Consider the following 70625-nt stretch of genomic DNA (forward strand, 5'->3'; position numbering starts at 1 on the left):
TACAGTAACATGTGTTAATGATGAATTAATTAGACATAATAAATTGATCTCACGAATTACCGACGTATTTTATAATTTATTTTTTTTTATTAGTATCAAACCCCTTATACGAAACCCCTACGTGACACATCAGCTCTCTACGTCACCACGTAACTTTCACTCCATTGAATTCCCCCTTGCACTTTTCGGTTTCAATGAATCCTCTGGTGGTGGCCCTGCCCGGCCGGTCAAATTAAAGAAGACACGGCCCCCATAACTTATTGCGTCCTCCGGCCCCAAGTGTCGATTCTTTTTTTTTTCTCTTATCTTAAGTACAGCGTAGAATTTGTTTGGATACAGACACACACCATTATACGCACGCACATCTCACATACACATGGTATACGAACAAACATACAACTATACCTAGACAACGAACGCAGCTGAGAGGTACTCGAAGATCATCAGACTCCGAACGTAGCGGGCACGTCACTTGACTATTGTGGCACATCTACGTGAGAGGTAACTGAAATTATTTAGGGAACTACTGTTCCCGGGTGAGACACCGGCGTCGAAGCCAGGCTTCAAACACGGGCGGGCAGCGTGCTCACCTGCACGGCTTGCCAACCGAGCCAGAGCTCGTTCTCCCAAGTGTCGATTCCTGGCCGTGCGTGCAACGCCGCCCCACGAATCGTGTTCGCTCGATCGTAAACAATCGTAAATTTTCAATTAGAACAGTATTTTTCTCTCGTGCCAAATAAGTCAGCGGTAATAATCCACGATCGCCAGACAGCCTGACGGTCACGGACTCACGGGCCACCCAGCCAGAGCCTTTTCACCGTGTGAGGGTGCGCAGCACACCCCTGCCCCCCCCCCCCCCCCCCCCCCCCCCCCCCCAAAAAAAAAAAAAAAAAAAACCGGCCAATGCAACCGGTAGCAGCTGCCACGCGATGCTGGTCCCCTGCTTGCTGTATATATAGACGCGGTGGACGCGCGTTTTGATATGAGCAATTGCTAGCAAGTGTTGTGCACCAAGCTACTACGTGCGTGTGCGCCATACGTGTAGCTAGCTAGAGTGTAGCACTACTGATCACACGTATCTTCCATGCGCTACGTAGCTGCCACTCCGACCATGCCGGCCTTGACGACCGCGGAAAGCGCCGCCGCCGAACCACCTCTGGCGGACAGCTACCTCGACCTGCTCCGCCGCGGCGGCGGCGGCATTGCGCCGCCGCCGACCGAGGGCTGCTGCGTGCAGGAGCGCGAGCTGCCCTTGATCGACCTCTCGTGCCTGACGAGCGGCGGCAGCAGCGCGAGGGAGAGGGAGGCGCGTCGGGCGTGCGCGGACGCCATGGCTCGGGCGGCCTCGGAGTGGGGCATCTTCCAGGTGACCGGGCACGGCGTGAGCCAGGCGCTCCTGGAGCGGCTGCGGGCGGAGCAGGCGCGGCTGTTCCGGCTGCCGTTCGAAACCAAGGCCAAGGCCGGGCTGCTCAACGGCTCCTACCGCTGGGGCGCCCCCACGGCCACGTCGCTCCGCCACCTCTCGTGGTCCGAGGCCTTCCACGTCCCGCTCGCCAGCATCTCCGGTACTGCCTCCTGCGACTTCGGAGACCTCAGCTCCCTCAGGTATGCTGCACGCTTGCTTTGCCCTGTATATCTGCTAGTAGCTGTATCTATGGTCTATTGGTCTTCCACCCCACAACTTGTACTGTAGCGTTGCTAGTACTCAATATCAGCCCGTTCGTTGATTGGTTTCTAGGCTGATAAGTCTGACTAATACTGATTTATTGTGAGAGGTGACTGATAAGCCCTGACTGAAACCAACGAACAAACATGCTGTATATGCGGTATGCATAGCTTATATTATTATCAGCCGCCTTCTTAATCATGACCATGTAGTGCCTGTCAACAACAGAGAAATGCATGCCTGTCAGTAACAGAGACGCGCGGGAGGTATCTTAGTGATGAGCCAAAAGAAAGCCCTGTCGATAATAGAGACGCGAGGTAGTTAAAGAGTGAGAAAGTGGAGACATGCTATCACATATATGTGCATCTCGTAGGTCGTACGTAGCCGCAAGCACATCGGCACATGTGTGCTTCGGATGGCCATGGGTATCTCTAATAATATCTTTTAGGCCTAGGCCGGGGCCGGGCCACCCACAAGCCACAAGGCGTAGCCGTGTAGGTGCTCACACGCATGTATGCAAGGCGTACGTCGTTGCTGGGTGCGTTTTCCGTGCTAGTACTCCTGACGTGACCAAATAGCGGCACGCTCGGTTCTGCAAAACTCGGTCACCAGTCCCGCCCCGCCCGGGATATTTCTCTCGTCCAAGTACGCTGCTCCTAGATCGCGATGTACATGCTCGCTATTCTTTTACATCCTCCCCATCGCAACAAATAATAAAAATTCTGAAAGTTCACGGCCGGCCTGCTGCTCCAGACTTGGCTTTCGACCTTTATATTCTGGGCGGTACGAGTCAATGCGGGATGATATCATGTGTGCGGTGGTGTACATGACCACGAAACATGGGAGCTTTTGGTACACGAACCCGATTTAACGCCGTCGTGTCCATCCAACCAGCCTACCAACGCCCTCCTTCATCATTGATACTCCTACATATATTATTAAATAAAAATCCTTTCCGGCACATGCTGTGTCCCTCAGGCCGGGGCCGGGGAAGTAACGAAATATCCTAATGACACGTAGGTACCATAAAATCATTACTTAGTATGCACTGCTGTACTGGGTACTACTGGTATTTTTACCGTGGTAAATTAAGAAGAAAAAAAAAAGGCAGCGCCGTCGCCGTCGCCTAAACAGAGCGGTGCTGTGCATGCAGGAGCGCGATGCAGGAGGTAGCGGATGCGATGTCGCGGGTGGCCAAGACCGTGGCGGTGGCGCTGGCGGGGAGCCTGCTGCTGCAGGGCCACGGCGACCACGACCACGACCACGAGGCGGCGGCCACGGCAGCGTCGTTCCCGCCGGGCTGCGACGAGACCACCTGCTACCTGCGGCTGAATCGGTACCCAGCGTGCCCGTTCGCGGCGGACACCTTCGGGCTGGTGCCCCACACCGACAGCGACTTCCTCACGGTGCTGTGCCAGGACCACGTCGGGGGCCTCCAGCTCCTCAAGGACGCCCGCTGGGTGGCCGTCAAGCCCCGCCCGGACGAGCTCATCGTCAATATCGGCGATCTGTTTCAGGTAACAGTGCTCCTTCATTGTCCACCACTGCCGCTGAGCATCTTTTACGTGCTCAAGTTTTGACCACGCACGTACGTGCAGGCGTGGAGCAACAACCGGTACAAGAGCGTGGAGCACAAGGTGGTGGCCAACGCCACGGCGGAGCGCTTCTCGGCGGCCTACTTCCTGTGCCCGTCGTACGACTCGCCCGTCGGCACGTGCGGCGAGCCGTCGCCGTACAGAGACTTCACCTTCGGGGAGTACAGGAGGAAGGTGCAGGAGGACGTCAAGAGGACCGGCAGAAAGATTGGGCTCCCCAACTTCCTCAAACAACAGCCACCTCAATGACGACGGCCCGCTTAAACGACAGGTCAAAAGCACCTGCCATTTTGCCGTAAAGAAACGACGGCCCGCAAATACCTTTTCTTCTGTAACTTCACGGTGGATTCTGAGCCCGACCTCACCGTACAAGAATACTATACTGTATGAGCCATTGAGGCGGTTGCTTTCTTTTCTTTTCCTTTTTTGTTTTGCTTAGGTAATATATGTATATATATACTATTGATTCTAAAAAAAAGGGTAATATACAGTACAGGTCACTTGTCACTATGCGACGAGGACGACGTGTGCGCTTATCAAGCTATCATCTTCATACACCTTTAGCGACTTCCGCTGGAAGAAAACGTTTATATTGTACTATCCCTCTTGTAGAAAAAAACTACTTTACCGTCTACGTACGTAATTTACTTTCTCCGTTTAGTTTGACCATTTTTACTACTACTAGCAAAAAATGTAAGTGTGTTATACTAGTACATTAAGAGCCTCTTTGGCAGGGCTCCTGTAGGGGCTTCAGCTCCGGCTCCTCCAGGAGCTGTGCCAAACGCCTGTTTTAGAAAGGGCTCCGCATGGGGAGCCGGTCAAGAGCCGGAGCTATTTTTTGCCTGCGCAGGAGAAGCCTAAAAAACGAGCTTCGTGCGGCTCCTTGCTGTGGGTTCACGTCGTCTAGTGTGAAGGAGCCGTTTTGCCAAACGTTTTCCAGAACGGCTTCAGCTCCTCCAGAACGGCTGCTCATTCAGAGGAGCCAGAACCGGAGCCATTTTCGGAGGAGCCAGAGCCCTGTCAAACAGGCCCTAAATTACACAAATTTTATGGCCCATAATAAAACCAAACTCAAAGTAAGAAGGAAGGGAGTGAGAGACAGCGGATCCAGTGATGGAAAAGGAGTGAGACACGCGATGTAGGAGAGAGTGGAAACAGAAGAAAGAAAATATACCGCTTTTTAGTATTTGCTAAAAAACATTTATTTTAGACTACCAAGGTGGCATGTTATTGTACATTTAGGTTTTTTATTTGTTTGATTATAATTGTCCTCTCTTCTTACATCCTCACTACATTCAACTGCACGTACTTAATGTAGCTATCATTGACAAATTCCTTGGCATCAAAGTTTTGGGTCTCCCTTTCATCTTCCTTTTTCTCATGCTCCTATCCAATCACTACTGCAATTCCTGCCAAGGCCAGGTCAAGGCACCATTTACTTTCCTTTGGTGAACTCCATACCTTAATAAAATCATTGATGAAGTCTCTCATAAATCATTTAGTTTCTCGGCCCTTATACCAGCCCTGTTTGGAGCCGTTTTTCCCTGCTCCACAAAGAAAAAAAGCACACGGAGCCCCCAAACGGCACAATTCTGAGCCAACTTCTTTTGCCCGTGATTCTTCTCCCGCCTTTCAACTTGGAAGTGGGAGCTACTCAGAGACACAGTTGTGGGAGAAATCTACCGAGATTCTTCCCTACCCTCACGGTTGTGAACTCCGACTCCCTCGGCCCCCACGCTCGCTCTTCCTCCGGCACATGTGCCTCATCTTCCTCCTCGCAGTAGATTCAGCCGAGTGCCCCTTCCCCCTCCTCTCCTCCTCCTCACGACAGTCGAGATCGGGCAAGGGCACCTCAGGGTCGTGCCTTCCTCCTCGCTGACGTCTGCGTCCCCTCCTCCTCTGCCCGCGCCCCATCCTCGTCGCGGTGGCCTTTCTTCTCATCGGCGCCCTCGCGCCTTCCTTATCGCTAAAGTTTGTGCCCCTTCCTCCTCGATAGCCTGCGCCCCTTCATCATTGCAGCGACCTTTCTCCTCGCTACAGCACCTGAGATCGGTGAGAGTCACCTCAGCAAGGGATCACCAACACCCCCACCCCGCGCTCTTTGTCCTCACCGACTCTAGGAGGAGGCCACGACTACTGTTGTTTGTTGAGGTCGCCGGGTTCTTCTCGGTATAATCAGTGTCCCGAACGTTCTGCTTTTTCTTCTTTTGCTTCTTACAAAATCCAGCTTACCTAGAAATAGACCTTTGAATCTAAGTGTGGGCAAACTAAGCTGTCCCAAACAAGGCGACCATCTCTTGTGAATATGTAGTTGCCTTTTACCCTAAAACATTGCTAGATTCATCATAATGTCATCATGTCTACCGGAGCTATCCTCATGCCAAAATCTATTGATGCCTCAAGCCTTTCTAAACAAGCTTTTTAACCATCACTAATGACAACAAGTTGTTGATTTCGAGCCTGTTACCCATGCCACTCTAATACACTGTTGTTATCCATTCTATAACCATGCTTGTTTAGTATCGTCACCAGCTTCTCGTGAAGAAAGAAAAGGAATTCTAATCATATTTGTTATGCTACTATTGGGATTGTTACACATACGCATCAAGGAATTGATGGATCAATTGTACGTAAGATATAAAAAAGCGATATGATTTTCATGGTTTATTCATAAACTTGATTGTCGGAATATGTTCCTCCCCTAAGTCACTACAAGCCAGTTTTGATCCTTGATCTTTAGAATCAAGTTATTTCTCCTTTCTCAGTGCCAATATTGATGCCAAAACTTTATTACCAGAAACATGGGGAAGAGCGACTCTGTGAACTTAGGGCCACGACAAGAAGATAGATAGAGATGGCGAGGCATAGAGATGAGAAGATAGACAAAGATGACGTGGCATAGAGAAGGGGGTGGGGGTAGCGTGGGGATCAAAAGTTTTTTGATGAGTTTTGTTTATGGGCATGCCAAGACGATGATGTCCGACATAACTCTAAGCATGCATGTACTCCCTCCCATGGACGTTCCATATGGTTTTCTTGATTTTGGCGTAATCTTGTTCGAACATTGATTGAATTCCCAATCTATCAACATCTCCTAATCACCGTCAGCATGTAGACCTGTCCAAAAGCGCATAATAGCACTAGCATGGCACACTATTTATGCAGGATTGTGAATTGATTTGCAAGGCTTCGTCACCGCTTCAGCGTCACCCATTTTGCCGGAATGCGGAATCAACTATTTCTTTTCGAAAGGCGATACACACACGAAGCTCTTGGAACAGGACGGATCATGCAATGCAAGGACGAGTCGACGCATACATCCGACTATGATACTATTCTTGTGTGCAAGTGGGTATGAGCTTTCACGGTTTCTGGTGCCGACAATGTACGGCATGCAGGCAATCAGGCGTAATTAAGATGGTTAGGAAGTAGGATATTTTTCTTGCCTCATAGTATCAGCTTCTGGTAGGATATTTTTCTTGCCTCATAGTATCAGCTCGTAGAATTTTGATTATAATATCAGAATTCTATTGGATTTTATAAAATATAATTTTTACATTAAATTTACTAGCAAACGTGGTCGTGCATTCTGCAACAGAACCAATTGGCGGGCGACGTTGTCATCGACAGTGAGACGTCTATAGTAACTTCGTTAATCTCGAGGATTTGTCGGTCCAGTCTCCGAAGACGCTCATATGGGTATGATTTGCGTGCGTGTACTTCGGAATCGCAAACAAAAAAGAAAGAAAGAAAAGTCTACTACACTTAAATTTCAGCCATTCCTTCTGGTAGGATATTTTTCTTGCCTCATAGTATCAGCTCGTAGAATTTTGTTTATAACATCGGAATTCTATTGGATTTTATAAAATATAATTTTTACATTAAATTTACTAGCAAACGTGGTCGTGCATTCTGCAACCGAACCAATTGGCGGTCGACAGCTCGAATACTGGTTGTCGTAGTCGACTTTGATCGTGTGGAAGAAGGGGGGCCAGATCCGGGCTTTTCCTCGTCGTCGCAAAGACGAACGTCACTACCTCCAGCCTCCAGGCACCAGCGTGACAGATTCCAGTGCCCAGCGGCCGTCGAGCTCGACGCACACATCCTGACATCCACATCGGACAATGATGCGCTTGCGTGCAAGTGGGAGCGAGCTTTCCCGGTACCTACAACTCTATTTCGTGAGGATTGGTCGGTATGCTTAGATGCCCGTTTGTATTTTTTACAGCAATGATTTAAGAGCCTGACTGGAATCAGAAAAAAAGCGGCTCCACAAATGTTAACGACGAGATAATCCGGCGAGTTTTCCTTTTTGAAAACAATATTTTGCCAACTTTCTTCTTTTAGAAAACTACTACAAAACTATAACCACAACTTTTGTACATACCTCCTCTGTCCCTGAATAAATAGATTACCAGAGTTGTCTTAAGTCAAACTTTTAAACTTTGACTGAATTTCTAGAAAAGGATGTTAAGATTTATAGTATCAAATTAGTTTCATTAGATTTATCATATAATATATTTTTATAAGGTGCTCATTTTATGTCATATATGTTGTTCCTCTTTGATATAAAGTTAGTCAAACTTAAAAAAAGTTTGACTGGCATGAATTCTAGGAATTGATTTATTTGGGGATAGAGGGAGTAATATTTTGCATCATATAACTTATCACCCACAATCCACAACCGATAATCATCATGTTTTTAATATAATTTTATTTTATAGACAACTTATCATGACAACTTTTCTACATGAGTTTTAAAACCCAACTTGTGTTCATAATTATCGATAGACAAAATTATGTGACAATTTACTAACATAACTTTTTTAACATAACTTTTATATAATAAATTTTACAAATAAGGTAACTTAGAAACATAAGTTTTTTTGTTAATGCTTTTCTATATATATATATATATATATATATATATATATATATATATATAAACAACTTATCTAGCACAACTTTTAACATAATTTGTTCTCGACAAATTTGACCTAAAAAATTAGTATATTTAGGAGAAATGTGTACATTAATATGATAAAAAGGAAAAGAAAAGGAAGAAAATAAAATAAAATGAGAGACAAAAGAAGAAACTGTATAGACGCTCGGGGACCACGACCATGGTCCACGGAATGGTTCACTCGAAGCTAAAGGGATGCTATATTAGATTTGTGAGAAAGGAGGCGCATCCAGACTCGCTGTTCAGACTTTCAGGGGCGATGCATGCGGTGGTATAGATTCTACAGTTCTATTGGTGCAAAATGTATTCAAGAATTGCAATGGAACATATAGCTTGTTGCATGGTCACTTAAAATCTATAATTTGGAGATTTATTTAACGACCATGAACGTTCCAATATGCTTTGTCAAACTCTGTCGCCACAGAAATCTAAGTCGTATGTATTTGGTTGGTGACTCAACGGAGCCGGCCACGAGAATATGTAGTTTAAAACGACAAGATTCTCGCCACAGACTATTGTGGCCATTTTCAGAGCCACAACAGTGGCGTTGCCGCAGGTGCAGCGTGGGTCACAGTGGCCTACAACCAAACCGCTCATACGATCAACCAAACAATATTCTTTTTTGACCGATGCATTCATTCAACTTGCTTCTACTTATGCACGATACAATGCGGCATGATAAAAGCAAAGCAACCAAACTTTATTATTCCAGGTAACTAAAACACAATGTGCACGACGACAAACTTTATTATTCCAGGTAACTAAAACACATTAGAAACTGTAAAAACCACAGCACGTGAAGCCGGTTCACGAGACACACACACACACTCACTCATAGCCACGTTACGTCTAAAGAGTAAACTGAAGACACACGGACACGCACGTACGTAAGGCGGTGACCGCGCGCCACAGCAGGGACGGTGACGCGCAACGCCAACAAATAACAGCAAACGCAGATAGACCGGCCGGCAGCCGGCAGGTCGATCATGCTGCTGCAATGCTGCATGCAGTGCAGCTAACCGGATTGGAGCCGGCCAGCCGGCGGGGGGCTGCCGGCTAGCAGATCCGCTTGCAGTGGCACTTGCTCACTATGCCGTGCCACTTGCACTCGCCCGACGGAAAGCCCTCCGTCTTGCAGACGTTCTCGCAGTTGCTCTCGCTCAGGCAGGCGCCGACGAACTTGTGGCTCTGCGAGAAGCAGTGCCTGTGCCTCGCTTCAGCCACCCTCGTCGTCCCCATCTCTGCGCGAATAAAATTAAGCAACGGCGGTGCACGCCGTGCTACATGTCAGAACGAAACAAGATTCATGCTACTACAAACAGTACGGCACGAGCTAGCTAGCGCGTGCTATGCAGGACATGCACCTGAGGCGGCGAGCAGCAGCAGGAAGACGACGACGGATGCGACCATGCGGCTGGAGGTCGACGCCATCCTTTGACACGGAACGACTGAACTACACACTACTTTGACGGCTTTTATCAACAGAGAGCGGGAGACTGGCCCATTTTAGGTTTAGGTGCTCATTTAAGTACGTTGTTGGAGACAGTCTTACTGGGATGACCGGCACGACGACAGGTAGGGGTTTATATAGGGCTTTAGGCCTAGCTAGAGGCTAGAGTTTGTTGGAAATCCAAGTCCCGTATTTGTTTAATTTTCGCCGATACTCCCTACGATGGATCGAATCGAAAGCTGAGTCAGCACATTTTTCTAATGCACCATTGCAACCTGGTCGGTGCAAAGTTTGGAGCTTTGCTCGTCGTGTCCCGACAATATTGTCTCGGGCCTCTCGGCACAAGTGAAATTACACTGCTCACAGTACGGGTGCAGAAAAAAAAATGATATTGTGCGCCGATGTAGAGGTGGCGCATCAGTGCATGCGTGGATGTCTGTGGAATGTGCAGGCCCTGTTCGGCTTACCCCATATTTGGTTTGTTCGGCTTGTTATTTTAGTCGAAACAATATTTTTCTCTCACCATAATTCAACCAGAACAGTGTTTTCAGCCAATTTTAGCCAAGTTTCAGACCAATGCGTTAGATTGAGGCAAGGGACCAAGGGTCGCGTGTGCGTGTGGAGTGTGATAGTGCTTAGCAGGCTACGGATCTAGGGGTAGCATCGCCGACCTGACAAAGCTACTGTTTGATAATACTAGAATGGATGGACAGTCCATGTGATCAGCGATTTGAGTCGTTGATCGGCTGTATTTGTATCTACCTTAATCCCTATGAATTATAATGATTTAGATAGAAAAAATAATTAATTTTTATTTAATTTACTTTATTATATATAGATTTAGGTGAATGCTGGAGCCAAATCGACTACAGAACTTGTTTGGATGTATATGTATTCACCTCCGTCCATGTAAGTTGGAGTAGATTGAGGTGGATTGAGTAAATTCCACCCCATTAAAACACACATGGACTGAGATGATATACGGCAACCCAAACAAGGTCCCATTACGTATAAATTGAGGTAGATATAAGTGGAGCCAAAAATCCTAAGTATAGATGCCAGCGGAATGGTAAAGTATTTTGGACATTGAGGACGCTATAATATTTGGATGTTTGAAAATACACTGACTCGGGGGACAATTAATCTCCATATGATGTCTCTTATTTCTAGCTAAGATGATTGAAAAGATACACTAACACTGGGATAACCTGCCTGCCCTTGAAAAGATCTCTTATATTGTGTATATCTTATATTTTAGGTAATAAATGTTGTATTATATCCTAAATTAATTTTAATGTACTCTTCTAAAACAATTTATAGGAGATGAAACAAATTATGGTATAGGAGATATAACATAAGAGATCTTGTAGAGTTGCTCAGAAACCCTTCAATATAGGATTGGGAACCTTGTAGTGTTTCTGTTTAAAGAGGGGAAAACAATAGTTGGAGGTTGATGCAGGCCGCGGGGAGCTAATCACCACGGTGGATCAGATGTTCAGATCTGATTGGCCACCGGAGATCATGGTCGCCTGAAATGCAGCCTCCGTCAGGGAAGTAGTCAAGTAGAGCTCTGCTTCAAAATGACGTTGCATTGTTTTGTGAGTCACAATTTTGCAAAAGAAAAGAAAAAAAACCTTTTACAATGCATTTGTACATGTCAATTATATTTATTCAACCCAAAGATCAACCGCACGAGCGAGAAGCTACGAGTCTTTGTTGAGAGAGGAGCCCTCAGTAAAGTAAAGTTCTGCAATCGCAGCATGCAAAGCAGCCCCAACAGGAATGACGTCCTCATCAACGAAGAAATAGGGGTTGTGAACTGAGTAAACAGAACCAGCTTTCTCGTTCCTAATGCCGATGCCAAACATAATACCGGGAACCAGCTGCTGGTAGAAAGCGAAGTCTTCGCCGGCCATGATCTTTTCCCCTGGTCTCACCTTGCCAGGGCCAAGCAAGCCTCTGCCGACATCCTCTACGTATCGATGCAGCCTCTCGTCATTCACAACAGCTGGGTACATTGGGTAGTCCTCAACCTTCATGTCGACAGCTCCCTTGCACCTATATACAGCCGCCTGCCCTTCTACTACCTGGAAAAATGGAGATTGCCAATTACATTCTGATATAAGAATCACAAAGCTGCACAATCCTTTGGCAGAATCACGGTTGACTGAGAAAATGCATGTGTACTTTAAACCAATTATCAGAGCAAGTTACTCAAGAGGGAAAAAAAACCCAATTATCAGAGAAAATGCACCAGGTATGGTCAATGCTATGCGTAGGTTTACATTTCAACCATCTTTTCAGCTCAAGACTGTGAATGCGACTGCAAGTCCCCTCCTTCGTACACAGCAGATGCCTCAGAGAGATAAAGTTCTGCAATTGCATTATGCAAAGCAGCACCAAGTGGAATGACGTCCTCATCAACGAAGAAATAAGGGTTGTGAGCTGAGTGAACGGAGCCAACTTTCTCGTTTCTAATTCCGATGCCAAACATAACACCGGAAATCAGCTGCTGGTAGAAAGCAAAGTCTTCGCCTGCCATGATCTTCTCTCCAGGCTCCACCTTGTCCGGGCCAAGCAAGCGTCTGCTGACATCCTCTACATGGCGATGCAGCTTCTCATCGTTCACAACAGCAGGGTACATTGGGTAGTCCTCGCTCTTCATATCAACGGCTCCCTTGCATCTATGTACTGCAGCCTGGCCTTCTACTACCTGAAAAATGGTGAATTCCCATTTCCTTCTGAATATGTGAATCCTATTAATTGTAGAGTTACTATTTATTAGAAGCATCCATTATTCTGAGAATTAGGTAAATACTGTTGATTACTTTTGAAAGGGGAACACTAATTCAACTTTGACAAGACTAAGAACATTGCCATGGACTACTCACATAAAGAAAAACATGAGTTGCTAACTTTGTGTTCAGGCATACCAGAATAACACTGAAGTGGAACCATGTGTTTCTATGGGCCTATGGGGCAGTTACAGGTCTATAATACTAATACCATTCATTGCATAAGTAGTTTGAAAGCTATTGCGAAGGAAATGCATCTGTGCCACAATGCTTTGAATGTGCTGTCATGTGGGGCCGCACGTATACCAGGCGCCGGCGGGCCCGCGACGTGCGGCGCGCCACAGAGCGCGCGGCCAGAGCAGCAGCCGCGCAGGAGGAAGCCACCACGAGTGGCTGAGAGGAAGATTTGATTAGTTTCCTTTGTTTACTTCCTTAAGTTTAGGAGGGGTTATTTCCCTATTTTTAGAATTGGTTGTTGCCAAGTTTGTTGGCCGGTTGACCTATTAAGTGTAATCCCGTGAACAATTGAAGGGGGAAGATTATTATCGCCTAAATCCATCTCTCTCTCAACTACCCTAAGCCTACGGCGGAGGAGTAAACCTCGCCGGAGAAGACGGACCGTGGCTACGAACTCCGTAGCCAGGGGCCAGCTACCCTAGGACCTGAGGTCCTTGACAACCTGGTATCACGGTCACGTCGATCCTCTTCATCGTCGACCGCCGCGCCTTCAGCCACACCACCCGCCGCCGCAACCCGCACCCCACCACCACCCGCCGCCGCCATCGCTGCATCTTCACCCTCGTCGTCCGTCGCATCCTGCCCAGGCACCATGGGGGATGACCTCAAAGCCTCCCTCGAGGCGCTCATCAAGTCCGTCGCCCTGATGCAAAAATCGATCGAGGCTAACGCCAAGGCGATCGCCGACCTCTCCATCGCTGGTTCGTCCGCGTCCGGTGCGCGACCGGGATCCGGGGGCGAGCACCATCAAGACCGACCGCCCAAGCACTGGCGGCCCGAGTTTCCCCACTACGACGGCAAGAGTGACCCACTGATCTTCCTCAACCGGTGCGAGTCTTTCTTCAGGCAGCAGCGGATCATGCAGGAAGAACGGGTGTGGATGGCATCCTACAACCTCCAGGACGCGGCGCAGCTGTGGTACATGCAACTCCAGGAGGACGAGGGGACGCTGTCGTGGCCGCGTTTCAAGGAGCTTCTCAACCTCCGCTTCGGGCCGCCGCTACGCTCGGCCCCCCTCTTCGAGCTCGCGTCCTGCCGGCGTACGGGCACGGTGGAGGAATATCAAGATCGCTTCCAAGCCCTCCTGCCCCGCGCGGGACACCTCGATGAAGCGCAGCGCGTGCAGTTGTTCACGGGCGGTCTCCTCCCCCCGCTCAGCCTCCACGTGCAGAACCAAAATCCGCAGTCTTTGGCGGCGGCCATGAGCCTCGCGCGCCAGATGGAGCTCTTGGAGCAGTACTACGCCTCCGCACCAAAGGCAGCTGGCCGGGGAATGCTGCCGACGCCTGGACCACGCCCGTCCCCACACCTCGTGGCTAAGCCGGCGGCACCCACAGCGTCTGCCGAGGGCCGCCCGATCAAGCGCCTGAACCAAGCGGAACAAGATGAACGGCGCCACCTAGGGCTGTGCTTTAACTGTGATGAGAAGTACAGTCGCGGGCATAACAAGGTTTGCAAACGGTTGTTCTTTGTGGACAGCGTGGACGACGACAATGATGGCGGGGACGGCGAGGACACGCCGGACACGGAGTCGCCCGTGTTCTCCCTCCACGCCGTCGCGGGTGTGCCGACCAACACCGCGCTGCTGCTTCGCGTGGCTGTGGGCGCCGCCTCCCTCGTCGCCCTGATCGACACGGGGTCGACCCACAACTTCATCGGGGAGGCCGCCGCCCAGCGCACGGGGCTGCCCATCCAGCCACGACCGCGGCTCATCGCGACGGTCGCCAATGGCGAGAAGGTCGCCTGTCCGGGCGTTCTCCGCCGCGCGCCCATCTCCATCGACGGGTTGGACTTCAGCGTCGACCTCTACGTCATGCCGCTCGCCGGGTATGACATGGTCCTCAGCACGCAGTGGATGACCACGCTGGAGCGCATCACTTGGGACGTTCCCGCGCGGACCATATCTTTCAACCTCCACGGGCGCGACGTCTGCTGGCGTGGGGTGGACTCGCCGTTCGGCGCGCACGCCCACTCGGTCGACGCGAGCGGCTCCCTCCTCGACAATCTGCTGGCCACGTTCGCGGACGTCTTCGCCGAACCGACCGGGCTGCCTCCACTGCGCGGCCGCGACCACGCCATCGTCCTCAAGCCCGACGCGGCCCCCGTCGCGGTGCGGCCCTATCGTTACCCGGCGGCCCACAAGGACGAGTTGGAGCGGCAGTGCGCCGCCATGATCGCGCAGGGCATCGTCCGCCGCAGCGACTTGGCATTCTCATCGCCGGTCCTCCTCATCAAGGAGGATGGGTCGTGGCGGTTTTGCGTCGACTACAGAGCGCTCAATGCTCTCACCGTCAAGGACGCCTTCCCCATCCCCGTCGTCGACGAACTCCTGGACGAGCTTCACGGGGCGCGCTTCTTCACCAAGCTGGACTTGCGGTCCGGGTACCACCAGGTGCGGATGCGCCGGGAGGACATCCACAAGACCGCCTTTCGCACCCATGATGGCCTCTACGAGTTTCTGGTGATGCCGTTCGGCTTGTGCAACGCCCCGGCGACATTCCAGGCCTTGATGAACGACGTGCTGCGGCCGTTTCTTCGTCGGTTCGTTCTTGTCTTCTTTGATGACATTCTAATCTACAGCTCGACTTGGGCGGATCACCTGCGCCACCTCCGCGTCGTCCTCTCCGAGCTCCGCCGCCACCAACTCTTCGTCAAGCGCGCTAAGTGCGCCTTCGGCGCCACCTCCGTCGCCTACCTTGGCCACGTCATCTCGGAGGCGGGCGTCGCCATGGACTCGGCCAAGGTACAGGCCATCCACGACTGGCCGACACCGCGGTCGGCTAGGGCGGTGCGGGGTTTCCTCGGCTTGGCGGGGTACTACCGCAAATTCGTCCACAACTACGGCACCGTCGCTGCACCGCTAACGGCTCTACTCAAGAAGGATGGATTCTCCTGGTCCCTTGAGGCGGCCGCGGCTTTCGACGCCCTCAAGTCCGCAGTCACCTCGGCGCCGGTCCTCGCCATGCCCGACTTCACCAAGTCGTTCATCGTCGAGTGCGACGCATCCACGTACGGCTTCGGTGCGGTCTTGATCCAGGAGGGGCACCCGATCGCGTTCTTCAGTAGGCCCGTTGCGCCTCGCCATCGCTCGCTCGCGGTCTACGAGCGTGAGCTCATCGGCCTCGTCCACGTCGTCCGGCACTGGAGGCCGTATTTGTGGGGCCGTCATTTCATCGTCAAGACAGACCACTACAGCCTCAAATACCTACTCGACCAGAGGCTGGCGACGATCCCTCAGCACCATTGGGTTGGCAAGCTCTTGGGCTTCGACTTCTCGGTCGAATATAAGCCCGGGAATGCGAACGCGGTGGCCGATGCCCTCTCCCGCCGCGACACCGAGGAGACCGGGACCATCTTGGCGCTCTCGGGCCCCCGCTTCGACTTCATTACGCGCCTCCGCCAGGCCCAGCTCACCGACCCGGCCCTCGTCACGCTCCAGGACGATGTACGCGCTGGGACACGCCAGGACCCATGGACCGTGGTCGACGGCATGGTTCAGTTCAGCGGGCGCCTCTACATCCCCCCGACGTCCTCCCTCGTTCCCGAGATCGTGGCCACGGTACACGAGGAGGGCCACGAGGGCGTCCATCGCACGCTCCACCGCCTGCGGCGTGATTTTCACTTCCCTAACATGAAGCAGGTTGTGCAGGATTTTGTGAGGGCTTGCGCCACTTGTCAGCGATACAAGTCGGAGCATTTGCACCCCGTAGGGCTGCTGCTGCCCGTGCCCGTGCCGCAAGGCGTGTGGACGGACATTGCCCTCGATTTCGTCGAAGCTCTCCGCGCGTCAAGGGCAAGTCTGTCATCTTAACCGTGGTGGACAGGTTTAGCAAGTACTGCCATTTCATCCCTCTGGCGCACCCGTACTCCGCCGAGTCCGTCGCCCAGGCGTTCTTCACCGACATCGTCCGCCTGTACGGAGTTCCACAGTCGCTGGTGTCCGACCGCGACCCGATCTTCACGTCCACCTTCTGGCGTGAGCTGATGCGCTTGATGGGCACGAAGCTGCACATGTCCACTACCTTTCACCCTCAGTCGGATGGGCAGTCCGAGGCGGCAAACAGGGTCATCATCATGTATCTCTGGTGCCTCACGGGAGATCGGCCGCGACAGTGGCTCCGTTGGCTCCCATGGGCGGAGTTCGTCTTCAACACCGCCTACCAAAGTTCCCTCAAGGACACGCCGTTCAGGGTCGTCTACGGCCGGGACCCTCCCTCCATCTGGTCATATGAGCCGGGCGACACTCGCGTGGCGGCCGTCGCCAAGAGCATGGAGGAGCGGGCTGCTTTTCTCGAGGATGTCCGCTACCGTCTCGAGCAGGCGCAGGCGCTTCACAAGCGGCACTACGACAAGAACCACCGGGAGGTGTCCTACCAGGTGGGCGACTGGGCCCTTCTCCGCCTTCGCCATCGCACCCCGGCGTCCCTGCAGCAGCCGGTCACGGGCAAGCTGAAGCCCAAGTTCTATGGCCCATACCGCGTCACGGAGTTGATCAACGACGTCGCGGTGCGCCTCGACCTACCGTCCCGCGCCCGCCTGCATGATGTCTTTCACGTCGGCGTACTCAAGAAGTTCAACGGCCCTCCCCCGCAAGCTATACCAGCGCTGCCACCGATCCACTACGGTGCCGTCGCTCCGGAACCCGAACGCGCAGTTCGGTACCGCCTCGCTCGCGGCGTTCGTCAAGTCCTGGTCCAGTGGAGGGGCCAGTCCGCCGCGTCAGCCACCTGGAAAGATGTCGAGCCGTTCACCGCCCGGTTTCCGGCATTTCAGCTCGAGGACGAGCTGAAACTCGAGGGAGGGAGAGATGTCATGTGGGGCCGCACGTATACCAGGCGCCGGCGGGCCCGCGACGTGCGGCGCGCCACAGAGCGCGCGGCCAGAGCAGCAGCCGCGCAGGAGGAAGCCACCACGAGTGGCTGAGAGGAAGATTTGATTAGTTTCCTTTGTTTACTTCCTTAAGTTTAGGAGAGGTTATTTCCCTATTTTTAGAATTGGTTGTTGCCAAGTTTGTTGGTTGGCCTATTAAGTGTAATCCCGTGAACAATTGAAGGGGGAAGATTATTATCGCCTAAATCCATCTCTCTCTCTCAACTACCCTAAGCCTACGGCGGAGGAGTAAACCTCGCCGGAGAAGACGGACCGTGGCTACGAACTCCGTAGCCAGGGGCCAGCTACCCTAGGACCTGAGGTCCTTGACATGTGCTAGCTCATCTAGAAGACATCTGTATCACAATAAAATAAATAACAACAAACAAAATCATGCATAATACATGATTTTACTAACCTCTTTAACCCTACTCTGCAGACGATAAAGGCCTTCAGTGGTGAGGCTCCTCAAAGTACCTCCAAATTCAACGACGTCAGGGGTAGCATCAAGGGCTTTTCCAGCTTTCACATAGGTAACCGAGACCACCTGAACGAAATAAACATAAATCGTCAAAAGGATTTTATGGAATTTATGTCCAAGATTTTCACCAATAGCATCAATATAAGAAAAAACATTGATATTCCCTTCAGGTTAGTCACTCCAGAATAGACCGACTATGGAGTTCACTGTTAATGAAGGAAACAGACGACCTCTCAACTAGAAGTCTAGAAGTGAGTAAGGGTTCCTGCCCCTTGTTCTTCTTAATATAATGATATGCAACTCTCATGCATGTTCAAGAAAGAAAAAAAACTAGAATGAGTACAATGTGTAAACATGACTGTTATGCCCTCAATTGAGGTTTCTTTAACATAATTTAGTAGTAAATAAAAATAGATTCCAAATCGCCCTAAGTTTGTCTGCATGAAATCAGCAACATGGTGGGTGCCCAAAATACACATTGGAACAAATGCAGAATCAAGGGCTCAAGACAAGGTTTTATCTGCTGGAAACAATCCTTTTATCTGAGAAAAAGGATGAACTAGCAGCTGGCCGAGTCAAAACGTTATTACAAGTTTAACACTATTATGCAGTCTGCGCGGGCTGATGCTTAATCTTTATCAACAGGGTATACTAGTAGTCAACCGTAAAGGGACTACCAAACCAAGCCTCAGTTAACTGTCTACAAGCAAAATATTTATTTCATTGTAGTTTCTAATCTAGATTTATGTGCAATGCCTTTCTACAGCATGCTAAAGAAATCCACAAAGTAAAATACTATTATCAAAAGCAGTATCATACTTGGCTGTGAAGAGGATCATCTTCTCTGGAAATAAGCTGCTGCAGGGACAGGATGGCCAATGATGCAGCGACAATAGGATCCACATTTAAGTGTGGGGTTTCAGCCATCCCAGTTTTACCTTCTATTTTTCCTTCAAAGAAACATACAGCTGCTTGTGTTGGTCCTGGGTGAGCTGCTATTACACCAGTTGGTATCCGATAGTCAACATGCATTGCAAATATGGCTTCAACACCATCCAGAACCCCTTCACTTATCATATGAGATGCACCTGCACCACCTTCCTCGGCAGGTTGAAAAAGGAGTCTCACTGTTCCCTTTACAGTAATAAGTATCAATTAATTAATTACTCCGTATAAAATCAAGGTTTTTTTTTTGAGAAAAATCTGAAGCAAGGTTGTAAAAAGTGGGCTAAACCATTTAGCGGTAGCCTCCTCTAGACGCGAGTACTAATTATCTATATTAGACTAACTCAGTTCAGAATACAAGATAAACCATCATACGATTCTGGAGCTGCTCCTAAACAAAATTACCACAACTGAAATCAGGATGTTTTTTTATGGAAGAAATCAGGATGTTCACTGCCTGTGAGTTGTTCATATTCAGTATTGCCACACTAGTTAAAATGGCATGCTGTATATGAGGATTCAAACAAAGGTCAGGCACTTTGCTTAACTACCTTAGCTCAGAAATTGAAACAGAACCCCAATTCTTGAACAACTCGTTCTGTCGTACATGAAAGAGATTTGTATGGAAATGCACACCTTGAGCTGATCCTTACGCTGACTGAGTAACTTTGCTGCCCCCAGAAGCATCGCTGTGTGGACATCGTGCCCGCAGGCGTGCATCACTCCGTCCACCTTGCTCTTGTGCTCCCACTCCACTAATTCCTACAGTCGGGGCCAACAGAATGACATCAATTCAGCGAAGCAGCTGCCATCCTAATTTTCCCCCGGAACGGTTCCGATTAGAGAAGTGGAGACACAACACAAGATACTATCTGACCAAAGCGGAACATGAGAAGCTTCAGGAAGGGGGACAGCGCGAGGGACCTGGAGCGGGAGCGCGTCCATGTCGGCGCGGAGCGCCACGAAGGGGGGCGCCCCGGAGCCTACATCAGCGACGACGCCCGTTCCGGCGACGGCGCGGATGGGGAGGCCGAGGCGCTCGAGCTCCTCGCGGACGAGGGCTGCGGTGCGGTGCTCCCGGAACGCGAGCTCCGGGTGCGCGTGGATGCGCCGCCGCACGCTCACCATCCACTCCCGCTCCCCCCACGCGCGCCGCAGCAGCTCGTCCCCGTACTCATCCGCTGAAGCAGAGGAGAGAACGAGGAGGAGCAAGAGGAGAGGGATCGCCATGGTGGTTTAGCACCGCGCTCCTCCTCGCGGCCGGGGTCTCGAGGTAGGTGGGAGCTTTGATTTTGTCAAGCTCGACTGCTCGAGCCTCGAGGAAACGGACGCTGACGTACATAGTATCATCACTTATCGGACTGCCAGTGAAGATATACGGTGCACCAGTGGAGCATTTGCCGAACCTCAATTAGATGTCCACTCGAATTCAGAATTCAGAAATCAGAAGATGATGAATCGAAACTTATCAACATGCTACCCGTGAACGAGTTTTTGCTGGACATTATTGTGCAACACCAATTGCAATTACAACGATATAAAATGTTGAGAAAGCAACCGTCAGTCTACTCGTACAGGTATATTTACTACTACCAAAAAGAAAGCAGTACAGCTGAACTGAGAGCAAGGATTTACTACTACCAACCCTTATCTGTCTCACTCTGGGCTAACATTCCCTATCTTCTGTTTCTTTTGATTGTCTGCATCTATGTGGAGGACATCCAAAACGTGCTCCCGCACTGTTGTGATTTGTTCTATGGGGCTTGTAAACCCATTCCTGAAATTCACTGGAGCAAATTAGCATTAGTAGGAAACAACAGGAAAGTGTTACTAGCTGCCCTAGGAAATGAATATCATTAGCATATCTTCAGCTAAGTACTGACGGATGTGGTTATCCAACTTGGAAAGCTGATAAGCCATGACTGAAAGTACTGTTGGCTGATTTGTTGTGAGAGAAAAATATTGTTCGTTGGCTGAAAAAGTACGGCTTATAAGCCAAGCGAACAGGGCGATTTGCAAATACCCACTTCCGAGACCCCAGTAATCGTGCTAGAGGAACATGTAGACACAATGTTATCTATCGCTTAACAGATGAGCTCATAAACAGGAAAGATTTATTTAGCACCAACATCTAAGAACTCTGTATTCTGTAATGTAGCATGCTATAGCCTATGAATATTGCATAGGTTGCTGACACAAGCATGGGAAAAATTTAGATAAAGAATGTCCGTAGCAACACGAATCCACAAATATTAGCCAGAACATATGCCCCTGCATATGTGATTCAATGTTTACTATGATCTTTCCTCAAAAAATGTTTACTATGATCTCCAAAGATTTCCCTGTCAGCACACTACTTTACTAGCTCTATTTGGATCATGTTGAAATTAGCATCCTAACTCTTAGCACTTACTAGCAACATTGACCTTGCTATTTTTTTAGTAGTTAGCATACCTCTTAGTAGATAGCCTGTTTGGATTCATACTACTAATTTTTAGTTGCTATTAGCAACATGGAGGACTCACCACGTAGGCCCTGTTTGGATCCATGTTGCTAATAGCTAGCAACTAAAAATTAGTAGACCTGTATCTAAATAGGCCACATACTAATAGGTGTGCTAGCTACTAGCAAGAATTAACAGATGGATGTTGCTAGCAAGTGCTAAAAGAGTTACGAGTAGCACACTAATTTTGGTAGGATCCAAACATACCCTAGTACAACCTACTACCTGCTAACTCCTTTAACTTTGTCACTCGTTTAATACAGACAAAGCTCATCTACTTTCACAACAGCCAAATATGCATTTCTTGCTTCTAGGTTTTACTAAACTTTGGACAAAGTCGTCGAGGTGTGTTAGCAACTACTTGCCATATAATGCTAGCAGCCGTGCAGTTCTTAGATTTCAGAGATCAAGCTCCAATTTGGCTAATGTAAATTTAGCGCCAACCAAAATTTTAGTAGCACCATAAAGATGTGTGTTTCAATCCAGTGTAACTTGCACAACCTACTTTGCACATGAGGGAGCATTGGAAGTTGGTGAATTTTGAGTACACTCATCGTTTTCTCGCCATAGCTCTTATCATATCGACACCACTAACTGTCCAGCTCCAACTAACCATGAACGATATCTATCTAGTAAAAAAAATACCCAGAAATTCCAAACCATTTTCACGATTTCTACATTTAATGCTGACGCAGACAACTAAGTTCCCGTTACCGAATCAAAACACGATATCACTCACCTTCCTTCCCGCATCACGCATGGAACTGCAGCAAGAGATCCATGGCCGCGCGCCGCCGCCCCTCGACGTCCAGCACCGGCGCCGCGGCGGCTGCCGCCGCTTCGGAACTGCTGCTCGAGCGGCGCCCTAGGGGCCATGAAGGCGGCACAGGACGCTTCCGCCGCTTGCTCCCCTGCAGGCCGCAGTCCCGGAGCCCCTCCTCCACCACCCCGACCATCTGCGCCCCCTCTCCATTCTCCTCCAGCTCCTCGCCGCTGTCCGCCATGGGCTGATCATCGCCGGACGATGCGTCGAGGCGGGAGAGGAAGGAACCGATGGCGGCGTGGGCGTCGCGGAGGGCGGACACCGCGGCGGCGGCATGGGAGGAGGGCGCGGGGGCTGAGAGCGCGGCCGCGGCCGCCGCGGCTCGGTGGATGGCGGCGGTGAGGTCTGTGAGTGGCGGGGCCGGTTGCGGCGGCAGATTGAGCTCCATAGCTACTCTTGGAAACGGAGCTACTAAGGAACTACGATGGCGGTGGAGAGGAGAAACGGCAGGTGAAAAGAATCCGCGCCGTGTTTCTGCGGTGCCGTGGGAGCCGGTGGGTAACCGCTGGAAACTTCCAGAAGTGTCCGAAATGGAGAATGGCACGTCTACGTGTCTTTAGTTCATGTTAAAAAAAAAGTGTTTTTAGTTTGAAATTTGCAGAGTAAAGTATCATTACATTTTTGGTACCTTCTGTTCAACCTTTAGGCACATTTCTCTCAGATTTGGAAAAGGAAAATATTAATAACTTATTTGGAACTTAGAAATTTTATAGAAATACAGAAATTTCACGATAATCAATTCATTTTGACACAAAAACATACCAGACAGAAAAAAAATCCTTTGTTCCAAAGGAAGCCTAAAAGTCCCGAAATAAATGCACTTCTAGGACGCGGGGAAAGACCAATGCTACTATAAAATTTCATATATGCTTATCAAAAGTAATACCAACAAGTAATGATTGCACTTTAAAAATAGAGAAAGTAGTAAAAGTTACTAGCATCAAGGTGGTTCACAAGCTGAAAAGATACTCACTCTTACTATGGGACAAATTTTGAATCCTAAAAGTGTAATTATTTTGATAAGGAGGGAGTAGGTCCTAACTGCATAGTATCCTATATCATGTAGTCCCTCCGTCCTAAAAAAAAAAGTTTTAACTGTCTTTAATATATTTTTTTGGGACCAAATTCATAGAGAAAAACACCAACGTTTAGGATACCAAATAGTTATACTAGGAAAATATATTTAAGAGGTAAATACACTAACGACCCTTAAACTTGTAGCTCTGTGCCACTTAGATCTACGAACTCTCGAAATCGAAATCTGCCTCCCTAAACTTGTCAAAGTGTGCCACTTAGGTCCATACCACCTTCAGAGGACGATGACTAGGTTAAAATTTTACAAAAACCACCCTATCTATATCTATCTAGTCATCTTCTATCCCTAGCGCTCCTTTCCTCGGCCCGCGGTGCCGGCGTCGCCCGAGTCGGCCTCCACCTCCGTCCGAGCATGCCTCCCCATTGCCGATTCGCCGCCCACACCCCCGCGTCCCCGCCCGCAAGTGCACACCCAGGCAGTGGTGGCAAGGCAGACTCGCACGCCCAGGACCTCCTGGCGCCGTCCGTGGCCGCCATCGAGTGCGCGGACAGCCAGCGTCTTGGCGTCAGTAGGGAGGAGTAGGATGTCCAGGGACGTGGGTGTGCGGGGGCCGGAGGCGACGGTGATGGGTTGGCCGCATCTACATCGGGGGGCGCGACGCGTGTGTGGCGAGGCACGGCCGGCGGCTGCGCGTAGAGCGTCCGAGCAGCGGTGGCTCGAGTGCGCAAGGCGAGCGTCAGGGAGCTTGCTTGTGGTGCAACCGCGAGTGAGCTGGCCTTCTCCAGGATGGAGCAGCGGAGCTTGTAGCCAACTATGGCTTGCTCGTCTGCGAGGGACCGTTGTTCGCCGCTGCAACTAGTAGCCCGCCGAAGGGGAGCGCCACCTGCGACGCCAGGGCAATGTCGCCGGGGTGCTTGTCGTACAGTAGCAGGATCCCCTGTCAACATCACCCGGAGGCGGCCCACACCATGCGTCCCATGGGCAGCGGTAGGACGCTGAGGAGCGCGTGCGTGGCTGCGTGCACGCCCTAGCCTCCTCAGCTCCATGGCCGCCTTCATCGGCCATCTTCATGAGCCTCGTAGGCGTGGTGGATGGTGGTGGATGATGACCCGCGGGGCCCGAACCCGTCCTGCTCGGTGGCCATTGTGCCGAAGGCCCCGAGCTGGTTGACGAGGTGGCCACTGCCGATGACAAGTCCTAATTCGCGCCTCTCGTGCCGCATTACGGTGTTGGATCCGGTCGTGCCGCCGAACAGGAACGAGGCAGCGAGCACGCACTCCACCGTCATGGCCGCTCGACGCCAGCCCCGCCACCACGACCGCTCGACGTCAGCCCACCACCATTATCCCTGGGTGCCACCGCGACGCCGCTGCCGTTAAGGCTGTTGCGGTCCCTGGGCGCCGCTGCTGCCGCTGCCGTGACTTGTCGTCGATGTTGCGCAGCAGCAGCGTGAGCAGCTCGCAGATGTAGTGCTCGGACGGTGTCGAGGCGGCGGTGTGTCGTCGAGGTCGACGTCGCCGAGGACCGCATCCATGATGCCGCGGCAGTCGGCGAGGAGGCCGCAGTAGTTGAGGACGTGGGTCATGGGGTGGATCTCGCCGCCGTGGATGGGCTTCCGCGACGCTTCGCCATGGACGGGCTGAACTCCTCAATCGTGTGGGCCACGGTGGAGCCCAGCTGTTGGACGGTGCTCGAGACCTCTCGGTGGCGCACGACGTCGTCGGAGAAGAGCGCCTCCAGCCCCGATTGCACGTCAGAGAGCACCTGCACCTTGTACATGCCGAGCGTGCGGTACAGTTTCTCGGTGCCCGTGTCCGCAAAGGCTAGCAGCTACAGGATATAGCCCCAGACGACGTCGACGAAGCACTCGTGGCTGAGGTCCTCGTCCGAGCAAGGAGTCCGCACCACCGATAGGCCATCCTCGCCGTGTCGTTCTGCCAGGCCCCGCTGTCTGGACCACCACGGCATCTCCGTCTTTCACCGACGACCACGGCACCGCGATCCACACGGCCATGACCTCGCCGAGCACCACCCTTGTCGCGCCAAGCCATACGATGGGCTGGTATGTGGGTGCGGCGGCGGCACAGCGGGCCAGCCTTGGAGCAACGCGTGGACGCCGGCGTGGGTGGAGTGCTGGAGGTAGTAAGATACCACACAGGGTGGTTTTTGTAAAAATTTATCCCAGTCAACGTCCACTGAAGGGGTATGGACCTCCGGTGCATGACTAAACAAGTTCAATGAGGCAGATTTCGATTTTGTAAGTTCGTGGACCTAAGTGGCACAGGCGCATAAGTTAAAGGGCCGACAGTGTATTTAACTCTATATTTAATGTCAACCTAATACAACTTATTTGGTATTATAAATATTGATAATTTGTTTTATAAATTTAATTAAATCTAAAATGATTTAATTGGATACTGTGCTAAAAAAATTCAGGGCAGAAGGAGTGTTACCGAACCTAATGACTCAGCCTCACAGCAAGCTCCTTCCCAAGCAGGTTCATCATCTCCCTGATCTGGAAAGGCAAACGTATGGCTAATTCTGCATCACTCCACGCCAACAAATTAAGAAAGAAATGAATTGAAAATGCCGAGAGGTTTTGTAGAAATGTATGCTTGTTAAAGCTCAGTTATCAAGATGACACGTGGGGAACATAAAATGTTGGTTCTGTAGCTGCATTAGCTTTTAACAAATTTTGTTCCAAGATGACATAACACATTAACACTGCACATGTTAAACTTACCAAAGCCTTTTAACTCGGTGAAATTAGAAAATTACCCCCACATAGTGTTGAAGAACTGGTGAGTAATGCTCCAGAGCTCGGTATGTCTTACTGAGAAGTCCAAGAAGCAGCTCCACTTCATCGCCAAGAAGATCCACCTATGGTTCATGGCAATAAAAAGGTTAACTCCTTTTGTCTTTATATTAATTTCAGTGCTTTTGGCCATGCATGAGGCAGTAGCAAAGCCCTTTTTTCTGAAGACACAGTATGACTTTATGGACAGCATACAGAGAAATAATCATGGTTTCTAACCTCTGCTTCTGCTGTTTGGAGGTCGCAACATCTCCTAGTGAAAGCCCTCCGGTAAATAAGCTCACTTGTTTTAACAGAGTTCACTTGTTCAATCAGGTTTGACAATTGTTTGTCCAAGTCTCTCAATCTGTGCAATGATCCATTGATCATAGGTTAGTTAAATAGTGCCACCTCTCTCACACCTTTCTGAACTGCATGTCTGTATCCGAATCTGAACTACTAAATCAATTTCTGTTTCAACTTCCTATTGCGTTCATAAGGAAGTATAGGATGAAGACTTACAAACCTCAGCACAGCTCTTCCTATTTTTCCACACGCAATAGTCTCAAAGTCCATGAATATTTCATATACGTTTGTCAATGGAATGCACATTTCTTGATTCACTCCTTCAGAAGGCATGCACAAACCTATAGCTATCTCTTCTGTTTGCCGCTTCCTGCGATCATCCAATCCTTCCTCAAAATTGCAATTACCTGAATCACAAGCATCATCTCTGCCTGTTGATGCTTCAGCTTTCTTATCACTTCCTCTTGGATTTTGCCTGTCACAATTATCAATTATACCTAAAACTTCTTGATCCACAAGTACTCGATGTTGATAAGAGCCTACACCTTCATCTTCAGTAGTTACATTGACTTGTATATTAACCTTCTCTAACTGCTTGGTGTAGTCAATCATACCAAATCTTCCCAGATTATCACTTGGTCTATTTTGGTGTTGAGATTTGACCACACTTAAATTTTGACCATTTACCAAATCATTTATGAAACCTCCAAAAATAATGCAGTCCATCTCTTCCTTGATAAGTCTCTCACTCTGAACCATTTCAGTAGTGATCTTCCAAGCATTCATAGTCTTGGCAAGAAGAGCTGTATGCACCTCATCTTCGATGGAAGTCTTGATAAGATGATCAACGGATTCAACACCTAGGTTCTTCACCAAGTCTTGGAACATGATACTATGTATCTCATACTGTAGATTACTTCTGATTTCCATTTCATCTCTTTGTTCTGTAAGCTCTTGTGCATCATATGCCTGAACCGAAAGCTTCCTTAATAGGTCTCTGAATACTGCTGAGTATAACACATGCTGCAGTTCACATCTGATTTCTGAATCAATCGTTCTTTCTGTTAGCCTTTCAGCTTCCTCTTGGGAGATACGATGCTCTTCTGAATTATAATATAGTCTGCTGCTCTCTGACTTCTCTGCCGGGATAAGCCTTGCTGAGTGCAGCTGGCTAGTTTCATCCTTCAGAGATTGGAATTCGTCAGAGCTATTCTCATTAGCACCTCTGCTATGATGCAGTGTAGGTGTCGGACATCCTTCTCCCTCAGAACGATCGCATTTAGTTGATTCCACGTTGATCTCCCGGAGAAAACCCTCAACGACGGCACGGTACATCTCCTTCTCTGCATCCATGAGCCACCGCTGCTCCTCCATGGCTTCCCGCTGCGCAGAGACCGACCTCTCCATGGCATCGAACGCAGATGCGACGCTGTCTCTGACGACGCCGGCGTCCAGGACCATCTCCTGGAACTCCATAAGCAGCTGCGCCATGCTGTAGAATCCCGAGACGCCCTTGACACCGTCGCCCTCGTGGCCGGGGTCCTGCAGCCTCGCCATCGGCGACGCCTCGCCGCTGACCTTCTGCATGAGCGCCGCCAGCTCGGAGCTTGCGTCCTCCAGCCTGGCCCTCATCCTCGTCATCTTCCGGCCCACCGACCCCCGGAGCTCCGCGAACGCACCGACCTCCACCTCGGCACCGAGGCGATCGACTGCGGACGGCGTCTCCCGGCAGCGGCGCGACGGGTCGAGATCATCGCGCTTCCGGCGCATGTAGTCGCAGTCTGCCTGGGCGACGGCGAGTTCGGCCTCGTCGAGGCGGGCCTGGATCTGGTCCCGCGTCTCGAGGAGGTCGTCTAGCATCTGCTCGTGGCCGTCGTCGGCACCGCCGTCGGCCTCCATCTCCCCCCGCACGAAGCGGAGGCACCACTCGAGCTGCATGATGGCGAGCTCGGCGAAGCGGAGCTTCTGGAAGAGGCGCTCCAGGTCGCCGTCCTTCCAGAGGCTCTTCTTGTAGGCGTCCTCCATGGCGGCGTTCACCAGCCCCACCATGATGGAGTCCGCCACCTTCACCGCCACCCGCAGCCGGGAGTCGAGGCCGCTGAAGAAGGCGTCCATCGCGCACGACGGACGTAGGCCGGCGCAGATCGACACTGCGTGCTCAGTGATGGCGATTGGCGAGACTGTCCCGCGCACGCATGGAATTCTGCGGGCACGACGTCGTCGTGTACACGGAGGGCGGGAGGAGCCGGCTGCGGACAGCGGACGTGCGGTTTGGGGGCGGCCCGAGCGGAACGGAGCGAACAGCGGAGAGCCGGAGGAGACACTTCAGACTTGGCTCCTCGGCTCCTGGCACAAACCAATGAAACGCGAAATCGCAGGTAAACAGATTTTAGAAAGGCAAGAAACCGCAGCTAAACAGATTTTAAGTTAGATAACTATGAGATGAAACAAGATCAAGACAAATGTAAAAACGCCCTCGCTCAAATTACTCCCTCCAGTTTGCAAATACTTGCGGTTATGGACAATGACATGGTATCTAAAATATAGTTTTGATCACTATTTCTATTAGAATATAAATGAACATCCTAACAAATTTTATGCTTACATGAAACACTTTTCAACAAAAATCTATGCAAATGATCTTCAAGTTACTAAATTAAATACTTTAAGGGCCGTTTGGATCTTTTCATTTAGAAGAATTGAAATCTATTTAATAAATTAGGCTATTTACTTTGAAATTTGACATTCCACCACTTTCTAAAGTTCACATATAAGCCTATCTAAAATTTATAGGTTGCGAGATAAAAATTAATTTTATAGATCACCATTCTATACTTTTACTTTACAACTTATAACACGCTCTTCAACTTGCCCCCCTACGATAAAAATACAACACATAAGTATATCTCTCGTATAACCAACACTAATTTACAAATATAATCCATATACAACCATATTAGCTTAATTAATATATGTTTAAATTATGATTATTAAAATAATTCAATTCTAGGAATCCAAAAGGAGCGTAAAGTTATTTGTTATCAAAGTTTTAAAAGTTAACTCAAACCCTGCCTAAAATATTTGTAAACCGAGGGAGTAGTGTTTGGTTTCTACGTCAAATGTTTAGACATATGCATAGAATATTAAATATAGACTAATTACAAAACTAATTACACAACTTGCAACTAATTTGCGAGACAAATCTTTTAAGCCTAATTAGTCCATGATTTGACAACGTCGTGCTACAGTAAACATATGTTAATGATAGATTAATTAGGCTTAAAAAATCATCTCGTAAATTAGCCTCCATCTATGTAATTGATTTTATAATTAATCTATATTTAATACTCTTTATTAGTATCTAAATATTTAATGTGACATAAATTTTAGAAGCGACTAAAGAACCAAACACCCCCCTCGGCATTCATGCGGTGCTAGCATCACCTGGACCAAACGCCAATGTGTCGGTGAGAAACAGCAATGGCACAGATTATCCTGAACACAAAATACAGATACGAACTGATTACACGCCCGAAAATGCCTACACAACGGATTTCCAACAAAAAATTAAGGATCTTTTTCCGTTTCTCAGCGACATCTATGGGCTTTCCGTTTATCAGCGACATCTATGGGCCGCATAAGGATTAATAGGAAATCATATATACAATGCTGACCGAAACTATTTGAACTATTTGACTGCAATTCATTATGCCGACAAATTCTCTGGTTTTCCTGATCTGATAAATTATCAGGCCCCTGAAGGCCCTTCTCAGCGGGCAGTTGGGTGATCCTCCTCATCGCTACAAGCTGATACATTAATCAATAAAAGGTAAAGTTAGAACCAGTCACTGGTACCATTGGCATGGGGAATACAAGGCGTTTGACACTCAGCCTGTTCGGGAAGCCGTATCGTATCGTGGATTATTTACTGCTGGCTGGTTTGGTGTGAGAGAAAAACACTGTTCCCGGCTGGAAATTTACGATCGTTTACGAGCAAGCGAACAGGCTGACTATTGTTATAGAGAGAGAACATGCTGATATGGAAAACAGAAAATGTCTAAAATCTTATTACTTGCGTGAAAAAAATAAACTGCAAGGTGAGTGACACCATCGATAGCAGTAGTTATCTACTTGTGTGACAAACAAAGCACAGAAAAATATTAAAAGGTTTAATCACAAATTTAGTACTTCCCTGTATACCAGGAGAAAGGTAGGTTGGCGTTGAAGTTGAGGCATTTTTTACACTTATAAGACACTCCCAGAGGTGCGTAATTATCATCCTCCATCATCAGCCACCACCAGTCACCACTACCACTTTGTATAGGACAGAACCTTGGCATATAAAAAATTAGAACAAATTTATGCTAGCTCTAGCCATTGAGCTCCTTCAGTGTCTTACTTTCAGGTTATATACTGCTACAATCCATTCCAGTGGATCCACATCAAGGTACACCTTTCAGAAATCTTAGAGACAATATCTACAGGCATAGAGAAGACTAGATACTTCATTGCACACCAGGGTTTAGAGAGAGAGTTTTTTTTTTTTTAACAGAGGCTACATCTACATGAATTCTTTACACCCAGAGGAACAAACAATCAAGATATACTATGTTCAGTTTAGCTGATTCTTTCAATTCTCTAGATGTAATTTGACCAAGGAATTCCCCAAGAGAAATGAAAAAAGTTTGAAACAGCCAATGAGTCAAAATAACCTAACCAAATCATAAAATTAGTGACCCTAAATTTCAATTCTAAAATTTCACCTTCAAGAAGTTCATTTTGAAATATTAATTTGGTAAAGAAATGACACTGTTGGTGTCCACATAATAGACTAACCAAATAAACATATTAACGGAGGGCCATAAAACTGGAAACAAATTCATGAGTTTCAAATATCAAACCTTTCTGCCAGACTAAAATCTAATACAATGTTGAACTAAATCCTGCTGGTTAAAATACTGTGCTTTTTTAGATCAAAGGCTTTCACCCGGCTTTATTAGAAAGCTTAACGAGTACTGTGCTTCTCTAGTGTGAATTTGTTCAACAAGGATTCAGGAGTACCAGTAGTTAGCAAGACTTGCAAGAACTATAGTGAATTGAACAAAAATATAAGACTGCGAATAATCTACAAGCTGTGACAGAAGCAAAAGCCACTAATAGGTAGGTTCCTAAACTTTGAAAACCGAGCGGGAGGGGGAAATCTGGGCAGGAGGGGGCAGGGGCAACCGTGGAGGAGGGGCAACTGTGGGGGAGGGGCACCCGGGCAAATAGCAAGCGCGGAAGGCACTCGCATATCTGCAAGTTGAGGGGGAGATTTACCAAGTGCTTATCTTTAGGGAGTTGTTTTACAAAACTGTTGGAGGGCCCTTTTTCCTTTTTTTCCAAAAAAATGAATTAACGAAGTTGTTTTAAGGAGCTTTTGGAGATGCTCTAATTAAGGGTGTCAAAATATTTAGCTTATTGCTGCTATTGGAAACTCTTGTCTGTGACTGTGAGGCATAGAGTCATATCCTGAAACTCAGCTAAGGGGAGTTGGAGCGGCATATGCTCAACATACCCTGTAAACATAAACTTAGAAGCACTCCCAATCCCTGGGCTCACTAAAAAAACATGAACCAAGTTTAATGGATCAGGAAATCGATGCTGCACCACATAAAAGAAATGAGACATCAAAGCCATTCCAATATCACCCTAATCTCATCCATATGACAGACCTGTACCTGAGCATGAGCTGAACACAAACCAACCCAAAGCACATAATGGCTCCCATTTCCTACCCATTTAATGTCTCCTCTCTAACCTTCATATTAGTAAGGTCGTCAAGTAACAAGTCTGCAATCCTTCTTACCCATTTTTTCATCGAACAATCACCTATTGAAATCTGTCTCCAACCTCTCAAGTCTCTACCCTGCGTATTTCCTCCTCTTTGTATTCTTTTGCTTTCTTTAGAAGAAAAAAAATATAGTTCTAAGAATAGCAGACCAGTAGCCATTTTGAAGTTTCTGCAAAGGCCAAATTAATTTTATAATGAAATTAGTGCATTGAAATTTTGTTGACTATTCCAGTGGCTAGTTTACAGATACAAAAGGTGCTAATACAAAATTACAAATTAGAAATTCAGGTTATTGAAGTTCTACTTGGCCACTTGGGTATGAAATGAGGATTGTTAAATTTGGAACCTAAATTTACAATTTGAAGATGATGAATTTGATAGTTAAGCCTAGCTGCTTGTATCTTACTTTCTGCTGTTACTATTCATTGTCTAGGTAGTTTCAGGTGTCTTAGCACCCAAGTTTCGTATCTACTTTATGTAGTGGAATATGCTAGAGTAGGTGGCTGTCTACTTTGCTATATAAGCAGTGACAGACCATCTTGTATCCCAAGTCTTGTAATTTTCAATTTCAATCCAAGCGGCCTAGTGGCCAAGCTGCCCTCTGGGCTTTCCCCAAATCTGAGATCCATTTTGTTCATGTCTGGGCAACAATTGGTATCAGAGACTTGTGTTCTTGAGTGAGCAGAGCCATGTCCACCGCCAGCCAAATCGCTAGAGCCCGCGGTGCCGTTGGCCGAGGAACCGGAGCAGGAGCCGACGACCGTGCGACGCGCCTTGCTGCCGCAGAGGCAGCGACTGCGGCCCAGGCCGCGGTGGCTGCAGCCGCAGCGCTGCGCGCTGAGATGGAGTGGGAGGAGCCAGAGCCAGTGGGAGGAAGGTCGCACAGTCTGATCGGGCGCCGCCGCCAGTCGCCGTCACCAGAGCGGTGGCGTGGTCGCCGCAGGCGCTCCACGGTGTTGCAGACGGTCTACCGCGATACCGGAGCAGGGACGCCTAGCAACTATGCTCACCAAGGGGAATTACCATGAGTGGAGCTTGCTGATGAAGGTCAAGATGCAGGCTCGATGGCAATGGGAGGCGGTCCACGTCGGCGGCGTCGACTACGACGACGATCGGCGGGCGTTGGAGGCGCTGTGCGCCGCCATCCCCACCGAGCTTGGCGCTTCCAACGCCAACAAGGCCACGGCGAAGCTGGCGTGGGAGTCGATCGTCGCGGCACGCGTCGATGGAGATCGCGTACGTCGGCTAACGCTGCAGCGCCTCCGAGGGGAGTGGGAAGGCCTCGCCTTTCAGCCCGATGAGCAAGTCGAGGACTTCGCCGTGCGGCTGACCAACCTGATGGAGCAGATGGCGCGCAACGGCGACACCGACCCCACGGAGGAGCGCGCGGTGGAGAAGTTTCTCCGCTGCATGCCGAAGAAGTACGCACAGATCGTCATATCGATCGAGACGCCAGCAGCTCACCGTCGAGGATGTCACCGGGAGGCTCAAGGCGGTGCAGGACCGCGAGCAGGCGCCGGATTCCGAGCTGAGCGCCGTCGGGGGCAAGCTGCTGTACACTGCTGAGCAGTGGCGTGCCTTCGAGAAGAAGAAAGAGGAAGGCGCCGGATCATCCAAGGATCGGCGGCGGCGTCCCCGTGGCGGCAAGAAGAACAAGCCCAAGGGAGATCGCGATGGCGGCAAAGCACAAGCGGACAAGGCAGGCGCCGCCGGCGGCGAACGCAAGGCGAACCGCGATGACACCTGCCTCAACTACAACCGCGCCGGACACTGGGCCAGGGATTGCCCCCCATCCCCGGCGCGAGCGCGGCGGCGCGGCGAACGTCGCAGAAGCAAAGGAGGAGGCTGCTCTGTTTCTCGCGCACGGGTTCCTGGAGCTGGATGCAGAAGGGAGCCGCGGCAAGGCGCAAGCTTCGACCTTCTGCATCGAGTCCGCCATCGACCTCGACATCGAGGAGCCGTGAGCCCGTGTCTTCCTCAACACCGGCTCCGGCGAGGACAAGCTCGACGGTTGGTACCTCGACAGCGGCACCACCCACCACATGACAGGCCGTCGCGAGCTGTTCACCAACCTCGACTGCAAAGCCAGAGGCACAGTGAAGTTCGGCGATGAGTCAAAGGTGGAGATTCATGGCGTCGGCTCCATCATCTTCGAGGCGAAGACTGGCGAGCACCGGGTGCTTCACGGCGTCTACTACATCCCGGCGCTCCGCAATTCGATCATGAGCCTCGGCCAGCTAGATGAAGGCGGCTCAAAGGTGGAGATCGACAAGGGTGTGTTGAGGAGTTGGGATCAGCGCGGACGGCTTCTGGTCAAGGTCCGCCACGGCGCCAAGGCGTACCGACAACGGCCGGGAGTTCACCGTGCAAAGTTCGCCGTCTACTGCGCGAATGAAGGCATCCAGCGCCACTTCAGTGCCCCTTACTCGCCGCAGCAGAACGGGGTCGTGGAGAGAAGGAACCAGACGGTGGTGGCCACGGCGCGGGCAATGCTGAAGCAGTGGGGCATGCCGACCAAGTACTAGGGAGAGGCGGTGGTGACTGTAGTCCATCTGCTAAACCGGTCGCCGACGAAGAGCTTGCAGGGCAAGACCCCGTACGAGGCGTGGCATGTAAGGAAGCCGGCGGCCGCTCACCTGCGCACATTCGGCTACCTCTGCTTCGCCAAGGAGCTGAATCAGGTGAAGAAGCTGGACGATCGCAGCCGACCTGGTGTCTTCATCGGGTATGCTAAGGGCGCCAAGGCGTACCGCGTCCTCGACCCGGAGACCCAGCGCGTGCGTGTGACAAACGACGTCGTCTTCGACGAAGGCCGCGGTTGGGACTGGACCAAGGTTGGACAGAGCTCGGCATCGGCGGTGGAAGAATTCACCGTCGAGTACCTGTGGAGTGGAGGAGCTAAGGGAGTACAAGGTGCGTCTCCATCGACATCCCCAGCTCCGCCGCGCTCACCGTCACCAGCTTCGAGGGAGCTCGGGAGTGCGACGACGACAGCTGCCACTCCACCTCCGCTCCAGCCGGCTTCACCAACGGCGCCATCGGCTGCGGCATCACCTGCTTCCCCCACTGCCGCACCGCCGCCTGCTGATCAACCTCCGGTCGAGCTCGCCACGCCGCTGGAGGACGACGAGGATCATCTGGACGCGTTCTATGACGACGAGCCTCTTCGCTATCGCACGGTGACAAACATCATCGGCGACGGGACTCCACCAGGGCTGGCGCCACGCCTCTTCGCCCAGCTACACCTGACTCACGCCGGCGAGCCAACTACCTATGCTGAGGCGCAAGACGACCCATCTTGGCAAGCGGCAACGAAGCAGGAGCTCCAATCTGTGGAGAGGAACAAGACATGGGAGCTCGTCGATCTGCCTTCTAATCATCGCCCAATCACCCTGAAGTGGGTCTTCAAGTTGAAGAAGGACGAGAAGGGGGCGGTGACCAAGCATAAGGCGAGGCTAGTGGCGTGCGGGTTTGTCCAGCAAGGCATCAACTACGACGACGCGTTCGCCCCGGTGGCGCGCATGGAGTCGGTCTATGTCTTCCTCGCGCTGGCAGCCCAAGAAGGATGGCGAGTGCACCACATGGACGTGAAGTCCGCATTCCTCAACAGCGACCTCAAGGAAGAGGTGTACATGCGTCAGCCGCCTGGCTTCGCCGTCGCCGGGAGGGAAGACAAGGTGTACCGCCTGCGCAAGGCCCTCTACGGCCTGTGACAGGCGCCGTGTGCCTGGAACACGAAATTGGATGCCACACTCAAGGCGATGGGCTTCCAACAGAGCGCGCACAAGACGGCGGTGTACCGGCGGGGCAAAGGGCGCACTGTCCTTCTTGTCGGCGTCTACGTCGACGATTTGATCATCACCGGCGCCGAGGAAAAAGAAGTGGTGAAGTTCAAGGCGCAGATGAATGAGAAGTTCGACATGAGCGACCTCGGCCTCCTCTGCTTCTACCTTGGCATCGAGGTGCGCCAGGATGCCAGTGGCATCACCCTCCGCCAAGCTCACTACGCCAAGTGGATCCTCGAGCTCGGCGAGATGGCCGGTTGCAATCCGGCCCACACGCCAATGGAGGAGCAGCTCAGGCTCAGCCGTCACAGCACGACGGAGGAGGTGGACTCCACGCACTACCGGCGACTCGTCGGCAACCTCCGGTACCTGGTGCACACCCGACCGGACTTGGCGTTCGCGGTCGGGTACGTGAGCCGGTTCATGGAGCGGCCCACGATGGAGCACCTGCAGACCGTGAAGCGTGTTCTTCGCTATGTGGCTGGGACCCTGGACTACGGTCTGCACTACAAGAGGGCTCCCGGCACGGCGCGCTTCGTCGGCTACTGCGACAGTGACCTCGCCGGCGACATCGACACAAGCAAGAGCACCAGTGGAACTATGTTCTTTCTGGGTGACTGCTTGGTCAGCTGGCAGTCCATCAAGTAGAAGGTTGTGGCGTTGTCAAGCTGCGAGGCAGAGTACATCGCCACCACCACTGCAACAACACAAGCTCTGTGGCTCTTCAGGTTGCTCGGGGAGCTTCTTGGCAGAAAGGTTGATGTGGTGGAGTTGAAGGTGGACAACAAGTCCGCTCTAGCTCTGGCCAAGAAATCGGTCTTCCATGACAGGAGCAAGTACATTCGGATCAAGTATCATTTCATCAGGGACTGCTTGGAGGAAGGGAGCATCAAGGCAAACCACATCGCCACTACTGATCAGCTTGCAGACATACTCACCAAGTCGCTGGGCAAGACCAAGTTCCAGGAGATGAGGAGGAGAATTGGTCTGAAGCAGATCACTCAGCACTAGGCTTAGGGGGAGATTGATAGTTAAGCCTAGCTACTTGTATCTTACTTTCTGCTGTTACTATTCACTATCTAGGTAGTTTCAGGTGTCTTAGCACCCAAGTTTGGTATCTACTTTATGTAGTGGAATATGCTAGAGTAGGTGGCTGTCCACTTTGCTATATAAGCAGTGGCAGACCATCTTGTATCCCAAGTCTTGTAATTTTCAGTTTCAATCAAGCGGCCTAGTGGCCAAGCTGCCCTCTGGGCTTTCTCCAAATCTGAGATCCATTTTGTTCATGTCTGGGGAACAGAATTGAACATTTCTCTTCAAGGGATGCTAGAAGAATGGTGATTTCAATGCAAACTGTCATATACTAGTTTAGAAATTTGTTTCCCAAGTGATGGAATCATTTATACTACATGAAAAACGGGTAGACACTTTCTTAAGGATTATAGTCAACAATGTTTTGTTCTGCAGCTGTAGTTTTATTAAGTGTAAAGCTTAATTATAAAAACGTTGTGTGTAAAACTTAGCGATTCCAGGAGAAATGGCAAGCTCTTTTGACAATAAGATGACAAAATAGTATTCATCGAGTAAACTAGAAACAGGTGCATACCTCCGCAGCAGAAGCAACAGCAGCAGCAGGTGAGGAGCAAGACGGCATCCCAGGCGAGCTCGAGCGCGCCGGACAGCACGGACCCCGACGGCGAGCGGTCCTCGAGCAGCGGCGCCTTCCCGCCGCCGCTGGGCTGGCCGTCCTGGTCCTCCTGGCCCTCGCCCTGCCGCTCCTGGTGCTGCCGCTGCGCGCGCTTCATGTTGCCGAGGTTGAGCTCCAGCTTCTGGAGGTAGCCGTGCTTGAACGAGTCGCGGATCCGGAGCGATGGCCACAGGTGCATCTTCTTCGCCGGCGGTGAGGGGGGACGGTCGGGTTCGGGGAGCGGGGCGGGGGCAGGGAACGAGGACGGCGCCGAGAGAAGCGTACGCTCTTGGGATCGTTGCGGGTAGGTTGGCCTGGGCGCCTGGCGTTGATTGATGATTGGGATTTGGGATCTTGGAGGGATCCGGCAATGGGGACGGCTGGTCGACACTCGACACACCGTGACCGCGACGAACGAATGTGCAGTGCTGCAGGCCCCCAGTCCGAATTCTGGCGGGCCGGGCTGCCGCGGTGGTCGCTGGTGAGGCTTTTGATGATGGCATAATGCTAGTTTGAGCCTGGTTCTTTTTTTTATAAAACATGTTGTCGGCGGTTAAAATTTTTCCCAGTCCGTCTCTCGTAATTAATATAGTAGATGAAAGTAGAATATATAGATACAAGAGATAGAAAGACTATTCTTTATTTATCTGAATATCAGTGATTACAACATAGAACTCTCATGTAAGGATGGCAATGGGTAAATCCCCATCGGGTATGGCCACCCCAGACCCATCCCCGCCATAAAAATTTGGTATCGCCAGAATACCCATACCCGCCATGGGTGGAGAATTTTCCCCAGACCTATACCTGGCTGGGTAAATCATACCCGGCGGGTCACCCGTATCCGCCAATAATTTATTCACGCACATGAAAATCAACAATTCATCAGCAACCATCACTAACCAGAGCACATAAAATTAGACGAATAATAACATATAATAATATCTTCTGCAACCAACAGTCATATTACACCATCACACAAAGTCATTCTGTCATAAATCAGTATATTACATAGCCAAAAGGGGTACATAAATAAATCTCTAAGTTCATTGCGGTGAACATATGTAAACAACAATTCAACAAACATGATGCTCACTTGCAAGTGCAAAGAATATGATATGAAGGGGATTAGGGGAAGGGGAACAGGGCAATCACCGTTCTTGCTTGAGTTGCTCCGTCGCTGGCATGGCGTGGCGAGTTCCTGGTGCTTCGGTGCGATGCGAATACACGAGATGCCAAGATGAGGTCACGAGGGACGGGCGGGCAGCGTTGTTTTTTTTTCCGATGGCGGCTGTGTTTTTTTGGCAAGTGGTGATTGCGGTGCCAGGCTGCCAGCGCCGAGACGAGGTAACAACGCGCTTTACTCATGCGCCTATTTTTTCGGCGGTCAAGGGCTCCCTCGAGCGGTCAAGGGCTCCAGCGGCCAAGTCGCCAGGCGGGACCGGTGGGTGAACCTAGGGTTTAACATGGGCTGGTGGGCTTATTTAGTTTTGGGCCAGGTATTTTCACCCATGGGTAAACGGGTACGGGGATTGCTGAAACATACCCATACCCGCGTACCCGATGGGTGAAGAGTTTGGTCCATTTACGTACCCGTGGGTAGTGTCCTTAGTCCATATTTAGACTCTAATGGAGTAAATACCCGTCGGGTATCGAGTCGTGGGTCCCCATTGCCATCTTTACTCTCATGTATATATGGTCCTATCAAGACCTGAGAGTTTGGCAAGAGCCCACATACAAACAGACTAGAATTATGATTTCTCCTCCTTTCCTTCTAGGATAGAGTCCATATGTTTTACAACACTCTCCCTTAGACAATTACCACGATATGCACATGCCTCGTTAAAAACTCCATCCGAAAACTCAATAGGAAAAACAGTTCTTAAGAAAAGAGTACATTGCATTCGTTAATTGCATTGCACATGTTATCTCATTAAAACCTTTGTCGGGTTCATAAACCTGGGGTCCCTCGTGGACTGGCTTCCCCACAAGAGCTCGGCCCAAGCAGACAACACACAACTCTTGGGCCGGCCAAATATCGGAACGACAGGCCAGAACGGCGATCCAATCATCGACCGGAAGGCCCGGCCGAGGAGGAATGGCACCTACTTTTCGACTCCGGCCCTCCTCTCTGATCGGAGCGCTCACTTCGGTCTTTAGTCACCGTCGGATGGCCTCTCCGATCGGAAGGCCTGACCGAAGCGCCACTTCTGACTCCGATCACGCGTCTCCAACCAGGGTACGCAAAAACCCTACTCGTTGCTCTTCTACGACTGGCGCGACCAGAGCCGATTGGGACTCCGATCACAACGTACGCGACCACCATACGACCAGTTCCCCTACGGCCTCACGTCTCCTACGGACGCGTACGTACGGGGGCTCCGAAGGATGTCGGCGTTGCCCCCTCTCACATCCAAATTCGTGGGAATAGCGAGCTATGCTCCCACCTGTTTCCTCGGCCTCATGGATGACGTTGGCGAGAGTGACGGCTCTAGCATCAGCGACATGGCACCTAGCCATCCTCCGTCCCGAGAGTGTGCTATGGCGGATGCTCCGGGACACCCACCGATAGAAGCAGAGTCCTCACAGACTCACACCTCACCAGACTCTCGTGCAGAGACCCCTGAGCTCACACGGGAGCACGGCAAGGCACTACGACAACAGTGGCTGCATCAGCCACCGACTGTGCCAGCGCGCTTGGCGCACCACACTACACCCCGTGCGCATAGACCGGTGAGCGGTGCCTAGGGTCACATCCGTTGGGTCCAGCGCAACACCATGGATAGGAAGAATGATCCCCCACAGTTTGCTTGGGCCAGTCAGAACATCGTCGCTGCAGCAATGCTTCTACGCGGTCTGTCCGAGCCAAACGGCCCTCATGAATAGGCGATCCACCAGAACCTCCGGGCACTAGTGGAGACCACCGCTGTCGACGAAATATGGTCGGCAGTCTACCTAGGGGTATGCCCAAGGTAGTAGATTATCGGCAGATAGATACGCAAGCTACAAACAAGATGGTGATACAAGACAGACATGAGGTTTTATCCAAGTTCGGCTGCCATGAAGGCGTAATACCTACGTCCTGCGTCTGATTGTATTGCTGTATGTCAATGAGAGATGTTTTGAGAGGGGTCCCCTGCCCGCCTTATATAGTCTAGAGAGCAGGGTTACAGATCTGGAAACTAATCCTAACCAGTTATAATTGCCATAGGTGGCCGGATAAGGATTTCTATTCTAACCGACCAGGATCTTGCTTGATCTCCAAGTCTGCCTTGATTCCTTGCATGGGACTCCGAGCAAATTGGTCGGGCCGCGCGTCATCTTCTAGCGGGCCAGACCCCCTGGTCCGGGCTAGCCCAAGCCTAGCCGTAAGGGTATAGGGGTTAATACCCCCACAGCTAGTCCCCGAGCACCATGTATTATGATGCGACACGCCGTTCGATCTCCTTTGGCTAATGCGATCCATCTTCATATCATCCCCAACTGGTTGAAACATTGACCAAGCGAACGTGCTAGTATTCTGATCAGAACAGAGAGTAGTAGACCATGATTATAGCCGAAGATTCTGGTTGTCCGAAGAATGCATGGTGCTCTAAAGAAAAAAGAAAAAGATTTCTTTCCTGATCAAGTGTGTCCACTTGTATTTCTAAAAAGAAATGTAAGTAACCCTTGCACAGTAGTAGTTATGGCCAACAATCAGAGCGTAGGGGTCGATAAAATAAGCACATTCACCGTAAGGTAAAGTGTGCCCACTTAGTCCCCGAGCCTGGTAGTAGGTGATGCAGGCATGTGGTGCTAGGGTCTAAAAAGAATTCCTAATTAAGTTGAGAATCCAATCATCGTACAAGCGATACGAGATGCACCGACAGGTGCATCATACCGATGTAGTCCTCGAGCTTACTGGAAGACAAGGTATCAGCCTTATAGCAAGGTCTAAGTGAGAAAAAAAATAAATGCCTCTCAACTGTATGCGAGTACTAATCACATGTAGCCAAGGAGAGCGATCTCCGAGCAATAGTCGGAGAGTGGTCAGGGCAGTCCCCGAGCGAAGCATGGGTAAACGATGAATCCTCGAGAATAACCGTAGTCAGTTTAGTCCCCGAGCATGAGGGCGATCAAGATAGTCCCGAGCACGAGAGTGGTCGGAATAGTCCCCGAGCACGATAGTGGTCTGGACAGTCCTCGAGCGTGATGGTGGTCTGGACAGTCCCTGAGCACGATGGTGGTCTGGACAGTCCCCGAGCACAAGGATAGTCGTGATAGTCCCTGAGCACAAGGGTGGTCGCAACAGTCCCCGAGCACGAGGGTGGTCGGGATAATCCCCAAGCCAAAAAGTGTGGCAAAAAACCGTATGCCACTTGTACTATTATTTCATGTATTTATTTATTTATTTGCTCTAACAAGTCCGATCTGACACATCTGGTCAAAGAAGTAGACGGGTATAGCACATCATACTGCCTTTTTGTCTTGTCAAGCAAACAGTTATGTGGCACCTGTCAGTAGGTGCGTCAGCGTGGGCCCTACCACACTAGCAACGAAGAGGCGCATATATTGGCGTAGATCTCGAGGCTGTGAAAACAACCGTCTACGGCACGTGCGCACATCTCCCAAGAATCCTAGGCAGACAAAACGGCATAACTCTTGGGTTAAATACAGTATAGGATAGGTAAGTTACTATTTACTAAACCCCATTGCCATTCGCAACCGCAGCTTTCTTCTTCCTCTCGCCAACCCTAATACATCCGAAATCACCACCAATCAATCCACCGCCATTTCCCCATTCACCAGCAAGGCCAGAGTCATGGCGAAAAGTGATGCACAGAAGAAAGCAGGGATCATGGCTAAGGAATGGTGGAAATCAAAAAGCAACGAGCGGACCATTGAAGACCTCGTCACCATGAGGGTACTCCACAATAAGGAGCTCGTAGGATGGCGTGCGCCGGAGGGCGAGGGGTACCCCGATCCACAACCAGGTGAGATCGTGGTGTTCAAGGATTTCTTTAAATGAGGATTTGGGGTTCCGGTATATCCGTTTCTTCAGGGGCTCTGTCTTTACTACGAGATTGGGATTTGCAATCTGCATCCCAACTCGATCCTCCTTGTCGCCACTTTTATACATCTCTGCAAAGCATATGGTGGCTTCTAGCCCCATTTCAATTTTTTCCGCCATCTTTTCTGTCTGCGGAAGAAAGGAAGCGGTGGTTCGAAGATAGCCGGGGGTGTGTACCTCAACCTCCATGATGGCATGAAAGCCTAGTACTGAAAGGTCCTAATATGGCTAGAGGGGGGGTGAATAGCCTATTTAAAAATCTACAAATCAACTAGAGCAATTTGATTAGTATGACAAATAGCGTAATGCAAACTTGCTCTAGCTCTACAAGGGTTGCAAGCCACCTATCCAACAATTCTAGTTGCAATGAATACTTAGGCACACAAACTTGCTATGTAATTACTCACTAAGAGCTCAACTAGATGAATGTAAATAATAAAGCAAGCTCTCAATTCTAATTACACTAAAGAACTTGTATCAACTAGTTTGCAAGAATGTAAACAAGTAAGTAGGGTGATTATACCGCCATGTAGGGGATGAACCAATCACAAGGTGAAGATCAAGCCAATCACCGGGAGAATGCAAATGACAAGAGACAACCGATTTTTCTCCCGAGGTTCACGTGCTTGCCAACACGCTAGTCCCCGTTGTGTCGACCAACACTTGGTGGTTCGGCGGCTAAGAGGTGTTTCACAAACCTCGTCCACACGATAGGACACCGCAAGAACCGACCCACAAGTGAGGTAACTCAATGACACGAGCAATTTACTAGAGTTACCTTTCGGCACTCCACCGGGGAAGGTACAACTCCCCTCACAATCACCGGAGACGGCCACGAACAATCACCAACTCGTGCCGATCCTCCACCGCTGCTCCAACCGTCTAGGTGGTGGCAACCACCAAGAGAAACAAGCGAAATCCGCAGCGCAACACGAATACCAAGTGCCTCTAGATGCAATCACTCAAGCAATGCACTTGGATTCTCTCCCAATCTCACAATGATGATGGATCAATGATGGAGATGAGTGGGAGGGCTTTGGCTTAGCTCACAAGGATGCTATGTCAATGAAAATGTGCAAGAGTTATCCTTTGAGCCGGCCATGGGGCTATAAATAGAGTCCCCATCAAATAGAGCCGTTATACCCCTTCACTGGGCAAAACGCGCTCTGACCGGACGCTCCGGTCATACTGACCGGACGCTGGCCCTCAGCGTCCGGTTGCCCGATGGACGCCACGCGTCACCGGCTTCAAACGCTGTTCATCAGATTTCAACGGCTACGAAGCTGACCGGACGCTCTGGTCAAAACTGACCGGACGCTGAAGCCCAGCGTCCGGTCGTTTCCAGTAAGCTCCCCGAGACATGTTTTTTCGACCGGACGCGTCCAGTCCACCTTGACCGGACGCAGCCAGCGTCCGGTGCTCAACCCTTAGCCACTGTGCAGACCCATCAGTTTGACCGGACACAGAAACCAGCGTCCGGTGCATCTCAGGTTCAGCGTCCGGTGCACCACCGAAACTGGCGACCTCTCTGCCAGCTCGATCGGACGCAGCCTTTCAGCGTCCGGTCGCTAAGTGACCCAGCGTCCGGTCAGTAGACCGACACCAGCATCATTTCGACCAACTCCATTTCAACTCTAACTTCTTTACCCTTGCTCAAGTGTGCCAACCACCAAGAATTTTGCATCCGGCGCAATAGAAAATAGACATTTCATTTTTCCAAAAGCGCCGAATCCCGCCTCGCAAGCTCGGCGGGAGGGAGAGAGGGACCCAAACCCATCCCAACCCTGCAAACACCTTGTGCACATGTGTTAGCATCTTTTCACAAATATTATCAAGGGTGTTAGCACTCCACTAGATCCTAAATGCATATGCAATGAGTTAGAGCATCTAGTGGCACTTTGATAACCGCATTCCGATACGAGTTTCACTCCTCTTAATAGTACGGCTATCTATCCTAAATGTGATCACACTCACTAAGTGTCTTGATCACTAAAACAAAATGGCTCCTACATTTTATACCTTTGCCTTGAGCCTTTTGTTTTTCTCTTTCTTCTTTTCCAAGTTCAAGCATTTGATCATCACCATGCTATCACCATTGTCATGATCTTCGTCATTGCTTCATCACTTGGAGTAGTGCTACCTATCTCATAATCACTTTGATAAACTAGGTTAGCACTTAGGGTTTCATCAATTAACCAAAACCAAACTAGAGCTTTCAAGTACCTGCACTGCCCATGGAACACGTCGCTCGACGACTGGTATAAGAAATGGTTCTACATCTGTGAAGAGCCAAACACGATCACGCTGTGCGATGTGGGCTACATTCCAGAGAAGAGGACAAGCTAGTCAGAGAAGCCTGAGCACCTAGAACATATTCCAGAAATATTTAGAATGATCTCGTGGAAAAAACTAGATGGTTCGAGCGTGGTCGAGAGCTTCATCAGTCGATGGATCTAGCCCTGCTAGAGGAGGGTACATCCTAGCTATGAGTATCAAGGGAGCGTAGACCCGATGAGGACGAGGCAGGGGGCGCTTGACAAAATCAAAGTCAAAGCCAGAATTGGCGAGCTATTTAACTTAGCTGATCTAAATTATGCCAGGTTGGGCGACATCGAGCACGCTTTCAAGCTTGCTCGACCTCCCCCAAAGGTAACTCGTCTTGCCTTGTACTCGTAGTCTTATATTGTGGTAGGATAAGTGGAAACTTACTGTGTTCACTCCCTTTTGTGACCTAGGTTAATGGTCAGGATAGAGCGATAGTGTTTGTGTCGCCACCCCCTGGAGTAGAGTGGCCACAAGGAGCTGATCCCACCACCCAGACCAGCGTCGAGATCGAGGACGAGGACATCGACTAGGCGGTGCTCAGAGCGGGAGAGGAGCAGTAGCCAAAACCGCTAGTAAATGGTCGGCTGCCCCCAAACAGTCAAAGAAGAGATTAGTAACCACCATGCTCACTGGGGGGGCGCTAAATATCAATGAGCCTGAGGGGGACCCAGAGGAGAACCCGATCGGCAAGCGTCGACAAGCGATTTTTGCCTGGTCGGACGATGGCGCAGAGGAGGGAGAAGATGCATACGTCTTTCAACTTGTCCCTCAAAAAAGGAGGAAGCAACTGGAGTCGATGGAGCAAGGAACGCGACCAGCGACGGGAGCGACAACTCGACCAAGCACACCACCGACCACTGTAGCACCAAGGACAAGTGGCGAAGGGGTCGAGCACCAAGGCCCAGCAACAGTGCTGGATGTAAAGGGAGACCAGGAGTCACCTGCACAGCACATGGAGCAAGTATGGCCGAAGAGACACGCCTTCTCCACATCATTCCGTGCTTCCAACATGTAAGTATTTGTAACCTTATTGTAAGTTAGCAATTTGCATTTAATATGATTGCTTTCTGAACTTATCTCGGATGTACTAGCTCGGCGTCCACCGAAAGTCCGAACCAGCTAGTCGAAAGTGGCATGGCGCCGCCAATAAGTGCAGAGCAGACTACCCAGTAGACGACCATCGAGGAACCCATAATAGAAGATCCGACGGGGCCTCAGCAAACAAACAGTCAGACAACAGTCCTCGAGCAGGTGGTCGAGGGAAGAGCCAAGACGGGCACGAGTGCTCCGAGCGCTAAACTTGCCGAGGGCAACACCTCAACATCAAGGGTAACAGAGCAGACCGAGGAGCAGCGGCCGGAGGTGAGAGCATAGACCACGTTTATCGACGCTGCAGCCCATGGGAAGGCTGTGGTGATCACAGATGCTGCTGACGCCGGACCAGCACCAGGACCCGAAGAAGAGCTCGAAGAGGATGAAGTGGAGGAGGTCCTAGGCCATTCGCAAGACAAGCGACAACATGTGTATGTGTCATGTTGTCGGAACGACCAATGGGTTGTCCATGAGGAAATCCCGGAGGTCAAAGAAACAAAGAAAGTTGAACGGGCGGTGAAACAGCTTGTGACGGAGGTGTAGGTAAGCTCCGCTTCACCCCCTGATCTTGCTGTCTAGTCATAGCTATCTTACTTAGCTATCCATGCATAGGACTTAATGAAGACCGCAAGGTACTGCAAGAAATGCTTTGACCAGATCAAGGGGATCATTGCAAGCAACAAGGAGCTGACAGCGGAGGTGGAACGCTTGTGCCAGCGACTTGAAGCCGCCAATCATGAAAAGACAGTGCAAGAGTCCTAGAACCAGAACCTAGTCATCCAGCTCAGTAATAAAGAGTGGAAAAGAACAAGTAAGTAGCCATTTTATCATACCTACTACTGACAAGTGTTGTTGTGTTGTTGGTAGTAACAGCTGTAGTGTAGGCTTAGAAGTTGAAGTGATCCGTCTCCGAGAGGAGAACAATCGTGTGGTCGGGGAGTGTGATCGCCTAAATGAGGACAACAAAAAACTGGCACAAGACTAGTCGCAGCTTCGGGACCACATGACCAAGATGACAGAGGAGCTGAAAGGTAAGTTGTCCAACCACCTTTGCTCATTTTTGTTGCCTACCATAGTTTGGCGTAGTATAGCGTCTTAACAGCATGTGCGATTTGCAGTTATAAAAATCAATGCAAAGAAGCATCTAGTGGCCGTGATGAAAGACCATGATGGCTGGAAGGCACAATGCCAAGAGATCACCAAAGACCATGACACCTGGAGAAGCTAGTGCTAGGAGGTGGCAAAGGGCATTTTGCCGGTCCTTAACCTCATCGATCCGGCGCTAGCAGAAGATGTGCCAAGGACGCCGTAGCTGGGATTGATCGAGAGATGCCAAAGGGCATGGGGATGGTTCTAGGAGTTCATGAAGGAGGTAGGAGAGTACGCAGGCACACATGTGCTAAGCATGGTACGTGCTCACTACCCCTTGATCGATCTCAAGCGCCTGGAGGCTAGATACCCAAAGGAGGTAGATCTAGACAAGGCTGAGGAGCTACGGATGACCTAGCTAGACTTGTCGGTGAAAATAATTGGCGATATTAACCTATGTGGAGGTGCGACACCACTCGTACAAGGAACACTATCAACAAGTCAGCTGGGAGCATCGTCATTTTCAAGCCAACCGGTGAAGCCTGCGGTCTCGACCAGCCAGGCATCGGTGGGGCCATCTTCTTCAGCTCAATCAATGCCAGAGTCCCTGAGACCCTTGCACGATGTCAGGCCCAGCGAGCAGCAGGTGCCACATGCCCCGACCAGCCAATAGTATAGGCTATAGCTGTAGAAGAAGATGTAGTTATGTTATTATAAACTTGGACCTTTTCAAGCAAGCTTGTAATAACGTAACTGTATATCAACATAAGCTTGTTTGTTTTGTAGAAAATGTGTTTAAGCTCGGGTATCATGTTGATGTAACTAAGTTAGAACATGTTGACAATCTATTTAGTTGTACCAGTTTAGTCGACACGTCATCCTGAAAGGTTTGTATGGCCCTGGTTTGTCTTGTGGTCAGAGTGTAAGGTGCGTAGCTTGTGCACACGTAGAAACACACAAGTCAAACCAGAGAGCACCTGTCGATCACCCATAGCATAGAGAGTGGATCCCATGCACGTGTTGGGAGGGACCGGAGACAGGGCTTGTTCTGAGAACCCGAGAAGGAATGGTGGCCGGTTTTAACTGGTTGAGTTAGAATAACAATAGACTTCGAAGTGACACATTAGAGTGGTCGGAGAAATCATAATAGCTTTATTGAAATAAATTGAAAGTACAAGAGGGATACATATCTTAGTAGTCAAGCATAGAAACACCTAAGCTTGTCAATGTGCCAGGAATTGGGTACGTCTGTTCCGTCTAGGCGAGCTAACCTATAAGATGTAGGGCGTGTAACCTCCTTATCATGAAGGGGCCTTCCCATGGGGTTGCGAGTTTGTGGACACCAGCCTAATTCATCTTCCACTTCAGGACCAGGTCCCCAACCATGAAGAACCGCTCCTTAACGTTCTTGTTGTAGTACCTACACAACACAGCAAGGTATTTGGCTGTACGTACGCAAGAATCGAGTCACTTCTCTTCTGCACTATTCACTTCTAGCTCTCGTACTTCATTGGCCTTGTCTTCATCGAAGTTCTCTACCCGTGCTGATCTGAAGGCTATATCTGCTGGGAGCACTGCCTCGGTACCATAAACCATAAAGTATGGTGATACGTTGGTGTTGCGACTGGGCTAGGTTCTGAGACCCTAGACCATGGCTGGTAACTCTTTGAGCCATCTTCCAGGAGCTTTGTCATTCTCTCTGTACATCCTCTTCTTAAGTGCGTCCAAGATCATACCATTTGCCCGTTTGACCTGTCCATTAGCCTTAGGGTGTGCCACCGAGACATATTTTACTACTATGCTCCTTTCATCGTAGAAGTCCCAAAAAACATTCTCAGTGAACTGAGTACCCAGATTAGAGATGATGCTGTTGGGTATGCCAAAATGGTGGATGACCTGGTCGAGGAACGCGATAGCCTTTTCTGAAGATGCCTTGACCAGGGGCATATACTCTATCCACTTAGAGAATTTATCGATCAGCCCAAAGACGCATGTAAATTTTCCCAGAGCCGGTTTGAAAGGCCCGATCATATCCAGTCCCCAACATGCGAAGGGCCAAGAGGCTAGTATAGTCTGAATCTCATGTGCTGGTACATGGATTCTCTTGGTGAAAAACTAACAACCTTCACAATGGAGGACTAGCTTCTCTACATCGGCTACGACTGACGGCCAATAGAACCCTGTTCGGAAAGCCATGCCAACCAGCGTTCTCGAGGTTGCGTGGTTGCCGTAGGAGCCAGAGTGGATTTTATCTAGGAGATGTTCACCATCCTCCTAGGTTATGCACTTCATCAAGATTTCCTCCTTCATGTTCTTGCGCCATAATTTGCCATCGACGAGCAGATACTGCTTACTACGATGCATCAGGCGTTTGTTTTCTGTTCGATTGGTGTAACCATTGCCATCTATTAGGTATTTGATGAAAGGTACTCTCTAGTCGGGCTCCTTAGTGGTCGGAGGTGGTTTGGTGGTGTTTGACACCGGAACTATAGCCACCAATAGCTGGTTTAGAGGCTTGTCGACCGTGGGATCCTCTTCTTTGATGGAGGGCGTGAGCAGGTCTTGAACAAATACACCATGTGGTACTTTGGCTTGGGATGATCCTAACTTTGATAGTTCATCTGCTGCTTGGTTTTTGTTTCGGACCACATGTGTGTATTCGATGCCATAGAACTTGCCTTCTAGCTTTCTGATCGCTTTGCAGTATGCGTCCATCTTTTCGCTAGTCGTATCCCAGTCCTTGTTGAGTTGGTTGATGACCAGAGCCGAGTCTCCATAGACATAGAGACGTTTGACACCGAGCTCGACCGCAATGCGTAGATCGTGTAGGCATGCTTTGTACTCGGTGGTGTTATTAGACGCCGAGAAATAAATCCTGAGGACATATCAGAGCTGCTCCTTGGATGGTGATACGAAAAGGACTCCTGCTCCTACGCCGTTGATGTTGAGAGAGCCATCGAAGTACATCTTCCAATACTCGGCAGGCCCCTAAGAGGCAGGTGTGCTTAAGTCTGTCCACTCGATGATGAAATCGACAAGTGCATGAGACTTGATTGTAGTACGGCTTGCAAATTCCAAGGAGAAAGGACATAGCTCCATTGCCCATTTGATGATGCACCCATTTGCATCCTTGTTGCAAATGATGTCTCCTAGAGGGTACTCAGTCATGACCATCACACGATATCCGTCGAAGTAGTGTTTCAACTTTTGGGATGTGATTAGTATGGCGTAGATCAGTTTCTAAATCTGTGGGTACCTGGTCTTGGATTCATTGAGCACCTCACTGATAAAATAAATTGATCACTGTACCTTGTAGACGTGGTTGGGCTCATCGCGCTCAACCACCATGGTAGTGGAGACCACTTGATTAGTTGCCACGATGTAAAGCAGGAGGGTTTTGTCTTCTCTGGGAGCAGTGAGGGCCGGAGGTGATGTAAGGAATTGTTTCAACTATGTAAAGGCAGCGTCTGCTTCCTTCGACCACTCAAACTTCTCGGATGCTTTGAGCAGCTTGAAAAATGGTAGTCCTTTTTCGCCTAATCTTGATATGAAATGAGTAAGGGTAGCCATGCATCTGGTAAGCTTCTAAACATCCTTCACCTTTTTGGGTGGCTTCATATCCAAAATAGCTTTTACCTTCTCTGGGTTAGGGCGTATGTCATCATGACTAACGACGTTGCCGAGCAATATACCATATGGAACACTAATGATGCACTTCTTTGGATTTAATTTCCATTGGAATGTGTTAAGAGTTGCAAAGGTACGTTCTCGGTTGTCAACAAGGGTGTATGCTTCCTTGGTTTTAACAACTACATCATCAACTTAAGCCTTGATGAGGTCATCTTTTATCTCGTCTTTGACGTAGGCCTATATGGCGCGTTGGTAGGTAGCCCCAGTGTTCTTGAGCCCAAATGACATGGTCATGTAGCAGTAGGCGCCGAAGGGCATGATGAAGGATGTCTTGATCTGGTCATCCTTTTTTAGAGCGATCTGGTGATAACCAGAGTAGCAATCGAGAAAGGAAAGCAACTCGCAACTGGCAGTTGAATCTACAACCTCGTCTATGCGAGGTAAGCCGAAGGGGTCTTTAGGGCAGTGTTTGTTGAGATCAGTGTAATCAACGCACATTCTCCATTCATTATTCTTTTTGCGTACAAGAACCGGGTTGGCTAACCACTCTGGATGATATACTTCTTTGATAAATCCAGCTTGCTAAAAGCCATGTAACTTCTACCCTAATAGCCTCCTTTTTGTCACGAGCGAACCATCGTAGCTTCTGTTTGATGGGTTTGGCCTTGCCATCGACATTTAAGGTGTGCTTGATCAGGTTCCGAGGTACACCGGGCATGTCAGCGGGTTTCCATGCAAACACACTCACGTTGCTTCTCAAGAACCTAACGAGTGTGTCTTCCTATTTAGGATCTAGGTTGGTCCCGATAAGGGCCATTTTGCTAGGATCGCCATCGACCAGCTGGATCATTTTGTGCTCTTTGGACTTGATGTTCTTGCGTGGGGCCTCGAGCTCTAGGATCTCTAGGTGATCGGCTGGGGTCTTCTTGGCGTCGAGCGTGGTCTCGGCCATGCGAATAGAGAGGTCATGAGCCTCTTCTATTTTGAAGCTATCATCCTCGCAGGTGTAAGCTACGTATATGTTGCCCCTGAGAGTTAGAACCCCCTTCTCGGTAGGCATCTTGAGCACCAGATACCTGTAGTGAGGTATGGCCATGAACTTGGTGAGCGCTGGTCGGCCAAGGATAGCATGGTAGGTGCCTTCAAAGTCGGTGACCACGAAGTTGACATAGTCGATGCAGAAGTGGTCTAGGGTACCAAATTGCACAGGTAGCGTGATCTGCCCGAGAGGTGTGGAGCTCTATTCGGGGAGAACGCCCTAGAATTGTGCCTCATATGGCTTGAGATCAGCCTGGGTTATCTTTAGGGCTAACAAACTATTCTTGAACAGTATATTGATGGAACTGCTGCCGTTAATCAGCACTCTATCGAACTGGACCTTGTTGATACAAGGATTGAGAACCAGAGGAAAACACCCTGGCTTAGGTATTGCAGCCCATTGGTCCTTTCTGCTGAAGGAGATCTTGCGGTGAAACCAAGGAGGGAGTCGTGGGTCGACGATGAGGTTGTTGATATTGGCCACGTTCAAGTAAGTGCGGGCGAGCAGCTTACGTTCTCATTTGGTCTCGATGGACACTCTGCCCCCAATGATGGTGTGGACGCGGTCGGTTGGCTTGATGTAGTTGTGACGGGGATCTATGTCTTCATCATCATTGTCCTCGTTACGCTGCTCCCCTGCATCGTTAGGCTTGTTGGATGTATCTAGAGCCTATTGGCGCGTGTAGATAGATTTGAGAACACGGTAATTCTCCATGGTATGGTTTGACTTGGGATGGGGCTGGCAGGGTCCTTTTAATGCTTTGGCATAGTCTTCTTCATAGTTGCGATGTCCGCCACCTTTTTTAATAGTGTTGACTTCACCGTCATCTTCCTGATCACGCTTGCCCCTATAATCGTCACGGCGATTACGCCACTGATTACGCTGGTCGCGGTGGTCGCGAGAATCATTGCGTTGGTTGCGGTGATCAAAATTGTCATTCCGACCATGGTTGCCGCGGTAGTCATCGTGGTGTGGGGGTGTCGGAGCATATAACCCTTGCTGCTTCTTCGATAATTACCTTTTTAGTATCATCGGCATCCGCATATTTTTTAGCAGTGGCTAGGAGCACTGTGACTGATTCGGGTCTTTTGCGGAGGAGCTTGTCCCTTAGGGCATCATGGAAGCAGAGACCAATGATGAAAGCTTCGATTGCCTCATTGTCAGAGATTGATGGGACCTTGATGCGCATCTCTGAGAAGCGTTGGACGTATTCACGCAGTGGCTCATCTTTGTGATCTTGAATCCGCTACAGATCATATTTGTTGCCGGGTTGTTCGCAAGTAGCAATGAAGTTGTCAATGAATGCTTGCTTGAGCTCTTGCCAAGAATCAAAGTAGTTCACCGGCAAGCTAACCAACCATTGGTGGCCTGCATGGCCGATGGCGACTGGTAAGTAATTAGACATGATGTGCTCGTCAGCCATGGCTAATCTACACGTGGTTTCATAGAGCATGACCCATAACTCAGGGTTCTCCTTGCTGTTGTACTTCTAGAGTTTTTCAAGCTTGAAGTTTTTGGGCCATATGACTTGGAGAAGGTGAGGGGTAAACTGCTTCAAACCCAGAGGGCCGTGGGTGGTATCATATTCCATACGGCAATAGCTTTCATGGGATGCACGATCGTTGGCTCTTTGGTTAATGCGATCGCATTCTCTGAGGTAATGGCGAAGATCATTATTGCCATCATGGTGATCCCAATTGCCCCCCTGGTTGACCCCATGACCATGGTTATCATGGCGATTGTCGTGGTTGTCTCGGTAGTTGTCGTCCCGGTAGTCATGGTGATTATTGTCCTGGTAGTCGCGGCGGTTGTCGTCCCGGTAGTCGCGGCGGTTGTCATCCTGACCACCATCATGACCACCATTTCTGCCTTGACGGTTGTCTGATGGGTCATTGTTGTGCGAGCCATGTTGGTTGGGTGCCTATGAGTGACTTGAGTACTGGCGGCTGCGGCTTGATTCGACTGAGACGGATGGAGCCCGGGCTTGGTTTGCAATCTCTGCGGTCTGGGCTATAGCAGCCGTCAGGTAAGCTTGTACATCATCACGAACTGCCTAGATTTCCAGGGTATTGGGTAGTCATTGTATTGTTGTCATAGCAACAGCTACGTTGGCACTTGGAGTCCTAAAGACCTGCTTGTCCCCTACCCTATCAAAGACATTGTTGAGATCACGTGGCTGGACCCTTATGCGTCGTGCCTCCTCTTTTGCCTCAGCTTTGGCTTGTCGGCGATTAAACCGGTCAATATTGCGTGCTTCACATGCTAGCCTTTCTTGTTTTGTTTCGCCAACTGCCGGTGGCTCATCATTGCTGATGACATTGATCAAGTCTCCTTGCCTTGGTGGGAAAGATGGGAATCGTGGGAAACCCGGGGAGTGGTCTGGGATATCCAGATCGTATTCAACTTCTTCATTGTCACGATGCTGGAGCTCAGTATGGACGGAGCCAATAGATGCGATGCTAGATGGGGAGCTTGAACCGCCCTCTTGAACTGTGTGGACTGACCCTTCTTGATATTCCTTGATCCAAACCATGTTGACGAAGTTGTGTGGCTTTGGCCGAGGTCAATGTATAGAACACAGATCTGAGCAGCGTTGTATATTGTGCGCGTAGTTGGAAATAGTGTTTCGTAGGCCACAGGGCTGACCCTAGTAGTTCTCCATCGGGGCTTCGCACTCGGAGAGCCAGAGACCCATTGCGGGGGTAGGTCGGCGATGAACAGGGCACCCTTTAGGAGTAGATGTGACCATGAGATCCATACCGAGTCGTGCAGGACGACTAGCCTGAGCTGATCGGGTAGATCTATTGTGGGTAGTGGTTACCTACTCGATAGGTTGATTTTGAATCAAATCTACCAGAGCTAGGGTTTCAGCAAGCTTGGTGCCAACCCGATCGATGGAGTCGAGCAGGTCGGTGTTGTCGATCTGCCTCCCTTTGTAACGAGGAAGCGGACGACGGGTTACGGTGTGGCTGAAGATGATGTTGGTGTGGTCAGAGCCAGATCCAACATGGTCGGAGATGTAACTAATGCTGGTGAAGCAGTGGTCGACATAGATTGGATCCGCACCTCCTCCATGGTCATGGCGATGAAGTTGTCGGAGCCAGTGGTCTAGGTGATCTAGCCGATGGTGAACATGAGGCCGTTTGGCATAGCCATGGAACCAGGGATGATGACCATCTTGTTCGTCTAGAGAGTAGTACGCACACCCTCTACCTAGCACACCACTGTCGACGAAATGTGGTCGGCAGTCTACCTAGGGGTATGCCTAAGGTAGTAGATTATCGACAGACAGATACGCAAGCTACAAACAAGATGGTGACATAAGACAGACATGAGGTTTTATCTAGGTTCGGCCACCATGAAGGCGTAATACCTACGTCCCGCGTCTGATTGTATTGCTATATGTCAATGAGAGATGTTTTGAGAGGGGTCCCCTGCTCACCTTATATAGTCTAGGGAGTAGGGTTACAGATCTAGAAACTAATCCTAACCAATTACAACTGCCATAGGTGGCCGGATAAGGATTCCTATTCTAACCGACCAGGATCTTGCTTGATCTCCAAGTCTGCCTTGATTCCTTGCGCGGGACTCCGAGCAGATTGGCTGAGCCATGCGTCGTCTTTTAGCAGGCTAGACCCCCTGATCTGGGCCAACCCAAGCCTAGCCGTAAGGGTATAGGGGTTAATACCCCCATAGCCACCGTGCAACAAGTGGAGAGCTCTATATCAAGACGTCGACTCGTGGCCTCACTCCCCACCAGGGGAATAGGGACATAGTAGATGGGTCACCCCACCCGATCACCGCAACGACCGCCAAGTGCGGCACAGGAGGCCACATTGGCACTTCGTCTTGACTTGACGACCACTCCGTACCAACCGCCTATCTACGCGCGGCTCGAGCCAAACTGAGACACATGCAGCAGCGACCAGAGTCCTAGCCCTGATGGCCTGGGACCGTGGACCTTTGTCCAAAACCTCCAGCAAGCGCCGCTCCCGCTGCACTCCAACAGAGACCAGGGCAAAGGCAAGGCCAAGCACCAGGATCAGGACGAGGGCCCCTCCATGTAGAGGGGGGAAAAAGAACAGAAAGGATCACCACCGACCGGCCAACTCGGGGTTGGTTGCCATGGCTGATCACGCGGGCACGTAGCCCCAGTAGGACCCTCTGGGCCACTTCCATGAGCTCATGGAGAGCCCGTGCACCAACCACGACTACCCCATCAAACACCTCTACAAGGACTACCAGCTCCTCAAGCGCCTTCTGTGGTAGGCTGGTAGGCCAAAGGAAGAAAAGGCGAAGAAGTAGCGACTGAGAAAGGGGGCATAGCGGGCAAGGATCTGGATGACTAAAGGTTGAAGTGATTCGACCGGACGCCTACCGACTGAGGTACAACAACGATGGCATTCTCTCCGAACGCTTGGAATAGCTATGTCGTTTTTCTTCCCCTAAGTTTTAGTCTTACCATTGTTTACTTAGCATATGCTCCTATAAATGCACCCCGACCCGAACACTTTTCAGCCCGGGGCGCTCGGGGGCTCCACTAGGGGGCACTACTACCTCTCTGTTTTGTTTACTATCGTATGGTGAAATTCCTTCCTACCGATCAAAAGGGGAGTTCATTCCTTTAATTTCTCTTACGTTGCTTTGCTTTAAAACATTCTGACCGATCACACCCCGCCTTTCCCTACGGTTATGAGCAGCTAAGCCTCACGGGCCACGCCCTAGGTTCCCAAGGTTGTAACCTATGGGACAAATGGGCAGGTATGAGAAAGAAAGAATAAAAAACAAAATTATGCTAAGGGAAAACTACGGAACAAAAGGGAACAAGCTTCCCCGAACGGAGTGACTCCATCACAGAAAATGAAACCAACTATAGTCATTAAGCACATAGGAATGTTTACATAGGGCTCCCCCATGAACTTAAACTTTTTTACGTTCACTAAACTACTTATATTTTACAAGCTATTGGACCGGCTCGGCGGCATCTACTGTTAGTGCGACTAGCGAAGGCACGGGCTGCTCACTCCTCGGCGGCATGACATTTGGCTCGGTCAAAGCCGGGGTGACATCCACCTTCGACCCAGGCTCCATGCCATCCATAGGCTAGGCAACATCCTCCCCACGCATTCTTCTAGCTATGTCTTCATGATGGAAGTCCATCACCCACTGAGCAGAGACTTGCTCTGCCACCGACCTTACGTGTGGCAGCAAGCTCTCCCCGATCGATTGGATGTGCTTTGTGCTCAAGCCTTCAGCATACCCTCTACAGATAGTAGTGAAGTCCTAGTTCAGGTGGTGCATCACCACTAAAGTCAGCACCCCTGATGCTCCATAGAACAGCCCGCTCGTGATAAGGTCCTGAACCGCATTTGGGACCTCCACCAGCTGGACGGCGAGCGCGCTAGTGTTTGGCGCCAACTCAAAGACTTCTGACGCGACGAGCTGGGCAATGTTGCGGATCTGGTCAAGTTCCCCCTCGAGAGCACATTGCTCTTCACAGGACTTGGCCAGCTCCTCTGCATTCTGGCTGAAGGTCACCTTGATCGTCTTTAGGTCCTGCTCTAGCGTCTTCACCCTTCCACCCAGCTCTGAAAGAAGGGCAACAAGCTCAGAAATAGGCTAAAGGAAAAAACCAACATGATGAAAAACAGAAAAGGTACTTACCGACTCAGAAGTTCTCAAGGACGGAGAATTCCACTGCCTATCAAGTCGCCTGCATGCATAGCCCGGCATTCACCTCCTTCATCCCCATCACCCGGCCCCAAAGCACGAGCACTTCCCGGTCTGCCTCTGACCGGGCCTTCTGCTCTGACTCTAGGGCCTTCCGCGCCAACTCCAAGGTGTTCTGCTTCGACACCAAGGTGCTTCGCTCTGACTTAAGGGTCTCTAGGGACTTCTAGAGTGCCACCTTGGTGTCCACCAAGGATGTCTACAACCCCGCCTCGGTCTCCACCTGGCGGGCCTTCGCTGCCTCGAGCCCTCACTCGGTGGTAGTCGCCCGCTCTGCTGCACGCTGCCCCTCTGTCTGTGCCATGGTCACCTCAGACACCCGGTCCTGGGACTCACGGTGAGTAGACTCTAGCTGATGCTCAAGCTCAGCCACCTGGGCGTGCTCCATTCGGAGGAAGCGAGACTTGCGGGACGACATCCCCTTTAGACTCTACAAAAAACAAGCATGCTAAGGCAACCAACAAAAGATTTAGAGGTCAAGGACAAGTACAAGAAACTCACCTCCACGACAAGCCGCAGGTTGACCTCAACTAACTGCTGGGCGGACTTAACCTGCTCCTGGGTGTCTCTAAGCTTCGCGGATAGGTTGGCAAGTTCGGACACCGCGGCATGTCCTTGCTCCCCAAGGATGTCCCAGAGCTGACGCTCCTACAAATCTCGAAGGACGAACCACACCTTTGCTAGGTCCTCGGGGCAGGGCCACTCTAGGTCGCCCTTCGATAGCCCACCGGAGGGCCCAGCCTCCGACTGAACCACCGCTAGCTCCTATGATGACACCAACAGCTACACCATGTCATCCACATCGTCATCAAACAGGATCTCCACCACCTCGGTTGCGTGGGCCACCGCAGGGCATTTTGACTCCGTCCTAGCCACGTCTCCCCCTAGTGCCTTCAGCTTCGACCACAAGGGTGAGCCTTGCAGCCCTCCACCTAGCGAGGCAGGGAGCTCAGTTTCCCTCCCTTCTTCCGACATGGCTGGTGGAGGAGGGGCAGCGAGAGTCACCTCCAACGTGACCTCCGTTGTTAGCACTGGGATCATTGCCAACACCGACGTCACCACCATACCAGCAACTGACCTGGGGGGCACCACCCCCAAAAGGAAGGGTTCACTGCCGCCACCCTATTCCCCCCGTCGCTCACTGCGACACGCTACAGGGTGGGCCTCCAAGCCTCCTGCATGGGAGTTGGGGCAATGCTCAACCCCATCATCACCCGGCCACTGACAGGAAGTGTAGGTAAATCACACTCCAAAAAGACCCAACGGCGAAAGATCAAAAAGAAACAAAGAAAAACATACCGGGAGGTGAGCAGCACAACTCTGAAGGCAAGACTCGATGTCGATGGGCCTGCGGGGCAAGGGCCGCTCCCGAGCTATGACCCGCACCCCCTCACTTTAGCTGGGAGTGGAGTCATCCCAACCGGCTCCTGCCTAGCCTACGGGTCGCCATAACCCTCAGCTTGGGACTTCCCAACTAGAGCAGTAGGCGGGGCTTCCTGCGGCTATGAGTTGTGCGATGCATGGGTGCCAGTCCACTCCTTGGACCGCCCGGCTTGCTTGACTGCATCCACGATAGGCGGGGCATCCTCTGGCTTTGAGTCATGCGCTGACATCGGTCTCAACAACACATGAGTGCCAGTTCGCTCCTCAAACCGCCAGGCTTGCTCGGCCGCATCCGCGGTAGGCAGTGACAGGACCGGTGATGCCACCAAGGGGTGTGATGATAGTGTTCGCTTTGCCTCCCATTCACTGACGATGTCTATGCTCACCATGTGCTTCCTTAGCATGGGAACCGCTATGCACTGCTCTGCCTCCTACTCATCACCAGCGGACGTCGCCGTAGGGTCACGACACTCCACCGAGGTCACAACGACCTCCCGACTTTCCTCCTCCTTGGAGAAAACCATATCATCCACATCCATGGGATCCTTTGACGTGAGTTTCGACTCAATGTCGCTCCTACATTCCTTGGCCTTCAGGCACCGGGCGATCTCCTACTCCTTCTCTTGCTTCCACCAAACCTCCCTGGTTCTCTTCTTCTTCTTGGCGTCTACAGCCTCCTCTTGGGTGGCCTATCTAGCCATGCCCTCTGGTCCCTTGGGAAGGTGTGGCTAGGACTTGTAAACTCCAAGCCCCTATGGAACAGATGGCCCAAAATCAAGAAATAGGAAAAGCAGAGGAAGAAGCATGGATGAAATAGAAGGGGCATACCAGTCTGGACACGATCGCGGAGTTGAAAGGTGCAGGCTTCCCTTCGACCCTCTCTTTGGGCTTTAGCTATAGCACCTGGCAGATCCTCTAGCGACGCACGGTCTGGGTCCGATGGGCCACCATACATCCACATCAGCCGCATCCTCTCTGCCAATAGCACAACCTGGTGGCGGTAGAGGGTGTGGAACACCAACACCCCGTCAAGACCGCATCGCACGATCTTTCGGAGCTCCTCCTCGATGACCTCCACCTTCTTCTTCTCCTTGCGGGCACAACCCCCCGACCAACTATCTAGCTTCTCTGGCCTCCCATCGGTGAACATTGGGAACGGTGCCTCCGCTGGATTCCTAATGTAAAACCACTCCCCATGCCACCCCCGGTTGGAGTCATAGGGGATGTACGTGGGATACGAGCCTCCCATGCTTGGTTTCCTCTATAGGGTAAAACCCCCCACCGACACGATCTTGGCTGGATTCCCCACCATCAAGGCTCTCCTAGAGAACAGCCATCGGAAGAAGTCTGCGTGCGGCTCCATACCGAGGAAAGCCTCGCAGATGGTGACAAACCGGCGATGTGCAGCTCCCCCATCAGATTAAGGTGCTACAACTCTAGACCCCACTCATTGAGGAGCCCACATAGGAACCAGTGCGTGGGGTACCCTAACCCATGTCTTGGAAGGTGACAAAGGACACCACCTCATCAGACCGAGGTTGTGAGAACTCCTCCCTCCCGAGAGCCCTCTAATGCGCCACCTCCTTCGATGGCAGGAACCCCTTCACGGTGAAGGCCTTCAACACCGACTCCCTCACAGTGGATGACCTCTAGTCCGACATTTTGCTCCAGGATCACAGAAAGGATTGGTGAGTTTTTTCTCTTCTCCCTCGCTTTCTCCCCTATCTTTCCTAGAAATCACCATGGCTCTCAAGAACACTCTCGGCGAGAAGGAAGAGAAAAGGGGGCGGCGGATGAGGAATAGGCAAAAGAACAGGGCGAAAACCTTCTCCCTTCTATTTAAGAAAAAGGTACAATAGTTTGGGGAGGGCATGCCGATCAGGGAAGACAAAAAGTCAGAGCGAAAAACCCTCTCTCTTTCCCATTTAATGCAGATGAGACGCGCCCTGACCGATGAGACATGCCCTACCCAATGGAACAGCTCCTAATCAGATAGGACGTGGCCTAGGTATGGCCCACCACTACCACACGCCAGCCACTACCACACACCTGGCACAAGAACCAAAGTGCCACCGCACACAGGTGGCTCTCCACATCCCTAGGCGGGACTTAGAAAAAACCCAAAACGAGATCTCTACCGGGAGAAATCATCGGGCTTCTTAAGTCAATCAAACGGCTCAGGAAACACACCGAGAGATAGGTAGGGAGCAAAGGGATGCCCCATGTAGGCCATGCCAACTCTATCATGAATGACAAGCACGGTTCCCGATCGGACATTTCTGACTGGAGCTCTTCAAACCCCGTCACTTGGGTCATTGAGGTAACACTACCGATCCCCTCTATTTCTTTATAAATCATTTCATACATCCATACGCCCATGCCTCCCGGACGATTTGAGCCCTAAACTGCCTAAGGGCTCAGGAACTAAGCATTGCACGTGCAGCAAAATGCATCACAACGCTCCGTGTTGTGTCACGAAGTGGTGGTTGCCTCATTCAACATGAGCAACCAACAGAGCTAGGGGAGAAAAACATAGATGAGCCCTGTGCGGCCCTCGCCTAGTCTAGTAGATAGGGTCATCTCAACCTTCTCGTTCGATCCTAAACCTCTTGCTAAGCCCATAGAATCTTCATCGAGGGGAGGCCATTAGGCCACCAGGGTCGGTCTCTAGAACGACCTAGGCATCTACCGGGTTGTAGGTAAAGGAGCAGTGGAATGTCACAAGAGGGCTATGCTGACCCCATCATGAACAATGGACCTAGATTCCACTCGATCATACCCATTAGTGAACTCACCAAGCGCATCACTCGAGCCCAAATGATCAGGACAAGCGACAAAACTTAGCCCCTTCGATTGTGAGGAACCAAGGATGGGGTAATGCACATAACTCGCACCGACCCCTACTAAGGCCCAATAGGTCTCGGGGGCTCAAGACACAAAATGCCTAGGTCTATGACCGTGAACTCGCCCCATCCTGTTATGCTCTGACTTCACTCCAAACACCCGAGTCTACGACCCCGAACTTGCCCCATTCGGCTATGCTTCGACTATGCTCCAAACACCTGGGTCTACGACCCTAAACTCGCCCCATCTGGCTATGCTCCAACTGCGCTCCAAACAACCTAGGTCTGTGACCCCAATATCGCCCCATCTAACTACACTTCGACTGCACTCCAAAAATACCTAGGTATGTGACCACGATCTCGCCCTGTTAGGATCTACGAGCTTTGGCTCGCCCGATCCCAAACTAACTAAACTAACTACCTCAGTTGCACGGGCCGCACCGAGGCCAGAATCCATGACTCCGACTCACCCAATCCCATGGTGCGCACTAATGCCAGGATCCATGAGCTCTGTCTCGTCCAATCCCCAAAAAGGCTAACTACCTCACTCGATCCCATGGCGCGCATCGATGCCAGGATCCACGAGCTCTATCTCACCCATTCCCTAAAAAAACCAAACTGCCTCGGCTGCGCAATGACGCCTTGGTTAAACAAAACTCCATGTCGACTGAAGAACACGCACACACGCCCGCTAAACAAAACACCCCCAGATGGTTCTACCCGAACCACCCGGGGGCTCAGGGGCTACACCCGTAGGTGCGCTCACGTGCACCCACCGACGAAATGAAAACCTCCACCGCTAGCAACACGGAAAACCCCCAGACAGTTCTACCCAAACCGCTTGGGGGCTACACCCGTGGGTGTGCTCCTGCGCACCCATCGTCGAGACAAAAATCCCCTAGACGATTCTGCCCGAATCACCCGGGGGCTTGGGGGCTCCTATCGGGTTCAAAAACCCAGGGTCCCTCATGGACCGGCTTCCTCATAAGGGCTCGGCCCAAGCAGACAACACACAACTGTTGGGCTAGCCCAAATATCAGAATGATAGGCCAGAACGGCGATCCAATCACCGACCGAAAGGCCTGGTCAAGGAGGAACGGCACCTACTTTTTGACTCTGGCCCACCTCTCCAACCGGAGCGCTCACTTCGGTCTCTAGTCATCGCCGGATGGCGTCTCCAACCGAAAGGCCTGACCGAAGCACCACTTCTGACTCCGACCCCGTGTCTCCAACCGGGGTACGCAAAAACCCTGCTCACTGCTCTTCTGCAACTGGCGCGTCCAGAGCCAACTAGGACTAACCGACTGGAGACGCCCGCTCGGAAAGGATCAGGCATCGGACAGAGAAAGCAGGGCAAGGCGCACAAGTTAAACCACGATACCAGGGATCATACCCTATACACCTATAGGAACAGTACTCTACAACCACCCTGACACAAACAATGTTGTAGGCACCTACATTTCCCCTACAGTATTATGGGCGCCATTAAACTCCCATACGGTAAGGCTCCCCCACATGCCTCTGGGCATCGATAGTGTTGTGGGCACCAGGATTTACTGTACCGAGTGCACATGGTGAAACTCCTTATATGCCTTTGGACATCAACAGTATATGCAGGTACCGACATCTACCATACCCAAACAAGGATGATGGAACCTCCCATATGGATTTGACATCCAACAATATTATGGGCGCCTACCGTCATCCTATACCTATCGGCGTGGGCAATAAGGTTTAGAAGCATATGTACTCTCTCCCTCTCACTTGTAAGGCCATCCCCTTCATCTATAAAAGGGGATGCACTCTCTCCCAAAAGACTCAGATGATCAAAGTCATTCCATTTTCACTAGATCGATCAAGTTCACTTGTTCACAATCATTGGACCACCAGGTTCGAACCACAAGCACACGTTTGAACACTTAGCTCATAGCAAAGCTCCTATCGCTCTCGACCCTTCCGACCAGAGCCGACCGGACCTCTTGTACCCTCCATCTTTCTCCTTCTTGTTTATAACCCCACTACAAACTTCGAGCACCTAGGCTCAGGAATAAAGTCACCAACCGACTCAAACTAGATGTAGGGCATGTTGCTTGAACTAGTATAAACCCTATGTCGTTGAGTGCTAAGCCACCTCCGATCACAACGTATGGCAAAACTATAAATATTTACTTGTTGGTCCCTTGCTGCATCGACAACCTTGTATGAGAAACCTTCAAGTAAAAACTCACATAGGATAAAAAAGAGTACAACATTTAACCTTCTTGGTCATATATTCTTCAGGATATTCTATTCTTCATGAATAGATATTTATCTTCATGATAAATACATGAACTTCAATGTTTTCAGCAAATATGATATACTTGATCTTGATAATTCTAGTGGTTTGATTACCTTCAAGGTAGATTCAAATAAATTGCTGCCCCTTGTAAAGCCATCCTTTGAACATCATTGTTCAAACCACACTTTTCATAAATATGTGCTTAATAATGGTATGCAGTACCACAATACTATATCTTTCAAAATATTGGCTCATAATTCTTCTATGAATTATAATATGAGTAAACAATAGAAATATGCTTCATGCATAAATGACCATTATTAGTTGTGCAAAACAAATAAAATTTATCCATATGGGTAATAAGTCCTTTCAGAGGATTATGAGGTAAATAGTTTACAATATTCAATATCTTATAGATAGTGTATCAAACGTATACTTAGAGTTTGAATACTTCTCTAATTCTTCCTTAGTGGATTCCAAATTATATTCTCTATAAATCTTTAGGATTTTGATTGTACCACTAAATAATAAATCCAGTCTTGTATTTGGCATTTAGGGGATAATTCAATTACCAAAATCACCATTATTCTCATACCTTCTATGGTATTTAGAGGATATTAAAACTTCATTGCTAGCTTTATAATATACACTTTCTGAGTGTGTGTATGACACCTTCATGGTATTTAGGATTTCTTATTTTCTTTTTCTTAGGTCTACATTCACTTTAGGGATTAATGATGCTTTTCTATAATTGATTGGTAAATCCTTCATGGATTAAATCCTTCAAGGATGTTCTCATTCTTAGTGAATAACATTTCTCTTCTATGAGATATATTCTCTACTACATGAGAGATTATTATGTGATATACATAATGAGATAGTGTTATTCACTACAAAGTCATTCAATGACTATTCCTTCTAGGACATGCTCTTCTTGTGACTTCAATATTCATTCAGGAATATATTATACCTTAGACTTCTTAATACTTTGTATAAGATTTAATTTCCAAATGTTGTAATTTATATTCTTCAGGAACTATATGGATCTTCATAATCCACTTATTAACTGCATATTTCATATTCATTCATTTTATTTGCCAGAGATATAGCAGAACATTTATTTCTTCTTAGTAGGAGATTCAACCTCAATTGTTTTCTTCATTGACCCAATATAATCACTACATGTAACTTTGCCATGGATTTTTATTTTCTGGATTCGGGTTCTCATAAGAGAAACATTTTCAATTATAGAGGTAGCGTTGTCAACAACTATTATTTTCTCCCAATATTCTTACAATGTGAGATTATCCTATCTCTTTGTCATGTCCTAGATAAGAGATAATTTATTGTTCTGCATACCCAACACTATGATTATCCTATCTTATTGTTTGGCTGGTCTATAAGCCGCTTGTGCTAATTTATACGGCTGATTTGTTGTGAGAGAAAAATATTGTACCATGGCTAATAAGTCAGCTTATAAGTCGGCTTATAATGGCAGCCAAACAGAGCCCAAGGCATTCTTAACCTTCTTTATGATGTGTTCTCTTCATGAGAATGGAGTAGTTTGTTCTTATTTTATTTAACAAGTATACACTAAACTAGAACCCACATGCGTCTTCATAGATTTTAGCTTAATAGTATACAACATTTAGTTTACTGCTAGTAAACACAATTGCTGGTTTGTAGCTTCAAGTTACTCCTCTCATTTTTTAAAAATATCTAGCATATGCTCAGCTTCATACTTCATAAGAGCATTAATCAAACTATTGTTTGATGTAGTGCGTGATACTATTCTTGCTTCAAGCTTCAAAGAATATTTTACTGTTAAGATCATTTTTCTTTTGTGAAAATAATAGTTGGCATTCAAAATAGGCTTTCTCTCCCCCTAATGCCAATATTAGATCTTTAATAGCATACTTCAAAAGATATCCCCTATCATGGGCTAATTCAAATTTATGTATCTCTAACTACGAGCAGACATCCATTCATGTATGCTATGATGAAATTTTATGGGAAATATTCACACACGTATTTAAATATAGGGGTTATTATACATTAAATACAGTGAGCTAGAATACATAAAGTGCACTTAAGAATGTTCAGCATTCCTACAAACTTAGGGCATGTTCTCCCCCTGATTTGTACATATCATAGTTTAGAAAACTATTTTATTGTCTAGCTTCTTTATTGTTTAGCCAAAAAATTGATCCCATTACTCATACATAATAAAAAAGTGGATCACATACTTCAAATATATAAAATACACAACATTCAAAATTACAAGAAATTTCTTCTAGAACTTTCTAATTACCATTAATGCAATATCCCCGAATGTCTTTCTTTCATAAATCCCAAATCATCTAATTGTGTTATCCACCATCTTAATTCAACAATTATTCATCCTATCAATTGGGTCACTTCTCCATTTAGCTAATTTCAAATTAACCAACTCCCCCTGATCTTAGCTACTTGGTCATAGACCAATATATTGTATATGCTTGCAACACATTAAAAGCAAAACATTTCTTTGTTCAACGAGAACTATATAGACATAGCATGCTAGCTAGCCAATTTAATTATGAGGAGAAAAGGTAGAAGCTACAAGCTTTGAATATAGCTTCTATGCTAATATTTATGCAGGAGTGGAGATAGTTGCAGCTCAACGAGAGCACATGTGGTAGAACCACCCGAGATAACACATTTTCGAAGGCGCTCGTCTTCTACTAGATACTAAGCACCTCGAAAGTGAGCTACATCAGTCAGTTCCGTCGAGCACACCCTAAGGGAGAACTCGAAACAATCCATGTTTTACATCTAGAATCCAATAATGAGTATGAGTTTACAATACTTAGTCCATTTCATACAACTAGAGTTCTTGGAAATTATTTATTACAATACCAGAGTTCAGAGTGCGATAATTTAATAGTGAAATAAAAATAAACATCTATCGAAAATGATACAAGGATCCGTCTATGTCCACCAGAAGAATCATCCACACAAGAGCTACTCCTCAAGCTACACCTACAACAGGGATAAAATAAACCCTAAGTACATAATGTACTCGCAAGACTTACCTGACTAGTGGGAATAGTTTCCTGACTCTCAAGGATATGATAGGCAATAAGGATTTGTTGTTTTCTTTTTGTTGCAAAAAGCATTACTAGGAGTACGTCCTTAAGATCAAGTTTTATTAGCAGTCATGATTACTTCATTAGCTAACCATTCTAAGTAAGCATATGTTCTACTTTCAAGCAAGGGTTGAGAAATCAGAACCATTTTACCATCTTTCCTCTTCTAGTCCTTACTATGGTGCTAGACCATAGCTAAGTCATGCCATCTCACGGAAATGGCGATTCGCGAACCAATGTATCCTAGCTGGGTACCCCGAAACACACGCCCCGTTTGTACCCAAGGCACAAACAAGACCAACCCATTCCACTCCTATCATGGGGGTCTAGGTCCCTATCCAAACTTAGACTCCAAGCCCTCACACTTGAGACCTAGTCTCAACATGGTGCTTAGACCTCCACCTTTCCCCGCCTTCAATCAGTCGATCTGAAAAGAGCCAGAACCCACGACAAGAGCGTAACGACCCTTTCGGCTCCCATAAGCAAGTATGTGCTTAGGATAATAAGTCTATGACCTGACTACCATCCACAGCAATGGACGGTCCTTAATCAACATGGACAGGAAAAACAATGTAACCAAGCTAAGCCCCATTGGCCGCGGGACACAACTGTTACACCCACCAATACCCATACCATATCCCTACCCTGTCTCCATTTTTTCTTTCATCATTTTATTATGAGAGCAATAATAATCCCCTATTGTGAGCAACTATAGGTTACTCACACTACCGATGACCTAAGCATAGCATCTACTTGAACCTACACTAGTAAGACTCTTAGGACAGATATATCTATGCATGTGGTTTTCATAAAATTCATGTAACATAAATGCACATCACATATATATATATTCAATGATTATAAAAAATAAGGGTTATGCACTGAGGCTTGCCTTGGGCAGGCACGGTGTCAGCTAAGTCAGTCGTCGGTGGCTCTGGGACTTCCTCCCTTACAAGGATCTCCTCCTCGTACTCCTCAATGATCTCCTCAAACTCGTAATCATCTATGGTCACTATCTCCTCTAACTTGTTCTCTACATGCATGCGATGATGATGCAACACTTAGCATTTAGGCAATAGCAATTCTTAAAATAAGAATACGCATACTAAGCTACTAAGCTAGCTCTAATAACTAAGATACTAAGCTACTATCATCTTCATTAAGCAGAGTGTTGGATTCAACTAACAAATCCTTAGCTTGGTAAATTAAGGATATATCTTTATTTCTACTAGTGATTTAATGTATATTGAAACAAAAAGCATTAACTACCCTAATGCTTAGTCTACCCTAAGCCTACAAAAATTACAGTGAGCACGTAACAATACCATAAAGCTACTATAAAAATTTTAGGACTAAAGCTAGCACCAATTTACCACAAAAATTTCTACAATGATTAATTTAATAATATGAAGCATTCTCGAATGATTTAATGGCTCCTGGTATCAACATGTATATATATGAACTAAGTACACCAACAGATAGAGCACAATTTTATGAACCTAACAAAATTTGTTTCACAATTTTGGACACATACACGATTTTATATTAATTGCTCAGAAATTAAATTAGAAAACTATTTCTAATTGCTTATGAAAAAGAAAAATGAATTCTCCCATGTAGCCCATACGCATGGCCCACGTGACATAGCGCGTGCATGCAGCGGCTCACAGGCGCAGCCCACACGAAGACAGCCCATGCTGGGGAAAGCCCACGTGTGCTGGCAATTTTGCAAAAGAGACCTCAAACTTCTCCTAAATTATAACTAAGTGCTAACACTATTTCCCCTCTCTCAAAGCTTCTCACTTAACCCCCTAGCTTTCCTAGAATTTTCCCACACACACCCCTGACGACCCAGGGCATGATGGCGCGGTGGTCGGTGACACAGCGTGGTTGCGTCAGCCACCTAGGACCTATGAGAGACCACCTAACGGGCCGGTCACCATCTCCAACTTGAGCGGCTACGCTAAGTGGCGGTGCAGGGTGACATGGCTTGCTAGGAAAGGCTATAGTGGCGTGTAGCCATCCACGACAACGGCACCACTGTTCCGATGAGCTGGGGTAGTTACAGACCTAATTGGTTAGCGCATAAGCATTAGTAGACTACCGTGGACCTAGCTACGGTGACAGTTAGGGTGAAGGATGGTGGAGGAGGTTTGGCCATGTGTGTCCAAGCCATGCGATGGGGAGAAGGTAGCGGTTCCACTGGCGTGCGCAAGGTGGAGAGGGAGGCAAGGTGAAGCTAGTGGTGCAAGTGAATTGGCTTAGGAGGGGCGGTAGGAGGGCTACCCACATCCACGGCCGGACTTGGCCTTATCGGCACGGTAGTAGGGAAACTCCAAAATTGGAGCTTGGCAGTGCCTTCTTTATGGCTGGGTGGGGTCGAGCAGTGAGAGCACCTAATGGTGAAGATATGGATGCGCTGAATTGAATGGAGGTGAGGCCTCGGTGGCCAATTGATGGTGTGGCTTGACGGTGGCAGCAGAGAAGGTGACAAGTGGGCTCATCTCGATCTCGCCTTAGTGGGATGTGGTCGGCATGATCATGGAGGCATGCGCGTAGATGCTTTGGACAAGCATGCACATCCCTGACCGGCATGGCCCGCGCAGTCGCAGAGCCATAAGTGATAAGGCGACGACGAGCTTGGCCACGTGCATGCGATAGTGGCAGCCTCAAACTAGGCCGGCAGCAGCACAGAGGTGCAGAGGGCAGGCGTAGACATGATGGTGATGCGGCGACACTAGCAATGGCTACATTGTGGCACAGGGCAGGTCAGCAGTGCGGTAGGGCCAGCGGCAACACCGCTTGGCTACGCAAGCAGCAGCAGCAGCTCCGCCCACCAAAGGCCAGCGGTGGCCAGGCCACAGCCAGGTTAGAGTAGCCAGACACGCACAGCAGTGCATGTGCACATGCAGAGCGAGTAGGCATGGTGATGTTGTGCCCTCGAGGTGTGGTGACTGCGCTCACCTAGTGAACTAGCCTGAGAACGTGTTGTGCACGAAATTTAAAGCGCCTATAACAATTAAACGATTGCTTCTAGACCTAAACCATCTTCACCATGCTCAAGATGGCATATGAGGCTACCAACTCGAGCTAAAACATAACACCTTTTCTTAACCCAATTTCATAAAATAAATGGCCAAACATGGCATTGTCTAGCTGTCTATACACTTAAAAATCTTCTAAGTCTATGAGCTAAATTTGATTCCAAGTTGCATTTCTAGGCTATCAGAAATGTTGGCTAGCAATGTTATTTTTCTACAGTAAGTATTT

The 70625-nt window shown here is 49.4% G+C and overlaps 4 protein-coding genes and 1 pseudogene across 8 annotated transcripts; 1 reads left to right on the forward strand and 4 right to left on the reverse strand.

The window, feature by feature from the left end:
• Positions 1 to 975: 975 nt before the first annotated feature.
• On the forward strand, positions 976 to 3754 carry LOC136491060 (gibberellin 2-beta-dioxygenase 6-like). Its single transcript, XM_066487274.1, has 3 exons — positions 976 to 1605; positions 2820 to 3183; positions 3265 to 3754. The coding sequence occupies exons 1-3, from the start codon at positions 1085 to 1087 to the stop codon at positions 3508 to 3510; spliced, it is 1131 nt and encodes a 376-aa protein (XP_066343371.1). The 5' UTR covers positions 976 to 1084; the 3' UTR covers positions 3511 to 3754.
• Positions 3755 to 9225: 5471 nt separating this feature from the next.
• Positions 9226 to 9760, reverse strand: LOC136491073 (defensin-like protein CAL1). Its single transcript, XM_066487286.1, has 2 exons — positions 9589 to 9760; positions 9226 to 9465 (listed from the first exon to the last, which is right to left on the reverse strand). Exons 1-2 carry the CDS (start codon positions 9653 to 9655, stop codon positions 9281 to 9283), a joined length of 252 nt encoding a protein of 83 aa, XP_066343383.1. The 5' UTR covers positions 9656 to 9760; the 3' UTR covers positions 9226 to 9280.
• Positions 9761 to 11121: 1361 nt separating this feature from the next.
• On the reverse strand, positions 11122 to 20362 carry LOC136491057 (IAA-amino acid hydrolase ILR1-like 5). 4 transcript variants are annotated; one of them, XM_066487267.1, is made up of 6 exons: positions 19926 to 20362; positions 19638 to 19763; positions 18876 to 19190; positions 17994 to 18122; positions 11960 to 12387; positions 11626 to 11761 (listed from the first exon to the last, which is right to left on the reverse strand). In XM_066487267.1, the coding sequence occupies exons 1-5, from the start codon at positions 20229 to 20231 to the stop codon at positions 11980 to 11982; spliced, it is 1284 nt and encodes a 427-aa protein (XP_066343364.1). In that variant the 5' UTR covers positions 20232 to 20362; the 3' UTR covers positions 11626 to 11761; positions 11960 to 11979. The 4 variants fall into 4 exon arrangements, 3 of the variants coding, with proteins under 3 accessions (XP_066343365.1, XP_066343362.1, XP_066343364.1); XR_010767938.1 differs by having other exon boundaries at positions 11631 to 11761; positions 11929 to 12387; XM_066487268.1 differs by lacking the exon at positions 11960 to 12387 and having other exon boundaries at positions 11122 to 11761; positions 19926 to 20246.
• An 89-nt stretch (positions 20363 to 20451) lies between these two features.
• Positions 20452 to 22826, reverse strand: LOC136491065 (uncharacterized; annotated as a pseudogene).
• LOC136491049 (uncharacterized) lies at positions 20653 to 37809 on the reverse strand. 2 transcript variants are annotated; one of them, XM_066487255.1, is made up of 6 exons: positions 37688 to 37809; positions 26684 to 28809; positions 26398 to 26524; positions 26142 to 26243; positions 25822 to 25878; positions 20653 to 20788 (listed from the first exon to the last, which is right to left on the reverse strand). In XM_066487255.1, exons 2-5 carry the CDS (start codon positions 28576 to 28578, stop codon positions 25822 to 25824), a joined length of 2181 nt encoding a protein of 726 aa, XP_066343352.1. In that variant the 5' UTR covers positions 28579 to 28809; positions 37688 to 37809; the 3' UTR covers positions 20653 to 20788. The 2 variants fall into 2 exon arrangements, with proteins under 2 accessions (XP_066343352.1, XP_066343353.1); XM_066487256.1 differs by lacking the exon at positions 20653 to 20788 and adding an exon at positions 22737 to 22881.
• Positions 37810 to 70625: the final 32816 nt, after the last annotated feature.

Source organism: Miscanthus floridulus, chromosome 11 (assembly GCF_019320115.1).
Source record: "Miscanthus floridulus cultivar M001 chromosome 11, ASM1932011v1, whole genome shotgun sequence".
Taxonomy (NCBI): Eukaryota; Viridiplantae; Streptophyta; class Magnoliopsida; order Poales; family Poaceae; genus Miscanthus; species Miscanthus floridulus.

Excerpts from the sequence above, each read along its gene's own strand:
- LOC136491057 (XM_066487265.1), bottom strand. The coding sequence starts at position 20,231 with ATGGCGATCCCTCTCCTCTTGCTCCTCCTCGTTCTCTCCTCTGCTTCA. Across the intron at positions 19,191-19,637 it reads AGCGTAAGGATCAGCTCAAG|GGAACAGTGAGACTCCTTTT; the intron begins GTGTGCATTTCC and ends ATTACTGTAAAG. Across the intron at positions 18,123-18,875 it reads ATGATCCTCTTCACAGCCAA|GTGGTCTCGGTTACCTATGT; the intron begins GTATGATACTGC and ends TATTTCGTTCAG.
- LOC136491060 (XM_066487274.1), top strand. The coding sequence starts at position 1,085 with ATGCGCTACGTAGCTGCCACTCCGACCATGCCGGCCTTGACGACCGCG. Across the intron at positions 1,606-2,819 it reads GGAGACCTCAGCTCCCTCAG|GAGCGCGATGCAGGAGGTAG; the intron begins GTATGCTGCACG and ends CTGTGCATGCAG. Across the intron at positions 3,184-3,264 it reads ATATCGGCGATCTGTTTCAG|GCGTGGAGCAACAACCGGTA; the intron begins GTAACAGTGCTC and ends ACGTACGTGCAG.
- LOC136491073 (XM_066487286.1), bottom strand. The coding sequence starts at position 9,655 with ATGGCGTCGACCTCCAGCCGCATGGTCGCATCCGTCGTCGTCTTCCTG. Across the intron at positions 9,466-9,588 it reads GCTGCTGCTCGCCGCCTCAG|AGATGGGGACGACGAGGGTG; the intron begins GTGCATGTCCTG and ends TTATTCGCGCAG.
- LOC136491049 (XM_066487255.1), bottom strand. The coding sequence starts at position 28,578 with ATGGACGCCTTCTTCAGCGGCCTCGACTCCCGGCTGCGGGTGGCGGTG. Across the intron at positions 26,525-26,683 it reads ATAGGAAGAGCTGTGCTGAG|ATTGAGAGACTTGGACAAAC; the intron begins GTTTGTAAGTCT and ends ATCATTGCACAG. Across the intron at positions 26,244-26,397 it reads TCCAAACAGCAGAAGCAGAG|GTGGATCTTCTTGGCGATGA; the intron begins GTTAGAAACCAT and ends CATGAACCATAG.